The following is a 72,089-nucleotide window of genomic DNA, read 5'->3' as shown; positions in this document are numbered from 1 at the left end:
AGAGGTAATGTTGCCAAAGTGAACAGATTTTCAGAATCTTAAGACTTTTTTGAAAAACTTTTCTCTTGTTCTTCAAGTCCTCTCTTATCTTCTTTTTGCTTACAGGTATTAATAAAATCTCATCGCTGATCTTTTCGATGGTGTGAAGAAGATGATGTGAATTGAAATAAATATGACATGACTTATATAAGGATCTGATATGTGGAATATGACAAAATCCATATTGAAACCATAGGTCTTATGTGGATAACCAAGACGAGATCTCACTACTTTGTTCTTTACATCGAGATGAATTATAAAAAACGATGTGTGATTTTTTTTGGAAAGCTAGGAGGTTTGTTTGGTATGGATTTATTTAAGAAGCTATTAAAGGGCTTCCTGAAAAGTGTTTGATGGTGGTAGCACAACGCAGTCTTCGTTAGCAACATCGTTTACCATATGCAAACACAGAAATGGAAATCTAAGGGATATATCGGCTTGATGTTCACAAGTCTTGGAGAGGGCCGTGAAGAGCAAGATAACGTCCGCACTGTCTGATTTGTAAAAGGGCATATCACATTCTCTTACCTTCACGTTAAATGTAAGATATATATAACACCTCTTCACCTATTTACTGAATTATTCATTCACTAACATGTTAACATTAATCTCTTCATTCATGGATAGTGATTTAGTTTCTGAAACACCTTATCCTGGATTCTAAGTAAAGAGGAAAATTAATAAAAGGACCCCGATCAAGAAGATAGGTATGAAATGTGAAACAAGAAGATATTTAATGTAAAAAATACCTTTCGTGATATCAACACAGACTATCATTAAAAACACTAAAAGCACAAAAAATGAATTATAGGACAGGTCTACTAACTGAACTTAGTACCATATGATTGCAATTTGGCTACTTTCATATCTGAACTTCAAAAAGATAAGGTTTTTTCTTGAATATACGAGTATTCATCTTCACCTAACAGCATAATATAAAGCACTTCGTTACTGTGAATCCCTGTTCACATTGAATAACATATCAACTATCAAACACAGACACGCATGTTAAATATTCTAAAAAAAAACAATCAAAGTTAAAATAACTCATCATAAAAACTAATTTCCCAAACAATAGTTGAAATCTGAATAAAACAGTGAACAAACGAGAACGGCTTTATGAGCGTGGATAGGAGTGACGGCTGTCGCATCGGAGGTGATGAAATTATTTTTAAATTATTTAAGAAAGTGAAAAAAAATTAGCAAGTAGCAAACTCTGTAACTAAGTCTGAAGACGAATGATTTATTATATATACAATTAGAAGAAAATCTGCGCATATGTGCAGATCTTGTTTTAATTTATATTTTAAATAATATATTTTTAGAATTTGTATTGAATTTTATGTTTACTATCAATATTTTTGCTAAAATATTTATATTTTTTTTAATTTCTTCTTAATGATATATTATTTGTAATCTTTTCTACACCAGTTGTGCCAAATAATCTATTTTTTCTCTCAAGATAATAAAAGACTAAAAATGTACTATTTTAATTTTTGTATAAAAATGTAATAGTTTACTTAATAATATAAATGGAATATCAGAGAGAAATATTTATTTGTTATTTTATTTTTATATTCTTTTTAACTTTTTCAATTTGCTATTATATAATATTGATTCCATCTTTTTTTATTTAAAAAAAACTATGTATGATATTTTTATGTGGATACCTTTTTTTCTATAACTTTTAATAATTTTCATCTCTTTAATTATTTATTAAATATTCTTTGTGTTTTATAGTTTTATTAGTTGGAGTTTTATATAAGATTATTTGAAACTTCTTAACTTATTCAGTCTCACATTTTGTTTTTTACTTGTATTAAGATTTAATTATATTTTTAGTTTGAAAATGAAGTTTAAATCACTTGAAGAAATAAAATAGAATGATGCATTTAAAAACTCTTATATTATCTAACATTTATAAGTTTTTATATATTTAAATTAAATTTGAATTACCTTCTAAGATAAATATATATTAATATCTACTTATGTTCTTTAATATGTTTACTTTAAATTTAATTATTAATTATTTTATTAATATTTTAAATGAAAAAGTGTCACTCTCTCCACTGATTATGTGTCATTCAGCTGGAGAGAATTGACCAAATTTTATATAAGATAATCCTTTTGGTGATCTCAAATTCTTAGATAAATCCCAAGTAACTTTAATTAATGACCGTACAAATACACTCTAATAACATAATCACTATGTAGAGCTTGCTTGGTAAGAGTTTTTGTTGTTGGCTTTACTTATGACTTTTGACTTTAAAAACTTTTGGCTGTAAAAACTGTTTATTATTTTAAAAATGAGAAGTAGTACTTTTTCAAGAATTAGTTTACCCAATATTTAACAAAGAGTTTTAGATATTTCTAAAAAATAATATGGTACAAAAAAAATTTATATAATATAGATCTAAAAAACAGAAAAATATTATAATTAACCAATTAAATTTTATTACAAATAAATTATATAGAAATCTATAAATAGATTTGAATAATGTTGGAGGAAAAAAAGAGAGAGAGACAAAATAAATATATATTTTTTTATTTTGATTTTGTAAAAGTCTCTCTTACGTAACTTTTAGAAACCAAGAAAAAATATAAAAAAGTGTGACTTTTAAGACTTTAGAGTTAATAAAATAAAAAACATGCTTGGCAAAAAAATGACTTTAAAGACTGTTAAATGCTCTAAAAGTCTTGAAAGTCTCACATCAAGCAAGGCCGTAGTTGTTTTGTAAGAGAGGACAACAAAAAAGATCTTGAAAGAAATTGTTTTTTGGCTTCAATGCATCCTTTGGAGAGAAGCTTCCAATGCAAGGCAGTATTATAATAGTTTATCAAAACAATATAATAATCCATACATTTTTGGTAAAATTGTAATATTTGAAATATAAACATTTAATAAACATAAATTATTAAACATTAACAAAGGAAAAAAGTTGTAGAAAAAAAAGTAAAAAAAAAAGAAACAACGACCAATAAAAACAAAGGCTAAAGACTCCAAAATGAAACATAGTCTCTCAATTAAGAAAATTAAAAAAAACAATAAAACATCAATCAATCAGAAACTGACACATATGGGGTTTTTAAGGGGTTTTAAGAGCTCTAATATATGAGTCGGGCTTTTTAAGAAAAAACACGTTAAAACATTATTCTTTTAATTAAAACTCTCTTAAGAACTCTTAGAGCATGTTTATCGGACATTTCTTAGTGGGTTTCTAAGAAATTTTGGGCCAAAAAAAAATCAAAAATGTGTTATGAATAATTATGTGGATGCCCATTATTATAGGAGGTTTAGAATATTCTCTATTTCTTTATTCTCTAGGTTTTAGCTTCTTCTTCAAGTCTTTGTAAACTATAAATACCTATTCATGGAATAATACACAACAGTTTTTCTCTTCTCTTCTCTCTCTTTCTTATTCACAACATTTAATTTCTGTTCATGTTTATATTATTCCAGGATGATAAGTGATACATTTTTCCCAAATCAATCATTATGGTAGGCTATGCCTCCTCAATTATATAATCATATGGTAGACTATGTCTTCTCCGACTATATTTTATAAAAGGGATAGTAATCGATACTTATGTAGAATAATCGATTGTTTAATCTTTATATTTTATTGTTTAAAGAGTTTTTATTAAGAATAATAGATTGTGAGATTTTGATTTATAAAGCAAATAATTTTTTAGTTAATTAGGGGTTTGATTGAAATCACATGAATAAACAATTTATATGTGCGTTTATGTGCTTTAATATATTATCGATGCTTCATATTATTATTTTATGCACGCCTCATATGAATAAACCATACGTCATAATCAGAGCCGTGCTTAATGAAGAAAAAATAAGGCATTTGCTTTGGGTCTCTTTAATATTAAGCAAGTTTTAGGACCTCCAATTTTTTATATTTTTATTTAGTATATTGGTCAATATGTATTTTTGTGTTATTTTTTGTGGTTGAAAATTTATTATAAATTAAGAAAAAGCATTAATAATCTATAATATATTATAAATAATATTTAAATCTAATTTACAACTTATACTCCATTTTATAGATATTATAGCAAAATGAAGTATTTTTTTAGAAATAATTATAGCAAAATGGAAAAAAAAAATTTGTCATTTACCTTAGACCCACTGTTTATTTTATTATGCATAATTATATGGACCATGTGACAATTCAATTATAATATTATATAAGTTGGTTTTTGCATATTAGAATACCACCATGATTGAATATTAAAATCAAATCATAAGTATATGTGGTAGTAATTGTTTTTGACTTTTATAATCGAGTCTTGCTATCCAATAGACAAATTATGTTTTACTAAAAAGATTTATGCTTTATTATTTGATATGTTCGTCTAATTATTATGGAATAATGAAGATGAGATCGATTTGTTGTCACATATATTATATATATATATGGTTTAGCTTGGTTTAGCTGGTTTAGAGAATTGCTTGATTTAATGAATCAATTTGGTTTAGTAACATGTCTTACTGCTTCGTTATTGAATCATGTACATATGAGCTACCGAAGTCTGTTTGTTTGATTAAATCCATTTGGTCAATATTATCATGTTAAATTGGTTAGTTTAGAAGAGCATCGGTTTAAATTGGTATAGATAATCATTTGTTTAATCGAATAAATTGATGTTCTATTCTGGTTCGATAAATTATTAGTGTAACATGGTTTAATGAATCACTAGTTTGGTTAAAAAGGATCTCTGTTTTAAAATACTATGCTGTTAGGTTTTTACGTCCAATGTTAATTGGTTTAATTATTCGAATTCTAATAGAAAAATTTGTTGAGTGCATGACTTTGATAAATTTGAATTTTTCTTTAGGTCTGATGTTCGGTAAATTCTAAAAGTATTTGAATTTAGAGTGATTAAGCCCAATATTGCTGAGAAGCACCGTATTTGCGAAGATAACCATGGTCCCACCGTATATGCAGAATAGCAGGTGAAGAAGCAGAGGAAATTACCGCCGAAACCCTCAAACTCTTACCTGTTAAAAGTTATTAATATTATGGAAAGTATTAGTAGGGGCGTAATGATGGTTATAGAGAGGCTTAGCCGCGCAGTAACAGAGAAAAAATCTCTGGAGTATCGATGCGGTTCACCATGAACCACTCGTTTCTTTCCCGCTTGAATAGCGCATTAAATGCTGAGATACGTGCTAGATTACATTGACCCTTGCGCCATATCGCTGTATTCTCGTATGTATAGATAATCTAAGGTCGCTATATAATGTATTAGCAGTCCAGTCAGAGAAAACGTCATAGTTAGACCTGCAAACAGAGACAAAAAGAAAGAAATTTTTTTGTGCGATCTAACAAAAACAGTAAGTTCAGTTCGAGTGCAAGAAACAAGGTACATTTATTCCTACATTCATTGCTTATATATAGACTTAAATGCAGATAGAAAACGAACCTCGTACAGTAATTAATGAACGAATGCATTTATAGCTCATTTATGTTGAGATAAATTTGTCTGATTCGAGTTATACAACACTAAAACACATTTACTGTTTACATATTCCAGGTGAAGATGGGTTTAATGGTGAAGTATGTAAGAGGTGTGTGGAACAAATCTGCAGATAGTGACTGGGATTTTGAAGTGGAGACAACCGGAAGAGGGTACAGACTCCTGATGTCAGAGGGAGAAACCTTCGAGTCGCTTGATGGAATGATGAGAGCCCGGTACAGCCTCGGTCCAAACGACATGATGGCCATGACCTACCAGCCTCCTCCAAGCATCTGTGTAACTCCAGTGCGGAAGACTCCTCCTTTTGACATCATCAACAATGGCGATGTCCAACTCTTCATGGCTCTGCGAGTAGAGGTGGAGACCCTGGCCGTTTGTGTTACTGTGGGAGACGAAAATGTGGAGCGCTACCTTCGTAATCGACGCCCCACAGGTGATGTTACCGGACCGCCGCCTGGTTTTGGTCGTCCAACTCGGGAAATCTCTGGTAACCCTCTTGGTTACAGCGATAATTCATTTGATACCGTTGAACTTGCAAAGTATGATGATAAAACATGTGGTGGACTTGACGATGTTTACAATTTTTGGGAAGGCCTCTTAGAGAGACCAACAGTGCTGATTGCTGAGTGTGTATTCCATGAGATCTTTAATGAGGAAGAGCAGCGGTACATCATGGAGTTTCATAACGCCTACACACAGCGGGAGTCTCCTCATCAACCACCCATCGAAAACGATGACAGCTCATCCGGATCCTCGAGTGGAGAGTTCAACCAGTTGCATCGTGAAGAGGGAATAGAGAGTTCGGACATCGGAATCTTAAACGGTGACCCAATCTCAGCTCAGCCACCAACGCATGTAACTCGCGCAGTAGCCAACTTCTCCCTAAGGACTACAATGGGTGGAGGTAACAGACTATTTTAATCCATTACAATATGGATAACTTTGCCAGTAACCTCTAACTATAGTGTTGTATGAGGTACATCACGATTTAACGGCTAACTTGGTTGTTACAGTGATTGGAAGCTCGGCTCTATCTCCAAGTTCAACAAGCGGTGGCCAAAGCAACATCCCTACAACTGACGACAAGGGCAAATCTAAGATGTCGAATGATGCTGCTGGTAGTCCATTCCTCGGATTGACTATCGCATGCGCCGGGGAGGGTAGCGGCGTGCCGAATAAGCCGGTTCTGGTTTCAGATGATGACCTCTCTGACCACGACGGAGACTACATATGTGAGTGGAACGTGTATCACCAATTTCATTAATCACAGTCTAACATTAAAGTTATAGTGCTACTTTCTAAATTATCCTTTCCTCTTAGTTAATGGTGTGAACAAACCAGATCTGCTGTACGTGGGAATGGTGTTCGAAAACCAGAATGCTTACAAGCTACACATGTCACTGTACGCCATTGCGAAGAAATTCCACTACCACGACCGACGATCAACACCGAATCTTATGGTGTTAGAATGTGTGGGACAAAGCTGTCCATGGCGGGTTTATGCCGTGAAGATGCAGGGCATCTAATGGTTCCAGATAAGGAAGGCATCGTTGACACATAACTGCACGTTTGACGAGCGTGGCCAATACCACAGACAAGCCACAACAGCGGTCATTGGTGATATGGTAAGGAACAGATATGCCGGAGGTCTGGTTGGACCAAGACCTAACGAATTGTGGGATATGATGCGGGATGAACATGACCTCCCAATTTCTTACTGGAGGGCTTGGAGATCAAGAGAGATAGCAAGGGAAGGAAGTTTGGGGGCTGCTAAAACTTCAAAATTTCCTTCAACGCCTGGTTATCTCAAACCCTGGCAGTCTTGTGTCTTTGGAAACAGACAACGAAGTTGGCTTCGGGCAACAATTTAAATTTCTCTTCTTCGCTCTTGGAGCAAGTTTGAACGGGTTTCCATACATGCGAAAGGTTGTAGTTATAGATGGGGCACATCTGAAAGGGAAATATGGGGGTTGTTTGCTTACAGCTAGTTGTCAAGATGGTAACCACCAGCTGTACCCACTGGGGTTCGGAATCGTTGACGGAGAGAACGATAGGGCATGGACTTGGTTTTTCCAAAAGCTGGTGGAGGTGATACCAGATAACGAAGATTTGGTCTTCATCTCCGAAAGACATAACTCCATTTATGCAGCCCTGCGAAAGGTAAATGCGTTGCTTCTTCAATACTTTTATTACTCCGATAACTGGTATGTTTACTATCCATTAATAATGTTAACGACCAATATAGATATTGTTAGCATGTATTTGGGTGTGCTAGATCGGTAAAGTATTTGGAATACAATGCATTACACAACTACGATTTAAGTCTAAGTAGACCTGTTGCGAAAATATTTAGATTTAATACTCCACTAATTGATCTGTTTACTATCTAGCCATAATGTTAACGACTAATATAGATATGTTATCAGCTCTAACATATTTTGTATCCGTCTTCGAGGGGTATTAACTGATGTAAATTATTCCACAATGTAGGTTTACCCCAAGTCTTACCACTGTGCCTGCGTCGTACATCTCCAGCGGAATGTGCAGACAATTTTCAAGAAAAGACATCTAAGCTACATGGTCTTGAAGGCAGCCAGGGCTTTCGTCCCTTCTGAATTCTATGAGTATTTTGATGAGATTCGATCCATGGACGAGGGATGCACAAGTTACCTGACTTCTATCGGGTTTGAACACTGGGCGAGATCCTATTTCCCAAGTGTTCGTTACAACCTCATGACCAGTAATGTGGCTGAATCTTTAAAAAATGTCCTGTCAAGTGCCCGTGACTACCCCATCGTCCCTATGGTGGATTGCATCCGCGCTACACTGATGGGATGGTTTACCCGAACACGTTTAGCTGCTAACAATTGTGGTACAACCCTAACACCAAAGGTGGAGGACATCCTTGCGACCAACTTCGAAATGTCAACGGGATTCTCATTCCGTAGAGTTAATGAGGTCAAGTATGAGGTGAGGAACAAGGAAGGCGTCTCATTCCTGGTCAATCTCGAAACAAAGTGCTGCAGCTGCAACGAGTTCTAGATGCTACGCATCCCTTGCCCACACGCTGTCGTTGCCGCAATCCCTACGAGGACAAGGGTTGACACTTTGGTGGCTTCTAAGTACACCACCACGTTCTGGAGAAAGGCGTACGAGTGCAGCATATACCTGGTAACAGCACCGATCCCGACCGTTGCAGTTGGTGACGACTTTTCAGGACTGAATTTGCTTCCGCCTCGTACTAGGCGACCACCGGGGAGGCCGCGCAAGATACGTATCCGTTCCCGCGGAGAGTTTGAGGTACGTAGATAATTATCATTTAATTTTTATATTAGACTGCCAATACTTTGGTTATCTATTAAAAATAGTTGTATAATTTAATGAAGGGAACCCAGCCAAGCCTGTTCCGAGTTTGTGGTCGCTGTGGTGGATTCGGTCACAACCGCGCCACGTGCAAGATGCCTATTTAGGACGAGTGGGAAGAAGGGTCAAGGAGAGAAGCAGTGGAGTTGGTTTTTGGTCTGCTTCTTTGTTGATGGGGCCATCTGAATTAATAACTATTTTGTGTAATATTTTGTTAAGTTCTGGACCCCTTTAAGTACTCCTTCTAAGTTTGATGTAATATATTTCAGGGGATGTGGTTGGGTCCCCTCGTACTTGTTTCGTTCGGGATTTAATGAAACCATGTTTCCTTTGTTGGTTAATGAACAAATTCTACGTATGATTATTGTTAGCACGTACTTGGATTGTTAGATCGGTATTTTATTTGTTATACAATGCATTAAACATATAAACTAGTTAAGGCAGAGACCCAACAATGACGGAGAGAACGATAGGGCCTGGACTTGGTTTTTCCAAAAGCTGGTGGAGGTGATCCCTGATAACGAAGATTTGGTCTTCATCTCCGACAGACCTAACTCCATTTACGCATCCCTGCGAAAGGTAAATGCGTTGCTTCTTCAATGAATTTATTACTCCGCTAACTGGTATGTTTACTATCCATTAATAATGTTAACGACCAATATAGATATTGTTAGCATGTATTAGGGGGTGTTGGATCGGTAAAGTATTTGTAATACAATGCATTAAACAACTAAGATTTAAGTCTAAGTAGACCTGTTGCGAAAATATTTAGATTTGGTATTAAATTGGTTAGAAGTGTTAAGAATTTGTCTGGAAAATAGAAAATGCCACCGATACAGGTTCCCCACAAATTATTCGTTACCCTTATGGTAATAATTTAAACTTGCTAACATGTAGTTTAGATTTGCTAACAAATTAGTTAGTTCTTTTCGTAATCTGTTTAGACGTAATCAATAAAACTAAACAAATACTTGAAACAAATATCATGAAGAATCGAAAGATAACAGTTCAAACAACAACAGTAATGCAAGCAAATGTATAAATAAGATTATCAAACAACGACAATAACCCCAAATCACATGGGATTATTAACAAGTCCAGGAAATCATCAGAGTTCTTCAGAAAATTCCTCAAAGAATTTCACAGCGAATACCTGGCTCGCATTGACAAGTTCTTCTGGGATCATCAACTTGCATCTCTCCACACCCCCAATACAATGCAGCATTCCAAAAAGAGCAGCAGATACTCCAAAATCAGTACGTATGGGGTTCTGGGGAATGCCTTTGACTCTTTGTATCGAAAAGACTTTATACTCGATGGGACGTTTGTAACCCGTTAACCTTTTCAATACATACGGCAACATCTGTGCTAGAGATGTAAACTCTTTTTTAACGGCCATCTCCGTCCGAATTGATGTGTTACAGTCAATATTCAATATTGACCCCCCCCCAGGATGTCAACATAAACTGCTATCCAATGCTCCTTGTCCACATTGAAAGGCAAATACAATCTTTCTGGCGGCGGTTGTTCGGGTGTTTCTGGTTCCAGGTATTCCATGACAGCATCGCCAAATGAAAACTTTGGTCTGTCTTTGGGAGCAAGGTTTTTGAACTTCCCCCAGCATTTCATGAGATGAGCAACAAATTTCGTCTCCATAAACTCGGTCTTATTGTGACTTGGCTCGGGATAGAGTCTGTTATATACTGCACGGGCATAGAGTAACAGAGCATCCATCATCTGCAACCAATTGTCCGTGAGTTAACTATATGAAACACATTTTTAAAGCATGAACGTAAATCAGAATACAGATGACCATCCCCGAGTCTTACCTTTGCCAACATGTGTTTAGTCCTCTCTCCGATTTCAACCACGTCCTTAGCAGTTACGGATGATCCATCTCCGAGGCTGATCACACTGCAATCAAATCCAACAGTTAACAAAGCATCTCAAAACAACCTTGACCTTTACAGACTGTAACTTACCGAAGCGATTTTACTGTTGAAAGCAACTGTGCAAACTTCCCAAAATAAATCCTCTGCTGTTCGGGAGGACATAAAAATGGGTTCGATCCCATGGAGGATGCCAGAAGCCGAGTATCAACCTGGTAATCTGTAAAGGTCGTATTCTGGATCCTATGTCTCTTCCCCCTTTGTGGGGTCACATTGAAATCAGTAACGTCGTCAACGAAATCATTGTCACCATCGACATCACAGCAATTATCATGGTTATCTTCCCCACCCTGAAAGGGACAACAAGTTCTCAAGAGAGTGATACCAGCTAAACCCCGAGGAACAAATCTAAATGGGAAAGTAAACGCTAGCAATATATTTGGACTTCTAACATATATGTTACCCTGCTATCCTGTACTGTGGAGTTGTTGTAAAATTGCAATTTTGGTAACTTCGACTAGTACATGGGGGTAATAATATTGTTACCATGATATTCATAATGATACCGAGAAATGTCATTACCGGATTGGTCGGCAGAACGTTGTTGCTGTCACCAACCTCGGAACCAGACGTGTTAGTTCCTTTGCTAGCCATCGCCGTTCCCTCCAGAGATTTGGCTTCTGCAGTGCCGAGATCCTCGCCCTGTTGACCATCTCCCTATAACATTATATAGATATACAAATGCAGCCAGTTATAAGTTGGTGGTAAATAAAAGAAATTTGAAGTCCTATGGAAGGTTAATATTCACTAACCGATCCAGGAAGAGCATTCAGCATCCCGATAGCATCAGCAATCACAACATTTGGGTTCAAATCAGCGTTTAACCGGGGAATGGTGGCACTCAAAGCGCGGGAAGCTGTTTTTGCATTAGCATGATTTCCCCCTTGACCGCAATCTGACCTCTGCTTCTCAGCATATTGTTTCCCACTGACCGACAACGACTTATCCAAATAACCAAGAATGTTGGAAACAAACTCTTCCTGCATCTCTTTCTGTTTAACATCAAGACTTGTCTTCAAATTTTCTTGAAACCCAGAAACAACTTGGTCGAGAGCTGAAATTTTCAACAACGCCTCGGACAACGAACCCTGTATATCTGCGAGCTGTTCCTTAACAAGCAAACAAGAGTTATCCACGGGATGACTCGTACTGCCACCGCTGCCTTTGTCAGCAGCAGGCATCCCAGAAACAGACTCCATTAATTTCTCCTTCTCTTTCTTCTTGTTTATCTCCTTTCTCTCTGATCTCAACTTCACAAGTTCGGTTTGTGTCATCCCCCCTTGAACATTTCCTTCCTGAATTGAAAACCTTCCCCAATAAGTTGCACCACATAATCAACTTTGGGATCATCCTCGTCATCAGACCAATCAAAGTCCACGTTCTCCGTGCTGACATTGGGATCATCAGGAATAATACAAAAAACATCAGCCTGCACATATGATTAGCGGTTAACATCAAAGTTAGATATGTATTTAACTCGGTTACACATTAAACAAATCGTTAGATGTCAAACAACATTGTTAACGGATACTTACTTTGCATTCTTCATCTATCTCCCTCGCATGACCGGGACTGAGTCCATGTTTATGAACCTCCGATCTGGGATTTGTTTTGGGTGCAATCCGGTCTGTGTCCATCACTGTCTCCTGATCCAAATTGCCCTCAACGCCTCCTCCCGATTGAACAGCGTCGTCAGTGTCAACCTCTTCATCTTCACCATCTTCAGATTCCGATGAATCAGAAGATTCATTTACTTGGACAACCTCGGTCAACGCCGGAATAGCCTCCACCAGAATTAACTGAATTGCATGAAAAAAACCTTTAACTGCAACAGTACTTTGGGCAAGTGCAACCTCGTCTTTGGTTTTTATGCTAGCGATTGACATCTCAAACCCAAGTCTACCCCATGGATATAGAAAGAATTCATCCAGATCTCTGATTAACTCGACATGGTCAAAGACAATTTTGGACCGGTGATTCGTAGGACAGAGGACTGCGCCGGTTATAGCGAGACATGCGTACTTCAACCGAGTGGTTCGGTCGGCAACGATTCTCTTTTTCAGCATCTTGGTTGCCAAATCAACACTGCAAACTTTGAGGTTGCCAAACAAATCGGGCCAATACGGTTTTTCCTTAACCGGATTTCGTTTCTTCTTCTTCAATCTTTTGGGATACCTGCCGCAAGGAAGACCGGTGACGATTGCAAACTCGCGCAGCGAAACCCTAATAGGCCGACCAGAAACAAAATCCAAATCTCGTGCTTCTTGTTAACTTTGAGCAGTCTGGTGATAATGTAATGCCCGAAACTGCCGGATAACGATGGTTTTTCTGCCGTCGCGATGAGCTTCCCAAACGGCAAACTGCGTAAGTAATTCCTCTCACCTTCATCGAGAGCATCCATGATGTTACTGATGGTCTTTGCTTTATGGTAGGAGTTTACCCTCTCGCCGGTAGGTTCGTCGCCGGCGGCGAAAATTCTGGACGGTAGTTCTTGCATCGCCATTTTTTTAGATGAAGAAATGGTGGAGATTAGATCTGATTTATCGTATTAGCGACGGTTTTTAGGGAACTCAAACAAAAAGCAGTTTCTCTTTTTAATTTTCAAAAATCAAAAATGAATTATTACACTATCTCGTAGGGAGTCTTTTCCCTGTACTCTATAACCGCTATAATTAATAGAGTTATAGGGAGTTTTTTGTATTAGAGTAAAAGTGAACAGTGCCAAGAAAGCTATACTGTTATGCTTGCAAATACGGTGGTATTCTGCTTTATGGTATGCAAATTCTCTTGAATTTATTGACGATTGCTTGAATTTAATATCAAGAAAATATTATTCACCAAACTAATTTGACATAACAGTATAAATTTAGCATACATGATCTGATGAAACTGTGGTTAATTGTTTGAGAATGTTTGGTAAATAGAGATCCGCATATACTTTTATTTTGACAGACTCAGTTTTTATTTCTTTATATTTTGAGATTTTATCATGGTTAATTAAATATTAATTATATAAAAATGAATTTGTGATTGTAGACAAAAGTTTCTTGTTTTCTCAAATGGTTTAATTATTAATTTTTGTTGTGGCAATTTTCTTGTGATCTTTGAGCAAAACACCACCAGTTTGATCCACCAATTTTATCTTCCACCTCTGATTTAAGGTACAAAAGAATATTGAATGCTCCAGAAGAGCATATATGATTGTCTATAAGAATGATTTGAAATCATAGATGGATTATATTGTCACAAGTCTCAAAAGATTGAGAATTTTAGATAAATATATGACCCAAGTTGGTTATGTTATTGATTATATATTGGGATTCAATTCGAGATGAATGGATTTGAAGTGTCATCATCTCGAGGGGGAGAATTGAAGAATCTCACAATTCATAGTAAGTGGAAAATCCAGAAGATTATGTTCACATGCATGTTCGATAAATTATGTGTAAAGCAAATCTAGAAGATTTTGAGATTTATCAAATTGAGACAATGAGTAAATATAATGTTAAATATCTTCGCATCATGAGTATTACCCAAGGCAGTACATGTACTTTAGAGAAGTTACTTCATTCTCTATTGGATTGTATTACACTATCATATAAGATATAAATGTGTATTGTAAACCAGAAGTTTACTAGAAATCTCACTATTTTGGCATAACTGGTTAAGCCATTCCATTTAAATAATAATGCGAATAAGATCCAGAAGATTCTTATGTGTTCGGCTTTCACTCTCCAATAAATTTGGATTTATTGATTTTCTGGTACTTATACAAGAGATATTTTGGACTGATCATCCATTATATTTTGCAAAAGTATTTGGTTGATTGATTAGAGTGAAACCACATTAATTCGCATTAAGCCAACAAATAATCTTCCCAAGATTGGTTTTGGTCAGGAGCCAGATATTTTCCATCTTAAAGTTTTGGATATAATGTTGTTCGACCACATTGATCTTAGATAGAACCTCAAAGGAGGTTAAGAATTGTTGGATATAAATCTTCCTTAATAAGGATTGATTTACAAGCTGTCATTTCAGTGAGTCAGTTTTTCCAACAATTATAAGGGGAGAAGAAAATAAACAGCTGGAAAATCAATGAATAAAAATTATCTTGATCTTCGTTAAAGATGTGCACTAAAAGTTAAAAAGATAATTTATTTGAAAAGTTATGCCAGAAGCATTTTCTGACCCTGTTGAGTGATACCAGCTGTGCTCCAATTAATACTGATGTCCCGGATGGACAATATCAACTCCTTTTTAAGCTAAAGATCGCATGAAGCGTGATAGACCTAATGGTTTCATATATAAGAATCCTCTAAAAAGAAAAAGGAGCATATATAAAATGGCAAGGCCAAGGAAGCGATCTCCAGAAGAGACATAGACATGAGAAATAAAGAAATCTAGGTACCTAGTAATGATAAGAGATTTCAACTAGTTGAGTCATGTCTGGAATGAATGGAATCAAAAGCAAATCGACATCGATAATATTTTTGCATGCAGTAAAACAGTTGATGATGAGAATTGAGGATCAGAAACCGCGGTATATATAAGAAGATGTTTTGAAAAACATATGTTAAGTGATGATTGGCCAATCATGGAAAAGCCGTAAAAATAAAGTTAGAATCTCTTGCAGAGAATTATTTGGACCAGTAGTCCGTACACTTAGAAGTGTAAAACTAGTAAGACATAAGTGGATCTTTATGCGTAAGATAAATAAAGATAATATATGAAGAGTTATATTTTTTCTGTGGTGGATGCAACTAATTTTTGAATCCCTTATGAATTTGATAATGAGAAAGAGACTTGATTTAGTCTCAAAAGAATTCAAACTCCTAGAAGCAGATAAGATGGTTCCATAGGGAGATATATGATAGTTGTACTCTTTTTCCTTATCATGGTTTTTATCCTATTTGGTTTCTCTATGACAAGGTTTTAACGAGGCAACTGAAAACACAATGGTGATAAACATCTATTGCAAATTCCTTCAAGTGAAGATTTGACGGATTTATGTACCAAGACGTCTCCAATTGCTATTTTCAAGAAGATTGTTCAGCATCTTGGATCGCGTTTTTCTCAAGTATTTCGAGTGATGTACTCATGAGGGGGAGTAATAGCGTGTTGCACTCTTTTTTCCTTAATTATGGTTTTTCCCATTGGGTTTTCCTAGTAAGGTTTTCAATGAGGCAGCATTTTAGACGCTTTTCTATTATTACATTATAATGGACATCCAAGGGGGAGTGTTATGAATAATTATGTGAATACCCATTATGAAGCCCATTATTAGAGGAGGTTTAGAATATTCTCTATTTCTTTATTCTCTAGGTTTTAGCTTCCTCCACAAGTCTTTGTAAACTGTAAATACCTCTCATTATTCATGGAATAATACACAACAGTTTTTCTCTTCTCTTCTCTCTCTTTCTTATTCACAACAAAATGGCAGTAATCAACAGAAACGTCTCTTATTTGGTATACGAGAGAGACGTCTCTTAGTGGGTATGCGGCAGGCCCTGATTGGGTTGCGTTTTTGCGACCCAAATTTTTTTTCCCCTTTCTCTTTTCATTTCCTTCGCCGACCAAACCTCTCAACCCTACGGAGAAAAAATTGCCTCCTCGTCGAAGCTGCACCGATTCAAGCCGTTTCCGATCGAAGAGACGGCCGCCGGAGCTTGATTTGAGGTAAGCGATGTCATCTATGGAATCTCTCGTCGATTTGTCCTTTTATCTCGTTTTAAATGGAATTTCAAGAGTTTGTGGTTTGAGTCAATTGAACTGAAAATCGAATTTCTTCGGTCCGATATCTGTTCTTGATGTATTGCTTCCGAATTTGTAAGCGTTTGCTCTTGCATGTCTCATTATGCTGGTTTAGGGTCTGATCGGATAGGGATTGTTTTACAAATGGTTGAATTTCTCTTGTTTCTCTAATGTACCTCTACATTAATCAACATTTCTTAATAGGTCTCTTAACTAAACAATACTAATTAAATAATACTTAAGAGACCCATGTGGCTCTTTCTAATAAACATGGTCTTAAGAGCTCTTTGTTGAAGATGCTCTTATACACTATAATTTTTAAAACAGCCGATTAAATAAATACAGAAACTGAGGCCGCAAGCCCAAGCTTCCCTGTTTGGGCTCAGGATCAGCTCTGCCAAGTTAAATATCAATTTTTAAGCCAAAAGTCGTCTTCTTCGAGTTATCAGTATCCTTCTTCGGAGTACCTATCGAGAAGCTTAAACAACTGGTTGAAGAACATGATACAGAGGTCGAAGAGATGAAGAACGCACACAAATAGATTTGTGAGGAGCTAAAGGAGATGAAACAAATCATGAATAAGCATAAACGGAAAATCAATGTGGCACCGGGATAAAGGGTTTAGAAAAGGCTGACGTGGCAAGGGTGATTGAAAAGGCGAACTAGGGTTTCAAGGCTTCTCTCTTACGGAACGGCACCGGCGGCCGCCGCAGGTGCTCATGACGTCGGAGACTGGGCTGAGTAGCCCGAGAGTGATGACAGTAACGGAAAACCAAGGCGGAGGGATGTCTACCGGGGAGGTGAGGGAAGTGAAGGTGATGTCGGGAGAAGATCAGACCATTGTGGGAGCAGAGGTTGCTTCACGGGAGAATGAAAAAGAAGAGGGTGAAATTGTCCCTGTCGAGAAGACAATTGAGGGACAAAGAGAGGAGGGAAAAGTTGTAGCAAAAAAAGTGATCGAGACGAAGGGAGAGCCAAAGTTCTCATCTTGGGCATCTGTTGTGGAAAACAATACAGAGATGATTCAATACGATCTGGATGCTGTGGACATCAATGGGGTGCCAACAGCTAAGCTACCCGAGAGTGCAGTCAAAGACTCTCTTTTGTGGTCAAATTTCCTTGTGGGGGAAATTTCTCTCGGATGCTCTCTTTGTGGGAAAAATTCATGCTCTGGTGAACAGAATCTGGACACTAGGTAACAAAACGATCAAAATTGATGTCTATGTGGTTGACCGTACCACGGTTCGGTTTCGCATAATAGATCCTATGGTCAGAGCTCGAGTTTTACGACGAGAAATGTGGAATCTGTGCGACGTTCCAATGGTAGTGACAAAGTGGAGTCCGATCGCTGAAAAAGAACAAGCGGAATTGACATCGGTACCGTTGTGGGTTGTTGTTAAGAGAGTACCACCGCATTTATTCTCATGGAAGGGATTGTGTGCACTTACAAGTCCTCTGGGTAAGCCTAAAAAGCTGCACCCGAATACTGAAGTGTGTAAGAGCCTGGAAGAGACAAAAGTTTTTGTTGAGGTGAACCTGATGAAACTATTACCAAAGTTGTTCTGTTTTCAATCCGATACAGAGCCTGATACAGTGGTAGAATATGTGTTCCCATGGCTACCCCCACGGTGTGCAGATTGCTCTAAATGGGGTCATCTAGTAAAGGACTATCTATCAAAGAAACAAGAAACAAAGGAGCAAACACTAGCAGAAGGGAAAAAAACAGCTGCTGTTGCGCCTGAAAAATTTGGGATCAGACTGAAAAGCATATATCCTCTGCAGTAATGATAACGAAGGATGTTGCCTTGGAAAACAAGGAAACTCAACCGCAGATAACTGCTGTCGGAGAGGAGGAAGGTTGGAAAACCCCACCAAGAAAGAGTACCCGTCCGGGAAAGAAAACAAATTTAAACTAAGGTGAAGTGTCAATACTGAACTCACGGTATGGAGTTCTGAGTGGGAAAGACGAGACTGGTGATAGCATCGATGAGACTGAAAACAGTAACAACGAAACTAACCACACATTAGAGACAAATGTCAACGCAGTTGAAAGTCAGAGGATACATGTGGAGAAAGCAGAGTTACCAAAACAGTCTTTAACCAAAAAGGAAGATGGAAACCCGAGTATAACGTGTGGCACAGGTATGGGAATACTAAGGCAATCCCTACCTAGAAACTCAAAGGATACTCACAAGTTTCTCAGCAATCCAACAATGGCGAATGCAAAGGACAACCAGAGCACTCGCGAGACACGTAACTTGAATAAAAATTGTTGATGTCTGGATTCTTTTGGAACATCAGAAGACTAAATAAAAAAAGTAAGCACAAGGTAGTCAGAGATTGGATCCAAAAAAGCGATTTTGATTTTGGTTGTCTGATTGAAACGAAGGTTCAAGAAGGAAATGTTGATCGGGTATTCAAAAGGGTGTGTAGAGACTGGTCTTTATTAACCAACTATGAGGACCACAGATTGGTCGATTGTGGGTTGTATGGCATCCAAACGTCCGTATTACTTCGATTTATAAATCTTTGCAGATGATCACTATCTCGGTACTGACTGAAGGAAGAGCAGAAGAGTTTTTTTATCTCCTTCATTTATGCGTCTAACTTTGTGGAAGACCGCAAGAAGCTTTGGGAAGACATCCGTTTCCACCATGATTCTCCATTGATACGGGGTAAAGCTTGGCTTATAGGAGGAGATTTTAATGAGATACTCAAGGGAGAAGAGCACTCGATGTATGACACCTCGCCATCAGTTCCCAAGGAATGAGAGATTTTCAACACCTGGTGAACTACTGCGAACTAACTGACTTACTATACCAAGGGCAGATGTTTACTTGGTGTAATAAGCGCAGGGAGGGAGTAATTTGTAAGAAGCGTGACAGAATTCTGGTAAACAAAGAATGGCTCAACACTTATGTGAGATTGTACAGTGTCTTTGAACCGGGAGGCTGTTCTGACCACTTGAGATGCCACTTTTACATCAAAGAAGCTGGGGGTAAGCCAAGAAAGCCTTTTAAATTCACCAACACTATCACCTCTCACCCAGACTTTCTGAAGGAGGTTAAAGCGACGGGATTTATCTCAACCTCTGTTCCACTCCAATTCTGCAATGCATAGGCTGATGAAGAAACTGAAACAGATGAAATCTTGGTTACGGGGATTGGGAAGAGATCTACTGTCTCATATTTCCAAAAGAACGTGAAAGCAGCTTACACACAGCTGTATGAGCTCCAAGAGAAAACGATGCTAGACCCAAACACCAGAGCAGTAGACGATGAGGTGAATGCATACTATCAATGGCTCAGATTAGCAGAGATAGAAGAGAAGTACCTGCAACAGAAATCAAAGCTTCACTAGTTGAAGATTGGAGATAAAAATAACAAGACTTTCCATAATGCTGCAAAGTTGAGAGAGATGAGAAACAGCATTAGAGAAGTCAAGTGTGGAGACGGAAACATAGCCACAACTCAGCAAACGATCAAAGAGGAAGCAGTTCGCCATTTTACTGAGTTTCTCACTATGAATATGGTGGATTTGGAGGTGTATCCCCTAAAGGAACTTCGGACATTATTGGATTTCCAATGTGACGACGCAGACAAAATAAGCCTGGTAAAGGAAGTTACAATGGAGGAAATTAAAAAAATTGTATTTTCAATGTCGAAAAATAAGTCACCTGGACCGGATGGATTTACATGTGAGTTTTTTCAGCAAGCTTGGAGCATAGTGGGAAATGATATGGTGATCGCAGTTCAGTCTTTCTTCAAATTGGGTTTCTTGCCAAAAGGATTACAGGCCAATATCATGCTGTAATGTCCTTTACAAGATGATCTCTAAGATTTTGGCTAACCGCCTCAAGGATATATTACCAAAGTTCATCTCTTCAACTCAGTCTGCTTTCGTTAAAAATCGACTGCTAATAGAGAATGTGTTATTCGCTACAGAGCTGGCCATCTAGATAACATAGCTCCACGCTGTGCGATGAAAATTGACATCTCAAAAGTATTTGATTCAGTGCTATGGGTTTTTTTTATGAATACTCTGCAGGCAATAGATTTTCCGGACATTTTTATAGATTGGATCAAGCTCTGTATCACCTCCGCTTCATTCTCTGTGCAAGTGAATGGAGAATTGGCAGGATATTTTGGCAGTGAAAGAGGCTTAAGGCATGGATGTTCTCTCTCACCATACCTGTTTGTCATCTGCATGAATGTGCTTTCTAGACAGATTGATATGGCGACAAGAGACAGAATGATCAGTTATCACCCCAATTGCAAAAACCTGAAGATCACACATCTGTGCTTTGCAGATGATCTGATGGTGTTTGTAGAAGGGAAAAAAGCGTCGATAGAAGGTGTCCTGAAAGTTTTTGATGGCTTCGCAAAAAGATCAGGGCTCAAGATAAGTTTGGAGAAATCAACAATCTACATGGCAGGGATTTCGGAAACTCAAAGAGACGAGATTCTAAACCAGTTTCCGTTTGATCACAGTGAGCTCCCAGTGCGATATCTTGGCTTGCCTCTGATGACAAAGAGGATGAGAGCATCGGACTATCTTCCTCTGGTTGAAAATGTTCGGAAAAAAATATCTTCTTGGACGTCTAGAGCCCATTCTTTTGCCGGCAGACTTCAACTTATCCGGTCAGTAATTTTTAGCATCACAAATTTCTGGATTGCTGCTTTTTGGTTACCCAAAGCCTGCATTCAGGAAATAGATCGTCTTTGTTCTGTTTTTCTCTGGTCTGGTCCAGATCTAAATGCAAAAAAGACAAAGGTGGCATGAAAAGATGTTTGTATACCGAAGGAGGAAGGAGGTCTAGGGCTAAGATCGCTTGAAGAAGCAAACACTGCTTAAAACTGATCTGGAGAATTCCATCCTCAAAAGATTTTCTGTGGGTCAATTGGATAAAGAGGCAGTTGATACGTGAAGGTTCCTTTTGGGCAGTAAGGGATACTACCTCTATGGGCTCATGGATGTGGAAAAAAAATATTGAAATACAGAGCCTTGGCAAAGAAGTTCCACATAATAAAGGTGAGAAGTGGTAGTAATACCTCGTTTTGGTATGATTCATGGTGCAGTCTTGGCTGTCTTTTTGATTGATTGGGAGAAAGAGGCAGTATAGACATGGGTATCTCAAAGTGGGCAACTCTAGAGGAAGCAATGAACAGGCCAAGAAGAAGACGTCATCGCCAAGCTTCTCTAATAAAAATCGAAGCTGAAATAGAAAAGAAGAGGCTCACGACAGATCCAACTGGGTTCGATGGGGCAAAGTGGAGCTGCAGAGATGGACAATACAAAGCAAAGTTTGAAACAAGGGATACGATGGAGCAAATCAGGATCGCTAGGCCGAGGGTGAACTGGTATCACAGAGTGTGGTTTTCACAGGCCACTCCAAAATACTCATTCATTGTCTGGTTAGCTGCAAAGGACCGGTTATCTACTGGTGACAGAATGAAGAATTGGAATGCAAATGTCGACACTAGCTGCGTCTTCTGCCGGGAACCAATAAAAACACATAATCACCTCTTTTTCTCATGTCCTTACTCACAGGAGGTATGGGGAAACCTGGTGAAAGGCCTTCTACAGGATTGATTCAGTCAGGATTGGACAACTTTGGTGGAACTGATTACAAACCCTTCATATAATCGCATAACAGCTTTTATTGTAAGGTATGCATTTCAAGGCTTGGTCCATTCTCTCTGGAGAGAAAGAAACGAAAGAAAGCATGGAGGACAACCTTCTACAACCTACAGGCTGAAGAAGTTGGTTGACAAAAATATCAGAAATCAGCTTAGCACCATTCGGGACACTGGTGACAGGCGATATGAAGAAGGTCTACAAATCTGGTTTGCCACTAGATAATCATAGGTTTTTTCTTTTAAAATTTGCAGGACAAAGTTCCTAAATCAAAGTTGTAAAAAACTTTATTTTTTTCTTTTGATCGAGTATAATTTAACATTAGATTCAAAAAAAAAATTCATGAATACGACATTCTCCAATCTCATTAAATAGATTAAATTTCAATTGGTTAAACTTTCATTTTATTGTAAATCACAATTCAATTAACGTATATGTCAATAAATATATATTGTGTTGTTTCTAGTAATAATTTTGAGTTGATCCAAACACAAAGGTTACAGAGTATAATAATCCACGTAATCTGAGATTGGAGGAGAATCAGATAAACCACCATCAGCGTATAGATCAGCGTATAGATCATCATCTTCACTGTCATCATCAGAATCACCATGGTCAGTAAGTGTGCAACCAGTAAGACAAGTCATTGGACCTTCTTTCCATTCAACTCCACATTTGTAGCAAAACTGATACCCACATCTACAAAAGCCACAATGAATTTAATACCAACAAAAAACCACCTCTTGAAATTAGCTTAATTATAGTTAACTATGGGGGAAGTGAGAGTGAAATTGTCTCAAATTTTAAAGTGAGAGTGAAACTAACTCAAGGTTAAAAGTGCTAGAGATGTGATGGTTAAAAATGGGATTTTTCCGTTAAATAAATATACATATATATGTACCTGCAATTCATGTGGTTGCAGCCCTCATTAAGCTCAATCAAGTGTTGACACTTGACACATTGACGCCAATTTTGGTCTTTTGCAAGAGACTTTAGCATCAAGTCATTAAATAGAGGCTCAGGATAAGTTTCTTGTACGCCACGCACGATAGTCCAGAATGTTTGGGTACTTTGCAATCTATGCAGAATAGTCCAGAACATTTGACACATGCCCGAACACATGTCGATCCACTGAGAGAGTTGTCTTTTCTGCAAAAACTTCAAACTGAATTAGTAATCGAAGTCAAAGACCAATGGGGTTTATTGTGAGGTTTTGGTGTCACGATTTCTACTAAGCTAAACAAGAAATAAAAATAAAACAAAACCAAAATGAAAAACGTGCTGGGTATTAGGGTTCATCTCTAGGGTTCATGATCTATGACACAAGGAATCTAGGTAAGGATTTTCTATGATTCTGAAACTAGGATAGACACTTGAAGATTAGCCAACTCTCGTCACCCTACTAATCACTTATCCATGGTAATTAACTCTCGCTCTTATGCCATAACAAGATCATTCATTTCAGATCGGAATCCATATCGGCTTACGTATCCTATGTATGTAGCTTTCATCTCCTACGACGGTGACATTCATAAAATCCAGTTCAGGCAACCCAGATACAACACTCTCGTTGCTCGGATTTAACCTAGGATCTGACACTGGTTAGCTACTCCAGCGTTACCGCATTGAGATTTGGATGAATGGGAGAATCATTTAAAATCGAAATCCTTTAACCTAAAAACCTAGATGTCATCGATCATGGGGTCCTTTTCGATGGCCCTCTTACCCAATCAAAGTATCTACTCAGAAATGGCTGAGCTTGACAACATCATCATTGGTTTTGAAATAGAAAAGCAGTAAAGTAAAAGAGATTGCATAAAGTGAATAGATTGATGAAAAGAAAGAACAAAGGTTTAAGAGAAAAATCTCTATCTCCCTAATCTAAACCTAAGAAACAAAAGTTGGGTGCCTCCCTATCAAAGGGAAAGGAACACACACGAAATTAGGTCTTCAAAAATATATATTTAGGTCTTTAAGTTTTTCTGGTCGTCCTTAGGGCTTCTTTTGAGGAGAGAATGAGTTGATTTTTCTCCAATTTACATATTTTTGCCTAAATAACATGTTGACTATTATAACGTGCTTGAGAAGGTTGCAAATAATGTCTCATTGTATCCTAATTGTATTTATCGGTTGGTAATACTCGCTCTGTTTCGCAAAGATTGTCATTCTGACATTTTTCACATATTGCATACTAAAAAATTATTAAAAATACTATTTTGGCCCTTATTAATATATTAAATAATCTTTTCTCTCAAATTAATACATTAAATCAATTGGGTTAAAACTGGAATATTGTTTAAAATTCGGCATTGAAAATATAAAACGACACTCTTTGTAAAACAAAAATAAAACCTTAAAACGACATTGGTTGTGAAACAGAAGGAGTATATATATTAAAAAAAAAGAAATCTTATTATTTGCAACAGTTTTTAGTTACTGGATTTAGTTTCTTATCTTTGCAAGATATACATTGATTATAGATTTTCATTAGGAAAATATGCAGAACATCCCTGTAATTCAGTTTTTAGGCTGCACCCCTCCATCTAACTCCTCTCACGGCTGGAGAGGAATCATCGCAGGGAGAGAGATCCTCCGTAAAGGCATGGGCTGGCTTATTGGAAACGGCGAAAACGTTAGAGTGTGGGACGATCCCTGGTTGAGCACCACATCGCCTCTTCGGCCTCATGGCCCAGCACTTCTCGCTTCCCAAAACATGATGGTCTCAGAACTGATCAATCATGATCAGAAATCATGGAATTGGACTCGCATCAGAGCTATTATTCCAGAATATGAAGATCTGATTCGACTGATCCCACTCAGCTTGTCGAACCAGGGCGACCGCTTAGCTTGGCTACCACTAAAGAATGGTAAGTATTCGGTGAGATCGGGATATGGCATCGATGCTTCGAAACTCGTACCTGTTGGACATAGAGAGTTTAACTGGCAACGCAACATTTGGAGAACCCGTACCTCCCCTAAAATCAAACAATTCATGTGGAAAGCAGCAGCCGGCACCCTCCCAGTCAATATGCAACTCATAAACAGAGGCATACAGATCGACCCAAGATGCAAAGTCTGCGGTGAACCGGAGACTGTGGCAAACGTCCTCCGAGACTGCAGTTTCGCTCGCAATGTTTGGGACCAAGCTCCCTTCTCCTCCGCCACTCACCGGAATACGACACAAGTGCTTGACTTCATTTCCCGATCAGCTTCACTGCTCTGCCTCCCCCCTATCGGAATCCACTCAGCAGCTCTCCAAGCATGGCTTTGCTGGCATCTTTGAACAGCTCGCAACAACAAGATTTTTTTGGATAGAAGCTTTTCGGAGCAGGAGGTCCTCACTAAAGCTATTCTAGACGCACGAGCTTGGCAGGAAGCCCAAAAACAGAGCAAAAAAACCCAACCAGCTTCTGCTGCCAACTCTCTGAGTTTCTCCCAAACCGAGTTTAATTGTCATGTGGATGCGGCGTGGAACGCGGAAACACAAGCTTGCGGAATGGGTCTCGTTTTCAACGTGAGTTCAGGGGATCACATCTTTCGCTATGCTAGCACCCGTCATCACGTTCTTTCTGCATTAGCAGCAGAAGCGTGGGCTATTCGCGAAGCTATAATTCTTGCGACCCAGAAGGAATGGTCTGAACTTCAGATATGTTCGGACTCCTTGACCTTAATCAATGTGCTCAACTCCCAGGATATTCACACAGAGATCCATGCCAGTGTTACAGATATTCGTCACTTAGTGATATCGTTTACTACGATTTTTTTCGTTTATGTTCCTCGGTCTCTCAATGCCGAGGCGGATTGTATTGCAAAAGATGCTCTTCGAGCTCTTTTGAACACTGCGATTTGATTAATGAAGTTTAAATGTTCGACCCAAAAAAAAAAAAAAGATTAACTTTGATCTACATATATTGATGATCTTCCACTCTGCCATAATTATGAATGTAAAAAGAAAAAAGTGCGATACTCTTAATAATAATGAAAGTAAAGGACTAATAAAGAAAATCCAGAATCTCAGAGTTACGTATTAAAACTCAAATAAACCCCCAAAAAAAATTATTCAAAGAAAGAGATGGAAAATGTTTCAACCATGTTGATCCAAACACAGATCTACCAACGACTATAAAACTGATCTATGTAAGTGTCGATATCGATGTCGATGTCGATGCCAGTGGCCGGGGGAGAATCAAAATTACCCCAATGATCACAACCACAACCGTAAGCCCATGGATTATCATTCTCATGATCATGACCATCATCATCATCTTCATCATTATCACCATCATCATCATCATCATCATCATCATCATCATCATCATCATCATCATCATCATCATCATCATCATCATCATCATCATCATCATCATTATTATCATCATGTTCGTCAGCATCGGCATTGCTAGTTTGAGAAAACACTGCATCTCTTGCAAGTTTATAAGCAAACTTTATATCGTTTGGAGCAACCAGAGTAGCTTCGCTAGAAACAAATTTTTGTCTAAGGCGTCCGACTTCTTCCATAAGTTGGATCATTCCTTTCTTCTTAGGGTCACATCTACCAGTTATCTGCATGAAAAAAAAGAATTTAATCTATCTCATTAAAGCAAGACATGATTGAAAACATCACTATCAAAGTCATCATCGTTTCAAAATGGACACTAGGACATAACAATATATGTTTTTAGCTTCTGTTTAAGTTTCCACATTAATAAAATTCGTTTTGAGAAAGCATATATTATTATACAAAAATGTTATGATAACTGTTCACAGAAGTTACTTCTCACAAATATTACAAGCTAACAATTAGTTCATAAGATTAATATGGTCTATGTGCAAGGATGACACGTAGAAATGGTCTAAATTTTCTTTTTCCTTAAAAAAACCAATTAGTTCATAACGACATAATGTGTAATTAAACACGAGAGAAACCTATTTAAATAAATTTTTTTTCTCTAATCATGCAAATACAATCCGAATGTTAAGGACTCCACATTCCACCTAAATAAACAATACCAAATGAAATTTACTAAAAAAGGTAAGATAAACTATTATCTTAAAAACTCGTTAAATTTTAACAATTACAGGAAAAGGTTAGTAGTTCTTGTATAATTAACAAATTATTAAAAAGTGCATATAAACTAACAAAAACACTAACCATTTGGTAAATCTCACAGTCTTTACAATAGATCACGACGTTCTTGATCCCCATCTTGAGTGATACACTTAACCCACGAACTAGAGCCGTAATCTCAACTTCTTTGCGGTCAATCTCGGCGTCGCTCACTGGTTCCTTCAACTCATACAACAACTGATCCTTCTGATCGCAAATCGCGACCCCAAATCCAGCCATCACCGTCATCTTCCCGTCCTCTGCAACCTGGTCACTCACTAAACCCATTGTCCACAAATTTTGCCGCCATGGATTTGGTTTCGACGACGACGACCTTAGAAGAATCATCGCCGTCACGCCTTGGGAAATCTCCACTTCGACGTTTCTTCGAAATCATGCCTGCTACTTCATCTCTTTCCATGGCTGTTTTTAGTCTAAGTTTTAATGGTAAACATCTGAGTGAATATAAAGGAAAAGAGAATATTGTATCGTGCTTGAGAAGATCAAGATATATGAACTTTTCATTATTAAATAAGAAAATCTTAATTTATTAATTAGTTGCAACAGGTTTTGGTAAGTGTCGATTGATTTTCTTATTTTTCGAAGATGTATAACCGATTCTCTATAGATTCTCATTATTTTTGCTATAAATCTTTTTAAATTTCAAATCCATTTTTTTTTTTTTTAATCTTTTGTATCTTTTAACTAATTAAGTTCCTCTATTAAAAATCTTTAATATCCAAGTATGATATCCACAATGCGCTTCGTCGGTTTCATGATGGTTAATTTTTACTCTCATTTTGCTTTAAGTTAACCTTTCTCAAAAAAAAAAAAAAAAAAAAAAGTTAACCTTTCTCTATATCGCAGTAGATTGAGATATGAGTGATCCCTGAACCCAAGGCTTCGCTTGGTCCACTCCACGCATTCAGTGTCTTAAGCTCAGCCTCCAAAACAATAATGTCAGAGCCATGAATTGGTTCTTTCATCTGAAAGAACTAACAGAGGCAGAGTAAAGACGCCTATCTTGTGTCCCAAGTTATTACAGATATGGTGGTATTGCAAAAGGGCACACTGAAAAGTGAAAACCACACAAAAATGAAAAGTAAACATAAACATTTTATGAAATGAGACATGTACCAATATTTCGGCAAAAGCAGGGTCGCCTGTAAACGATTTCCAATGGCCAATTGACATGAGAACAAAGTAAATATGAAAAGCACATTCAGGATCCATCAAATTTTTCATCATGCTTTAGTAGGCCTCTTCTCTTAGTTTACTTGTTGCTGCGTTAATGGTAGCGATGGAGTAAAACAGCTTTGGCAGAGAGAAGATAACACATCAGTGAGAGGAAAACTGTCGCTGAAGATGAATCCCGATGCATGAGGATTAGAGCGACGCTGTTATTTTCAGCATCTCATCTTTATGTGTTGGCTACTAATCAGCTGTTTGCCACTATTCTAAAACGGAAAATTGGCCAATTCCTACCTGATTTATTAACTTATGTTAATCTCAGACCCAAAGTTATAATCAGTGCGAAAACAAACTTAAACTTCTGATTAATTTGAATTTCATCCTTAAACGTTTTTTTGGTGCTTAAACATGATTTTCACCAAATACCGTTAATACTCTGTTAAATCAAATCCTACGTGCCTAACACATAAGCAGAACCAATTAAATCTCTACCATCTCAACCCTCTAATCACTCCGTCAAATTCAGCTCCGCTACACTCCACTTACATCCTCCTTCCCCTCCTACTTTTCCTCTCCATTCGCTCCTCCACCATCTCGTTCACCTCTCTTCCACGCCGCGACATACCAATTCTACTGCCGCTCGTTTTCCTTCCCTCGAGATCTCCTCCACAGAATCGGCTCATAAATGGCTTTAGGAGGTGAAATCGACAAGACCCGTTTCAATTCTGGGTATCAAAATCGGAAGGATGAAGGAAAATTCAGGGATGGGTCTTTGAAACTACTGTGGAAGAAGGAAGGTGTGCTGCTCAATTCCATTGTGGAGCAGCCTTTGCACGGATTGAGTGAATTCCTGGATTCCGAGACACCTGAGTTGCTCAAAACCGATTTGTTTAGTTTGGTGAAGGCTCTACATGATTTTGGAAACTGGGAAAGAGCAGTTTTGTTGTTTGAATGGTTAGTTTTGGATTCTAATTCAGGAGCTTTGAAGCTTAATCATCAGGTTATCATCATCAGGTCATCGAAACCGTAGTTAGAATCTTAGGTAGAGAATCTCAATACCCAGCTAAGCTGCTCGATAAAATTCCTCTACAAGATCACCTTCTCGATATTCATGCTTACACAACCATCCTGTATACTTATTCACGAACAGGGAAGTATGAAAGACCTATCATTTTTTGAGAGGATGAAAGAGATGGGACATTCGCCTACTCTGGTAACTTACAACGTGATTGTCGATGCTTTTGGGAAGATGGGAAGGTCTTGGAGCAAAATTCTGTTAGTTCTAGACGAGATGAGAAGCAAAGGCTTGCAGTTTGATGAATTTACTTGTAGCACTGTGATATCTGCTTGTGCAAGAGAAAGTTTGTTAAGAGAGGCGAATGAGTTTTTTGCTGAACTTAAGCCAGGCGACTATGAACGTTTTTGGTAAAGCAGGAGTTTATACGGAAGCACTAAAGATTTTGAAAGAGATGGAGGAAAACAACTGCCCAGCACATTCGTAATTTACAATGAATATTTGTTTTTTTTATTGGATTGGTTCTGCTTTTGTGTTAACCACATAGGATTAATTTAACGGAACATTAACGGTATTTGGTGAAAATCATGTTTAAGCACCAAAAAAACGTTTAAGGATGAAATTCAAATTAATCAGAAGTTCAAGATTTTTTTCGCATTGATTATAACTTCGGGTCTGAGATTAACATAAGTTAATAAATCAGGTAGGAATTGGCCAATTTTCCGTTAAACGTTAGATGTGTCGTTTTGAATGGTGTGCAAATCCAAGTATTGTATTAACGGTGAGATAAAAATCTATGATTCTAATCTGTCACATGAATGTCAAAGAGAAAGCATTTTTCTCCTACATGATTCACCAACATAAATATAATTTTCTACACTCTTGTGAGTATTTCACATAATGGTGGTATACAAAAGGGCACATTAAAACGTGAAAACCACACAAAAATTATAAAGTAAGCATAAACATTTCATGAAATGGGATAAGTGTACCAACATTTCAGCAAAAGCAGGGTCGCCTGTAATATATTTCCGATGGCCAATTGACATGAGAACAACGTAAATCTGAACGTATACATTGCTTGTAGAACCACTATTATAAGGAAAACAAAACTTATCATTGCTTTAGGTGGATATTTGTTGTAGTATACAATCACAACTAACAGTTGGATTTTAACTTATTTTCCTTGGATTTTTATTTATTTTTATTTTTAACCGTGATCTTAATAGAAAAAAATGTTTATATTTGGAAGAATGAAATATTAGAAGAAAAAACACATAAATATTTGTCTATTTCAAAATCAAGTTAGGGAATAAACTGGACAATCCGATCGAATGGTAATTTGATTTCCCATCGAACCATTAAACCTTGTAAACAACCAAAGTCGATTATCCTTATTTATAAAAATAAATCAGCAAAATTACAAATATACAAACAACACAGATTAAGATCCAAACCCCCAGCTGTGACGGTGGTGGTGGCGGCTGTAGCGGCGATGGTGGATGGCCATGGCCAAGACCATGACGGCAACTTTTAGCCTTGGCTCCACATCGGTAACAAAAGTCATGTCCACATCTACCATGAAATGCAATGATGTATTTTCTTAATAAAATTATTCAAAAGGAAAAATGTGACTAAAAAAAGAAAAAAAGAAAAAAAGAAAGAAATAATGTGATTAGAGATGATACCTGCAAATTACGATGACACATCCTTTTGAAAGTTCAATCATGTGTTGGCAATTTCCGCATTGACGCCACATTTTCTGATTTGCTAGAGCTTTTAGCTTTCCATCATTTTCTGTAGGACTTGGATGCAACATCTTGTAATCCTTGCATGCCAAATTTTCATGCCACGGAACTTTACAGTTGGTGCAAAGATGTTCACCGCATTTGGAACAACATCTCCTATATCCAGCTTCTTTACTCGATTTAGACAGCTCGGTTTTCGACATCAAAGCCGAGCACTTCGGGTTGGGGCAATAAACTCTGTCGGCATAAGGAATCAAGTCTTCTTTGATCCTTTCTTGCCACAACGCATTTAGTTTTGGTGTCAACATACTGGCACAGCTGTTAAGAGCCAGCTTAGACTTGCAACGGTAGTGAGGACATCTCATCACACTTCCATCGAGTAGCCTTACCTCTATGTGTCGTTTCACACACTGGGAACAAAACCGATGACGGCATTTATCAACAGTAAACATCTGATCAGCATTGGTATCGTCATCAAAACAGATAGGACAAGTGCTTTTCGGAGCAGGCTTGGCTTTGCGAGGAGGATCCACAGATATGCTGATTTCAGAAACTATTATTTCTTTTGCTAGTTTATAAGCATATTTCATGCTATCTCCGGATACTAAAATCAGAAAACTTGACGCAAAGCGTTCCCTGATGCGTTGCACATCATTTATTAGCACGGCAGTCTTATTATCCTTCGGCATGGATCTTCCCGTGACCTACACGCAATGCAAGAGAATCAGAGTCAATAATTATGATAATCAGGTACACTAAACTTTAGCCTTTGGAAATCGATGTTTGTAACAGATACAAGCAAACAAGGAGAACTTACTAATTCGTGAATGGGATGATAATCACAGTAAATTGTGATATGATTGATCCCTAGATCTGCAGCTTCTTTTAGTCCTCGCTTCAATGCCGTAAGCTCAGCCTCCAACACAGTTATGTTATAGCCATGAATTGGTCCCTTCATCTGAAACAAGACATCATCTTTTTGTCCGCAAATTGCAACCCCAAATCCGGCCAATGAGTCATCCCTTACCAAACCCTTGGAGTAAAGGCTGTACAAGTAAGGACCAATGCGAAAGGGTTTTTCTAGTGAGATTTTTGGGCCATCTACTGTAGAAAATCCACCACTGATCATCTTTTCTCTGCTACCGACAATAGCACTCTTAGAAGACTATAGAGTCGTAGGCTTTCTATGATTCGTATATATGGTGAGAAACTATGAATCGACCATAATCCAAATAGAAAAGGGAAATATCTTTCGATGATATTTTCCTAACAATATTACGTGTTTCGTGTTACAATAATAAGTAATTAATTATAACTTAAACTATATTCTATCCCGTGTGTTTGCACGAAAAATTTTATTTTTGTAATCTAATTTTATAATATAATTTACATTTTATAGACATAATATTTTCTAATAAATGAAAGAATTTATTTTTGTGTTAAAATTAAAATTATTATTTTTAATAAATTTGACCACGATTATAAAAACATAATTTTACCCTATATGTTCATATTACCATATAATCTATATTTTTTTGAATTTTAAATATTTAAAATCTTAAAATAATTGATTATAAAAAAATTATATAATAATATATTATTTATTATCTTTATAATTATGCGAATATTATTTAAATTTGGATATTTAAAAAAAAAATAAGTTAATATCTTATTTACTATTTTGTAAAAATAATAAAAACTGATTTTTGTAATTTTGATAATTAATCTTAACTATATCTAATAAAATCTAAACTAATTAAATTAAAATTTAAAAATTTCGATATTAATTTTAAAGATAAAATTTAAAAATGTTATTTTATTAATTTTGAAAATAAATAAAACAGATGAATAAAATTAAAATTTTTGTTTGGCAACACAAATAAAAAATATTCAGAAATAGAATAGTAAAAAACTAAAAAAAATATGTTTGAACACAATACATGTTTCTGTTTTAATAGAAAAAATATTTTATTTTCTCTTTAATTATTAGTTATAAGTTTATAACCAACAATAGAACTAGCTAGGTTTGGTCGCTTAGTCATTGGGATACCAGTTTTGTTTTGGATCGGTTTTTTCTTGTTTAGATTTTCGGTACTAGAACTTTAGGATCCATTCAGATATTTCTTTTATTTCAGATTGGATTTGTTTCAGTTCCACTTCGGTTAGGACCCGTTTATATCCAAAATTTATCCTAAATTTTTTAAAAACCTACAAAATTAATGAACTTTTGTGAAAGTTTGCAAAAAAAAATGCTTTATTTTGACAAATATAACAAAAAAATTTTGGATATTTCGGATAGTAGTTAGATCTAAACATAAATAATATATTGGGTTTATAACTTTAATTTTAGATATTTTGGTTATTTCAAATCTAGATATATACCTAATTTTGGATATATTACGTATATTTTGAGTACAGAGTACGCATTTTGGTTTGGGTGTGTTTCAGGTACCCGAAATATTTTATGAGAATAACCAGTTCGTATTTAAAACTATCTGTTTCGGTATCTTTCGTTGTAGTTCTGGTTCACCTATATTCATTCATCAATCAAACATGAAACACACAATTTTAATTAGGAGGAAAACATAATCAAAATTTCAAATTTCAAAAGAAACATAATAAGCTAGAGAATGCGATTTCATATTCAAATATGATGATGATGATGATACCTGCAAGTTACTTGAATGCATCCTCCCGCATCATGTATACTCCCAAATCAGAAGATGTGGCACTTACCACATTGATGCCACATCTTCTGATTTGCTAGAACACTGAGCTTCAAATCATTTTCCGTAGGATTTGGACCCAATCTCTTGTTATATTTTTACACAACAAGTTATTATGCCACGGAACTTTGCAGTTGATGCAAAAGGGTTCACCGCATTTAAAGCAGCATCTCATAGACCCATTTCCTTCAGTAGATCTAGAAGCTCGGTTCTCGACATTATTACCAAGCACCTCAGGAAATCTGGGTGTTTCGTGTTTTACCATTCTTGACGATTTTGAATCCCGTTTTGAGGATTTGGATCCACGGGGCCTCTTTTTGCTGACATCAAGTGGCAGAGGAGCATCTTCTCCAAGCATCACATCTCTAAGATTCTTCCAACAGAATCCAAACACTCTTCTTTCTTCCCATATCTTAACCTACAATTTCATGTAAACAGAATATCTTAATTAGCGAGTAATCATTCTTTAATCGTGTTTCAACTACACAAATATTCACATTCAGAAGAAGCAAATGCTGATTTCTTCCTAACCTATTCGCAATCCACAAGCACGCTGATAATGATATAAAAAGAAACAAACTCATTTCCAGAGAGTACGAAACCATGTATTCGCAAAACATGTTAGATTGCAGCAAAGACATGTGTAACCACGTATTTTCAGATTGCAGCAAAGACATGTGAAACTTGACAATGAAGTAAGCTAAAACCGCCAAGGAAAGCTACTTACCAATTCGAAAAGCAGTTGATAGTCACAGTAGATTGAGATTTGAGTGATCTAAAACTCGTTGCTTCATTTAGTCCTCGCTTCAAAGCCATAAGCTCGACTTCCGAATTGTAATGTCGGAGCCATGATGAATTGGTCCCTTCATCTGAAACAAGAGATTATCCTCTTGGTTGCAAATCGCAACCCCAAACCTTGCCAATAAAATCGTTGTTCCCTCCCTTATCAAGCCCTTGAAGCAAAGCATGTACATGTGGGAACTGATGTCATCGCCGGAAGACTTTGACAGTGATTGTTTTCGGTAGAATATTTTAGAATAGAATAGAATATATTACTGAATTGTTGGTTTGATATAAGATCATAAGACGCAAATAGATAGCTTAACAGTAACATATTGATAAATCATTTTATCTATCTTATTATATAACGGAGAATGATTCAAAGTTAGTAACTCGCGGATAATGAACAATGCATATATATACGAGCTTCCCTACTGTATATGCATAAATTCCCTAATGAAATCAAATTACACCTACTGTAGCAGAAATTCAAGACAAAGTTTTATAATGAAGAACATCGAAGTCATAACCACTGTCGGACTAGCAAAGATTAATATCTAATAACTCTGTCTATTATCAATGCTTATTTGTCGATTCCCTAGACACTTTCTATTTCTACACTCACGCAAACTGCCAATTCTACCGTGACTTAAGAAGTATACTTAAGAAACACAACCATCCGCAACAAATAGGACTCGATCTCCAAATAATAATAACTTTACATGAAATTTTTAAAAAAATATATTATCCAACTTAAAATTAAAAATGTTAATATCTTCCTTTAAAAAAATCAACTAATTGCATAAAATGAATAACAAAGAAAAAAATGTGTACATTTCATTAAACCAACTCATGGATGATCATAAATTTAAGAAATTGAAAGAAAAAAACAAAACAACGGAAAATTGGTTTTTTCAGGCTTGAACTTTTGGAAAATGTTAAATGTATACTTAAACTTATGTACAGTGCTTGATCATACTTAATCTATATTAACATTTGAAATGCATACTTAATCTTCGTTTTTATTTGAATTTCGTCTCTAAACTTTATTTTTTGTGCGTAAAACAATTACTAACCAGACGCTGTTAATTGTTCTGTCAAGTTTTGTTTATGTGTCGTCCACATAAGAGACGATGTTGTTTTGGGTTTCTTCGGTTTCAGATAAAAAAAAATGCAAAGGATGTCGTTTGAATAATTTCTAACCTCGCTTTTCCGACCTGTAACAAACAGAGAGTGTGTGTTAAGCCTGACAGATCTTTTTACTTATTGCAAAAAACAGAAAAAAAAAAGATCATTTTTGGTCTTCTCACTAGTTCAATGTGATGAATTGATCCACGTGTTTCATCAAGTCTACTCTGCAACTCATCCCACTTCTTCTTCCTGTGTTCTTCGTTCTCCATCTCGCTCCCTTTCTCACCCAACTGCTGATACATAGCTGCATTTTCACCAATAAAATTGTGCTTTGGACTCATTTTTTCTAAAAACTCAACTCCTGTTTTCGACAAAACTCTGTTAATAATAAACCTGTGAAGATAGAGAGAATCTATAGCTGAGTTGGGATATCAGAGAGTTTCTTTGCAAGTGTGAGAGTATCTCCCTGGCTTGTACGGTGTCGTGTAAGCAAAGAGCCATACAGCTAATATTACCTAATGTCAGAGGAACAAGATTGATTATACATACAGAGCTGGTTAACTCAGATAAAGATGCAGGCTCTATATCACACTCACGAACACATAATATAGAAAAACATATAAAAAATTACCCAAACTGCTAGAAGAAGATATCGGTCTCGAACAAGAATCGACAGGTTGAAGGTCTGGATTTACAAATCCCTAATTCGTCTCTGAGTTAAGTGAGGGGTTGAAGACGAAGATCAGTCAAAACGGCGTGGTTTTGCTTTTTTCCCACATAATTATAAGAGTAACGACGTCGTTTCGTATTTTTTTTTTAAACCGAGAAAACCCAATATAACGTCGTCCCTTATGTGGCATCCACGTAGACATTGTTTAACGGAGAGTTAACAGCATTTACTAAAAAGTTGGTTTGTGCCATTAAAATGAAGATTAAGTATGAATTTCAAATATTAATATAGATTAAGTATGATCAAGCACCATACATAAGTTTAAGTATACATTTAACATCTTCGGAAAGTTCGTGTCTGAAAAAGCCAATTTTCCACAAAACAACATATACAAAAAAATTATGCGCACATTAGATAATACACACGGTTCAGAAATTTACCACGCAATTTAAAATCTAGTTTACTACGTCTGCACGGATCATACTCTAGAATAAAATAAAATACAGTTTTATTAAAGTTTTATTAAATATCTGTGTTTGGAAATAGGAATAATATCTGTTCAAAAACATAATAGCCTAAATCATTTTTTACAATTGGATACAATATATAGTATCCCCATTTTAATAGTATATAGAGTTAAACTAAAAAGAGCAATACTCTTAATAATAATGAAAGTAAAGGAAAAATAAAAAAAAATCCAAATATAAAACTCAAATTAAACAAAAACAAAAATTCAAAGAAAGATATGTGAAGTGTTTCAAAACAACTAGTAACCTCTATGTTGATCAAAACACAGAGACTACAGAGTATAATACTCTATGTAAGCGGCGATGTCGATGCCAGGGGACGGGGGAGAAGCAAAACTACCCCAATGATCACAACCACAACCGTAAGCCCATGGATTATCATCTTCATGGTCATGATCATGATGATCATCATCATCATCATCATCATCATCATCAACATCATCGACATCATTATCATCATTATTATCATCATGTTCGTCACCATCACCATTGCTGGTTTGAAAAAACATTGCATCTCTTTGCAAGTTTATAAGCAAACTTAATATCGTTTCGGGCAACAAGAGTAACTTCGCTAGATGCAAATTAGTTTCTAAGGCGTCCGACTTCTTCCATAAGTTTGATAATTCCTTTCTTCTTAGGGTTACATCTACCAGTTCTGCATTGAAAAATCAGATTCAACATCGTTTCAACATGGACACTTGGACAAAACAATTGATATATCATGGTTTTTATGGTTTTTAACCATGGTATAAGTCTTATTTATAGAGTCTTTTTAGTGTCTTTCGAGTCTTTTGGAGTCTTTTCAGATCATAGGTACGTTTGGAGCTTAACTGGAGACTTTGGAGCACTTTGGAGCTTAATCAGGATCAAATTCGTCAAGTATGGATTTTGTGCTTTAGTGTCGCTCGACACCATGGAGAGTGACGCTCGACACTTGTTGCAGAAATAAGGAAAACGTGATTTTGTTTCCTGTTTGAAGAAGGAGTTGGGCCCAAAAGTCTCCAATAATTACAAGAAAGCCCAAAACGTGTTTTTAAGTTATAAATAGGGTTTTTAGCCACCTTATATCGATACTTTAGATTTTCTGAGAGAGAACTTTTGTTTTTGAGAGCTTTTGGGGAGACAAGTCTGAAACTCTGTTCTGGAGAGAGAAGATTTCGAACCCCTGTTTAATAATCTATTTACAGCTTACTGCAATCTATTCATTCATGTTTATTGCTTCAATCTTCATGTCTGAGTAGTTTGTTTGTTAGGTTTAGGGTTCTCATAAAGGTTTTCTCTGGATGTTTGATTAATTGATTTAGTTAGGGTTCATAATCTATTTAGTTATTCACCATAGGTTGTTCTTAAAGCTAATTCTAGACTGACCACCTAGAACTTAGATCTTAGGTTAATTGATTGACACGGAAGTGTAATTGAATAACTGGAAAGAACCTAGGGTGAGCAAAGTAACTATTCGCAAAGGAATTTGGTTTAGGAGGTTTGTGAGCATATCGAACTTGTGCAATTAAGGCTGGTTTAAATCTTTAGGATTTGCAAAGGAATTTGGAATATTGAGATTTAGACTTAGATAATTCTCGCAACGGAAGTTGGTTAGTTATAATTTCGTGATTTGAGTTCAAGAACCGTGCTTAAACCTGAGCCCTGATTAATCGATTGTTCTGCATTCATTGATTTCCTGAGAAACGCCCTAGACCTAATCTCCACCCATCTGAACTTTACAAACGTTTTTACTGCATTCGTTTATCTTTATTTGCATCGTTATTTGCTTCTCATTAATCTGCTTAGCGTAATTCAATTCCTAATAGGTTTATTGAGTGAATCTCTCGTCTCTGTGGTTCGACCCCTACATACTACAACTGGACGTCTGTGCTATTGCAGAGTAGCTCTAGGGATTAAACTTTGAGCAGATCAAGTTTTGGCGCCGTTGCAGGGGACTTAATTTTCGCCATTAAACTTTAGTTCTTGAGTTTCGACTAAGTTTTTCTTAGTGTCGAGCGACACCATTAGTAGTGTCGCGCGACACCCGTCGTTTTTCTTAATTTTATTTTTACTTTGTTACTTACATTGTTCTTTCTCTTTGTCTCAGAAACCAGCAGAGATGGAGAACGCATTGGCATTGGTTCGTGATGATGCTGGAGTCTGGAGAGACCAAGATGGTCATGTGTGTAATGAGAGAGGCCAGCGACTTGATGGAGAGGGTAACATCATGAGGACGCTGGGTGACTACAACAGGCCTGAGCAATTCTATGCAAATCGGTCCGCGATTCGCGCTCCTGCGTTTCAGAGGAACGATTTTGAGCTCAAGCCTGTGTATTACACTCTTGTGGGTCAGCATCCTTTCCATGGTCTTTTTCATGAGCACCCGATGGATCATATCGAGAGGTTTGAGGGCTTGGTCACCAGCATCAAATACAATGGAGTGTCCAATGACTACCTCTTCTGCAAGCTGTTTCCTTATTCTCTTGCTGGAGAAGCAGCTAATTGGCTGAAGCAGTTGGAGCCAGGATCACTGACTACCTGGAAAGAGACCAGGAACGCCTTCCTGCACAACTTCTATGACGATGCCAGGTCTGAAGAGTTGAGACTCAAAATCTCAACGTTTTCTCAGGGACCAACTGAAGCATTCAAGGCTGCTTGGGTGAGATTCAAGGCATATCAGAGAGATTGTCCACATCATGGTTTCAGTGATGTTCAGCTGCTAGGTACTTTCTTCAGAGGTGTTGATTGGAGATATCAGATGGCTCTTGATGCTGCAAGCAATGGGAACTTCAACACCAGATACCCTGAAGATGCTGTTGTGCTTATTGAGAACTTGGCATCTAGCAATAGTACCAAGAATGCAGACTATCAGCGAAAGAAACAGGGTGGAAATATGGATGGATCGCAGATTGCTGAGGTGAAGGCTAAGCTTGACTCTGTGCATAGCCTTCTAGTGGGTAAGAAATCTTTCCAATTCCCTGCAGAAGTTCAAAATCTCGGACCAGATGAAGCACTTGAGGAAGAGGATGTTAACTTCATTAGTGGAGCTGGATTTCAAGGTCAAAGATTTGGTACTCAGCAAGGGAACACAAATTACAGTGGAAATAATCAGAGGAGTACCTTCACAGGTAATCAAAACTCTTTTGGTTACAGCTCCAAACCTCAGTACCAGACACCTTTTCCAACAACAGTTTCTCCAGAAATTACAGCACTCCTTCATCTCAACCTCAAAATCCTGACAATGAGATTAAGTCTATGCTGGAACAAATTTTGGAAGGTCAGCAGAAGCTCACCGTGGACTTTAATGGAAAGATGGATGCTCTCTACCTTGATCTGAATGGAAAAATTGAAGTTTTGAACACTCATGTCAAGAAGCTTGATACTCAGGTTGCTCAAACTGCAGTCTGTAAAAAGGCAAGAAGGATTCCTTCCTGGGAAGACTGACACCAATCCAAGGCATCACTGCAGTGCCATCTCGTCAAGGAGTGGTAAAAAGTTGACTCATGTGCTTAAAAAGGGTGTTTCTGAGGATGAAATCGTGGAGTTGGACGAATCTGAAGAAAATTTCGAAGTTGCAGAGCCGGTGTCGAGCGACACCACAACCAGTGTCGCGCGTCACCAATTGCAGAGCAAAGCTGATATTGCTCAAAGTTCAAAATCTGCTGAGGAAAAGGTTTACAAACCTAAGGTTCCTTACCCAAGGAGTCCTAGGAAGTCTAAGCAGGAGATAGATGATGCCAGATGAAAGGCTTTGATGGAGAAACTTGTGATTGAGATTCCTTTGGTTGATGCTGTGAAAATTGCTCCTACTCTCAGACACTATGTGAAGAAGATGGTGACTAATAATCTGAGTCATGAGGAAGGAGTGATGATGATCTCTGAACAGGTCAGTGATGTGATTCAGAATAAGATTCCAGAGAAGCTCTCAGACCCAGGAAGCTTTGTTTTGGACTGCTCCATCTTCTCAGAGAGGTTCAAGAGATCGCTGTGTGATCTTGGTTCGAGTGTCAACCTCATGCCATACTCTGTAGCTGTTAACCTTGGAATGACTGATTTCAAGCCAACTAAGATCTCTTTGATCCTAGCAGATCGATCTAAAAGAATCCCAAAAGGTGTCTTGGAGGATGTTCCGATTAAAGTTGGTGATTGCATAATTCCTACAGATTTTGTGGTTCTGGAATATGGAGAGGAACCCAAAGATCCTCTTATCCTAGGAAGATCGTTTTTAGCTACAGCTGGAGCGGTAATTGATGTCAAGCATGGTAACCTTGATCTCCACTTGGGAGATACCATCATGACTTTCAAGATGGAGAGGCTGAAGGATTCAACCATAGATGGTCAGACATTCCAAGTCAGTGCAATACCTGAAGTGATAGTTGGAGATCAGAACGTGTTTGATGCTGAGAAGGTGAGAGATCAACCTGAGTTGAAGAAAACGTCTACAGAACCAGTGACTGCTGTTGATCAGGGAGTTCAAAACATCTCACTCTATTCATCTCCAACAAAGCAAAGGTCAAGGCCACACAAAAATAGATCCCACCCTGTTGCTATTCCCGTATTCCTTGGACGACCTCATGCGCACAACGCTTACACACCACCATGGATGAGACGACTTTCACAGAGGCATTCTTTGCCACTGTCTGAACCACCAGATGCATAGTCTATCCATCAAGTCAAGCTAATGACTTAAAACAAGCGCTTGGTGGAAGGCAATCCACTGGTAAGTCTGTACATAAGTCCTTTTGTTTCAGCTAACTTTCGTTTTTCGTTTTCGTGTTTTAGGTGAAGCAGAGGCTGGTGTCGAGCGACACCACATTCGGTGTCGCCTGTCACTTACTTCTGTGAAAATAATAATAATAATAATAATAATAATTAGGAAATCAGGAAACCGGAGTCAAACCAGAAATTCGGATTGGTCTGCTGCAATTTGGTACGAGAAAAACAAGTGTCGCACGACACCATCATAAGTGTCGCTCGACACCATCATTGCAGCCAGGTAAGTTCTCTGTTTTTCCTGCGTTTCTCTGTTTCCTTTCTTTTGTTTCACCAACTATGGATTTGATTACACTGGGACAGTGTTATTCAAGTCTGGGGGAGGTAGTTCCTGACATTGTGTCTGTTTTTCTTAAGAGTCAGTTGTGTCAAAACGATTTTGAGTCAAAACCTGTTGGAGATTATGATGCTTTTCCTGGAATTATTGTGCTGACCTTTCACCTAAGTGACCACTCCTGCAGATTCAGTCTAGATCCGACTAATGAAAAATCCAAAGGCTGACCAGTTGACTAGAGGCGTCCATGTTTCCAACAGAATCCACTAACCTGAGATAAGTTCTGAACTTCACTTTTAATTCGTTGATGTGACTAATGCCTTAGAGCTTGATTCCTCGTTCGTACTTGATCAATGAAAGCCTGTGTGAAATTTAATGTTGGTGTTTCTCTCCCTGTAACGAGCTAAGAAGAAGAAAGAAAAAACAAAAGGCGAAAAGATTGAGATGATTTTCGCTTAGGAGTGAAGGGCTAGGAATGTTTCCAATGATCCCATTATTTCACTTCTAAGTTGGAATGATCACACAAAGGAAGGAAGTGAGGGGTAGGAAAGTTTCCTATGACCCCACTATTCGCTGAAAACCTTTGATACAAGGTAAGGGGACAATTCGGGGACTCGATGGCAAACACCATCAGTACTCGCAGCTTTACCCTTATCGTGTATATGCCATAAAAAAAAGAGATATGATGAGTGTGCGAAAAAGAATAAGTCTGGGGGAGAGAAAAAGTACCAAAGTTTATATGGCTGATTTGTTTGAGTATAGAATGGGAAAGAATCTGGAAGGTTCTGGGCATTGGAATCATCAGTGAGATCCAGCGATGAGGGTTTATGGACAATGTTGTGGAATTTTGGACTTAATCTGGAAAGCTGAGAATGTTTACGGAGAAGTACATGGTGGTTCGATTTGGAATGATGAAACAGTAGTTGAGTTGCAGGGTAACTGGTCAAAAGCGATGTTCCAATGAAAGGTTGAGTCTTTGTGTTTTCAAACCTCTTATTTGGTGTTCTGTTTGCTTGAGGGCAAGCAAATGCTAAGTCTGGGGGAGTTGATCTATCATGGTTTTTATGGTTTTTAACCATGGTATAAGTCTTAATTATAGAGTCTTTTTAGTGTCTTTCGAGTCTTTTGGAGTCTTTTCAGGTCATAGGTACGTTTGGTGCTTAACTGGAGACTTTGGAGCACTTTGGAGCTTAATCAGGATCAAATTCGTCAAGTATGGATTTTGTGCTTTAGTGTCGCTCGACACCATGGAGAGTGACGCTCGACACTTGTTGCAGAAATAAGGAAAACGTGATTTTGTTTCCTGTTTGAAGAAGGAGTTGGGCCCAAAAGTCTCCAATAATTACAAGAAAGCCCAAAACGTGTTTTTAAGTTATAAATAGGGTTTTTAGCCACCTTATATCGATACCTTAGATTTTCTGAGAGAGAACTTTTGTTTTTGAGAGCTTTTGGGGAGACAAGTCTGAAACTCTGTTCCGGAGAGAGAAGATTTCGAACCCCTGTTTAATAATCTATTTACTGCTTACTGCAATCTATTCATTCATGTTTATTGCTTCAATCTTCATGTCTGAGTAGTTTGTTTGTTAGGTTTAGTGTTCTCATAAAGGTTTTCTCTGGATGTTTGATTAATTGATTTAGTTAGGGTTCATAATCTATTTAGTTCTTCACCATAGGTTGTTCTTAAAGCTAATTCTGGACTGGCCACCTAGAACTTAGATCTTAGGTTAATTGATTGACACGGAAGTGTAATTGAATAACTGGAAAGAACCTAGGGTGAGCAAAGTAACTATTCGCAAAGGAATTTGGTTTAGGAGCTTTGTGAACATATCGAACTTGTGCAATTAAGGCTGGTTTAAATCTTTAGGATTTGCAAAGGAATTTGGAATACTGAGATTTAGACTCAGATAATTCTCGCAACGGAAGTTGGTTAGTTATAATTTCGTGATTTGAGTTCAAGAACCGTGCTTAAACCTGAGCCATGATTAATCGATTGTTCTGCATTCATTGATTTCATGAGAAATGCCCTAGACCTAATCTCCACCCATCTGAACTTTACAAACGTTTTTACTGCATTCGTTTATCTTTATTTGCATCGTTATTTGCTTCTCATTAATCTGCTTAGCGTAATTCAATTCCTAATAGGTTTATTGAGTGAATCTCTCGTCTCTGTGGTTCGATCCCTACATACTACAACTGGACGTCTGTGCTCTTGCAGAGTAGTTCTAGGGATTAAACTTTGAGCAGATCAACAATATGTTTGTACAGCTTCCGTTTGAGATACCACATTAAATGTTATGACAAATGTTCACAAAAGTTACTCCTCACAAATATTACAAGCTAACAAGTAGTTCATAACTTCGGGAATATTCAATAAAATTGGAATGATACAGAGAAATATTAGTATGGTATATGCGCAAAGATGACATACAAGAGTCGAGAAATTGTGTAAAAAAAATTCTCAAAAAAAAACTAGTTCATAACCATATAGCCTTAATTAGATACATCAAATTTTTGGGAGAACTAGTTTTATAATGTTAATTGAATTAGCATTTGTCTCTTTAATGTTTTTTATAATTTGATCATTTATTTATATAATTATCCTTTTAAATCAGTTAATGGAATTTTTTTTTTAAAATTGAAAATTCCAAAATAGGAGATAAAAATATTTTTGGATATAATTTAAAGAAAAAAAAAATTTAAATTTGTTTTCTAAAATTCGTTCTACGCATAGTAAAACGTGTGTTCTACGTTCTACGTCTACGTAAAATCCTATTTCTATAGTTCTTTATATTTTCTACCAGCCTGTATAATTCATTTTCTACAGTCCTTTTTATATTCTATGTTATGATGGATTACAAATTATACCGAATAGACTATATTCTACGTGTTAGTAGAATATAGCTTCTACTGAATAGAAAAGATTCTACGTTATTGTAGAACAATAATTCTATTTATTACACCAAGTTCTACGTTACTGTAGAACGGTTCTTCTACATATGGATTTCATTCTATATGTTAGTAGAATACAACTTTTACTAAAATCTGAAAAAAAAATCTAGGAAAATTAGTTAACTTCCTATAGTTATATATTTTTGAAAATCTTTTCTTTCTCACGTTTTTCTCTATGTTTTTGACGTTTTTGTTTCTTTTTTTTGGACTTCATCGTTTTCTTCATCATCTTCCCATTGATCAAGGAGATTTTCTCTAAGTTTACGTATCTTCTGCTTCAAACATGCTATATATCTATGTCATTTGTGGTTTATGGAAATCAGGGTTGTGACTGATGTACAAAACCGAGCTAGGTTAGTTGCTGTTAAATCAAACACCACTCTCGCGAAGTTAGAAATGATGGTTCTCGAAGACTATGGAGTAGTCATCATAAAGCTGAGTTTAGTTATCTTCCGAGTGTTTTGATTGATACCATAGGTTCTTCACCAGTGAGTATCGCCAATCGTCAGCTCAAAAATTTTGTTGAATACTCTAAAAATAAAACTTGGTACATCTGTGTGTGACATTCACCGCATTTGCTGAGCATCCTGAGAATCAAATGAACATCAAATTGATCAAGAAGCCCTTTGATTCAAGCTGTAGGGAAAACAATGACGCAATAGCTGTGAAGTCAGACGATGATGATATTAGAGGCAGTGGCCATAAAGTGGAGGAGGAGTTTGATGAACCTGTTATGGTTGACAATGAAGTTGACGGTGAACAGAAGGTTCGGTTTAACTTGGTTAAATATTACATGTTATATTCTGATTATTATAATAAAATGAGGTGAATAAAGAAATTCACCCTTAAGGGTGAACCCAAGAATTATTCAAATATAAACTATTATCTTAGAGTTTTCACTGAATATTTAAACATTCGTAAGTTTAAACAATTACAGCAATTATTTTAATAGTTCTTGTATAACTAAACATGCCAAATCAATAAAAATTGCATATAAACTAACAAAAACACTTACCATTTGGTAAATCTCACAGTCTTTACAATAAATCACGACCTTCCTGATCTCTATCTTGAGTGATACACTAAACCCATGAACCAGAGCCCTAATCTCAACTTCTTTGCGGTCAATCTCGGCGTCCCTAACCAGTTCCTTCAAGTTAAACAACAACTGATCTCTCTGATCGCAAATAGCGACCCCAAACCCAGCCATGGCTGTCATCTTCCCGTTTGCCGCTATCTGGTCACTCACTAAACCCTTGAAGTACAATCTGTAGACGCCAATTTCCACAAATTTTGTCGCCACAGATTTGGTTTGGACGACGACCTTAGAAGAACCATCGCCTTCAAGGTTTTGGAAATCTCCAGTTCGTCGTTTCTTCAAAATCATGACTTAGCTTCTACTTCGTCTCTTTCCTTGAATGTTTAGCCTCAAGTTTTATGGGCGAAGATCTGAGTGAATATATGGAAGAAGAGAGTTTTGTAACGTGCTTAAGAAGATGTCAAATAAATAACTTATCATTAAAAAATCAGTTTACATTTATTAGTTGCAACTTTTTTGGTTAGTGTTGATTGATTTTCTTGTTTTTCAAAGTGATATGCCTTGGAGGACGTATTATCGCAAGGGAAAGAGATTAAAGAATGAAGAAGAAGCGTCAACGAGTGGATGAGCTGTCAAGTTTTAATTGGCTAATTCTTTTGTAAGTCAATTGAGTCAAACTTATAACAACCTTAGATATAAAAGGTTGACAGTCTTAGATATTTTTGATTATGCAGAAATTGAGTGTTTGTCTTGTTCTCTGGTTCGTGGAGATCAGGTGGATTTATCCTTCAAGCCGATACGCTTGGGATTGTAATTTCTCTCTCTCTCTAATTCAATAAAGATCTGTTTTCTTTACAAATTGGTACTTTGCAAAGCTAAGAAGAAATGGCAACAACAAATCCGAAGCAGAGGGTGACTTGAGCGTCGGAGAGTCATCGGAAAACACCATTCCATCGTGTTTTCCGTGACTTTACCTCCAAGAGGACTAAAAATTTCCTAAACACATACCTTGCAATGCTTTATATATTTAAAAAAATATTAATTTATTTCATTCAATGGTTACTTATCTTATTATATCGTAAATAATATTTTAAGGTTTTGATATTATTTTATTATAGATATGTTATTTAACCCTAGAAATTTATTTATTGAAGACTTTGAATGTGAGTTATTTTGACTTGACCACAAACTAAAGCATTATAAAGATTATTCTCTTAAGTTCATAGTTAGAAATCTAGTGTTTTGAATTTACATATTATATCTAGGTTAGAAACTTAAAATAACCATTTTGAAGAGTGATTTTTTCATAACTTAACATTGTAGGAGTCTAATATAAAAATAGTGTATATTTTCTAAACGATACAAATATAGTTTAGGGTATGAAAATTGAAAATAACTTAATATAAAAAAATATGAGAGAATATTTTGTGTCCAGTTTGTGATGTAATTGTTAGAAGGCACAGCAACAATGTTAAAAGAAACCAGTATATGATAATTTGTAGGATTGGTAAAGTCTTATAATTGCTATTTTTCTCCCTTTGAGTTCTATTTAATTTTTAGAATCAACCACAAACATAATTGTAAAAAAATAAGATCTGATTCAAAAACCTTAAAAGTTGCATTATAAAAATTGTACTTAGGACCAATAATCACAAACTTTGTAACTTTTCTCAAGAAACAAAATACCCAAATAACAATAAATATCTTACCAAATACGATTACAAAAAAATTCAACAACTTGAGATTTTTTCTAAAACCAGAACAGTCCAATTTTAATTAAATCAAAAAAAAAAAAACAGTTTGCAATTAGTTTTATAAGGTAAACTTAGTTTTCTTCTTAAAGATTGCACCATACTCTGAGTTAGAACATACAACCAAGAAACCACAATAATCTACAAACATTAAATTTCCAAAGAAAGACCCAAAATGTTAGAAGCTAAGAAAGGGCAGGCAAAATATACAGATGGTGATTGATTGATGACTCAAATACAAGTAAAATGGAGCCTTGAGCTAAATACAATTCCTCCATTCTTGTAGCCATACATTGCTTTATCATTAATACAGTAGAAACTCTATAAATTAATACTCGATAAATTAATAAACACTATAAATTAATAAATTTTTTCGGTCCCAAATTGGGCCAGTTCAAAATTTAATACAAATCGATAAGATAATAAGATAATAATTCTAAGAAAACTCCTATGTAAATATATAGTCCCCTTAAAATCATAAATTAATAATTATAGATAAAAACTTATTTAAATATGTATATAACTAAGATAACCTACTAAAATATGAATCTAGTGTAGCTTTTTTTTCTTAAAAATAAAATCTTTTTGGAGTTCATCTCTAATTTTTCTCACTGCTTCAAAAATTTCTGGTGTTGTCTTCTCGAACTGCATCCAAAAATTGTGAAGAGTCCTAGACGCGATAATTGCTTCTTTACGCGTAACTACTTCCACAAGTATCATATCATCTTCAACTTCATCATCAGCATTGAGAATAGTGGCCACAATTTCTTCTAAACTCTGAACTTCTGAACATGTATCATTCTCACCAGGATAATCAAGTAGACTATTGACATCCATTCTATTACGATAGCTGAGATTATTAATCACAGCATCAAGTTCATGCACGTCTAATTCACAAGTGGAGTCATCTTCTAAAGTATCTGATGTGGCATCTGATGAACGAATTTTGCAGTGTTTAAAGCAATTTTCTATTGTCCTTTGCTTAACATCAACATTCCAAGCTGCTACTGCAAAATTGATAGCATCCAAAACATTAATTTTACTTGGATCAGATTGTCCCAACTCATAGCCTTCTAATATATGACGGTAAAGTCTTCTACGATAATGCATCTTAAAAGCTCTTATTATTCCAGCATCACAAGGTTGAATTTTTGATGTCATGTTGGGTGGCAAGAAGAACAGCTCAATATTTTGTAGTCCTTCAATATTTTTTGGATGTGCTGGACAATTATCTATCACAAACAAAACTTTTTTACCATGCATCTTCTTATCAAACCAGCAGATGTACTCTTCAAAAATCACACTAGTCATCCAAGCTCTTTTGTTGGAACGATAGTGACAATCCAAACCAGTCATGTTTATATTTTTGAAACAGCGTGGCTTTGCATATTTTCCAATAATCCATAAGGGAATTTTTTCAGAGCCATTTTCATTGCAGCAAATAACAATTGTTAGCCTTTCTTTATCTTGCTTTTTTCCTTCAAGCTGTTTTGTAGCGAGAGAATGATCAGCTTGTAACCTATAAAACAAACCAGTTTCATCCATATTAAAAACATCTTTCTTGGGGAAGCTATCTATTTTTTCCCTTATAGCCTCCAATTTCTTCACCATGTCTTGTATGTCAACTGAACCACTTTCTCCAAAACGACGAAAGGATCTGATACCATGTCGTAACTTAAACTTTCCAAGCCAACCTGGAGAAAGTTGGTGAGCTTCTTCTTGAGGGTATACAAGTTTCATTGTTTCTCTTGCCTTCTCCAAAATTAACTCACCAGTCATATTCACCCCGCTCTTGATATTGGAGAAACCACTCAAAAACTACTTTCTCCATGTCTGGAAATTTTGCTGGTTTGTGTCGTTTGATATCTCTTCCTCCTTCTAGGTCGACTGAAAGATAATCCACTGATCGTTTGAGTGTGTTTGAGATTGTACCTTGACTAATTTTTAAATTAAACTTTTCCTCAAGCCACGACTGCAAATCCTTTTGAGTGCATGCAGGATGATCTCTCTTGTACTCACATAATTATTTGCGAATTTTATCCGTCATAGTTGATTTTGGAACATTTTTTAGATGAGGAGGCATTGTAAACGCAAACAAGAAGAGCAAAACGTATTTTTTAGTAATGTATATCAATGAACGTGAAAGTAAAAAGTAGTGGATTATGAGAAATAAAAAGAAATCTCGAAAATTCGAGTGGCTAAAGCTAAAGCAGCTACTTTCGAAGTAACAGAAAGAAAAGCAAGGAGGAGCGCGTAGGAATGTCGACCACCACATAAGCCACTAGTGGCTGAGAGAAAGCGAGCAGCACCTTGTATCTCTTAGCTATGCACAAAATACAGTAATATGGAAATATAAAGAAAAAAGGAATCTAAAACAATATGGAAAATATGAAAATATGTAAACTATAAAAAAAAATCAAGAAAAAAATATACAATGAAAGGAAAAATTCTTTTACAAATAAATGGAAATTTTTAAAGACTATGAATTTTAAAAATAAGAAAATAATTATTATAATTCTTAGTCAAAATCTATAAATTAATAACTCTATAAATTAATAAAATATCAAAGTCCCAAAATTATTAATTTATAGAGTTTTTTTTTTTTATAATTTGTATCACTTTGAGTTCTATTTCATTATTAGGTTAAAGTTGTGTAATCAACCATGAACGTAATTCTCCAGAAGAGAGATTAAAGTCTCTATTTCAGTAAAAATGTAATGATAAAGTGTGTGATGGGATTTAGGATAATTCAATGACCTTAAACAGAGCATCTATATAAAATTTACTTGGATCAGCAATCAGGGGGCTACGTATCTTTTCCCAAAAAATAAAATTAAACACCAATGAATATTAACCAAATCTTAATAGAATTTTCTAAAACCAAAAACAGTGTGCCTTTCTTATATAATAAAGGAAGAAAGATGAACTATTTTATATGCCTCCAATGTTTAAAAAAAAAAAAAATCAGTTTGCAAGTAGTCTTCTTTTTAAATATTACACCATACTTCTTGAAGTACTTAAAGCAAGTACCTAGCCGAATAAAAAAAAATACAATCCAGAAAGCACAATGTTTGTTTGTCCAATGATTGAATTTCCCAAGACAGACCCTAAACGTTAGAAGCAAGGAAAAGAGAGGCAAAATAAAAAATGGTGAGTGATTGATGATGACTCAAAAATACAAGTAAAATGGAGTCTTGTGCTAAAATTATACTAGTTCTTTATTCTTGAAGCCATACACTGCTTTATCATAAATAAGGTTTTGTTAAAGCTCGAAGTTTAATTTACTGATTCAGTATTATTATTATACTCCAAAATACATTTTGAAGTGATCTGACCTTCGAACATGTACTCCACAAAGTAGATGACCGGAGTTTCATCAACTTCCAAAATGACAGGACCACCTACAACCACCATTTCCCCTCCAACGAGGGCTTGTTGATAGAGAGACTCGTCAGGAGAAGTTTTTTAGAATATATTGTGTGAGTACACGTTCGAATGGTCACACATTGAGACTTATTTCACCATCCCATCTTATTTCTATTTGGCCACAACTACCTCCAATTTTCTTTGGAGGAGTATGAGACTTCTGAACCTCAACAGATTCCCATAAAGTTTTATTCTTTCTTCATCATATTCTTCATTTTTGGATAATTAATTTTTTTACTATCTATATTTATTTTATTTTTAAGCCGACCATTAGTTAAGAGGGATTCATAGCTGTTACTTCATCACCCGTCCGCCACTGGAAACACAGTTCTGAATTCAGAGGAGTCAAGTAAAGCACGCAGGTCCAAACACAAGGCGTTCCTCAGCCTATCCTTGGGTTTTGCAGCAGGGGGCCACGAGTACCCTTATCATTTCAGTAATCAAAAGACTCAAGGTCTGTGCTCTTAAACCGCAAATGGGTTTGGATGTCCAATCCCTCATGGAACCCTAACCCAGTTATCAAAAGAAGGCGCCATTTCGGCTTTGGGAGTCATTTCGGTTGTATGCCACGAGGTCCCTACGGACAAGGGGACAAGTGGTCAAATAGCAATTATTCGAAGCACTTATTTTTACACTATTTTAGGATTAGGGGGCTGCGGGGGAAAGGGGATTTGCCCTGAGTCAATTTTTTGAAATTGTCAATATAATCAAATGATATGACTGGTCATGGGTTGAGAACAGGAATTGAACTCTATGAGTATTTTGTTGGCGGTCCTCACTTTAGTGAATGCAACTACGCCTTAGGAGCCGGGTTCGATTCCTGGCGTGGTAAAGGGACAGTAGTCTTGATCTAAAAATTTCATGGATTTAATCACAAATCGATAACAATCAAATAAAACAATAGGAAATTCAATTAAAACATGTGCAAAGAAGAAAACAATTAGCTTTGAGTTGGAGAAAATCCATAAAAAACAAAAACAAGAATAAATTATATGAATATTTTTTTATATGAAATTAAAGACTGAATATAAAAATCTTAGTTGTTCTTCAGATGCATGTAGTTTTTTCTTTTTTTTACTTCTGCAAATTCGATGGAATTTAGCAAATGGTACATACAGAAATAATAAAGAATTTAATCGAAACTTTTGTAATTTTTGATCTAAGAGGTGAGGTGCGCCGCAACGATGACATATAGGTTTAGGGAGTTTGTGAGTCCTTAATATAGGAAAAAACTATAAAAAAAATTATCAAACAAAACAAACAATACCTTACAGAAAAATGAAATCTATGAGAATAAGTCAGCCCATAAGCCTTAACATATATTACTTTTAAAATTTTGTTAAAAAATAAATATGATATAATGCATATGAAATCCATAGATAACAAAAACAAGAACAAGTTATACAAATGTTTTTAAAATTATACTAAATGGATTAAATATAAAAATGATGATTGTTTTTTAAATGGTATGTACCTTTAAAATGAATTTCAAATTTTAAATTCAAAATCAAATTATTTTAAAATGAAATTATTCTATTTATCTTTTTTTTTTGAAAATTTAACTTTTAGTGAAGAGATCCTGTTACTTTTAATAACAAGTTTCAGGAGAAATAATAAGCAATAATTACTCCAATGCAAGAGACATATACTCGAATCAATCACAATAGATTACCATATGAAAATAACTCTAGAGGTAGCAAATCAAATCGAATGGTAAAAAAAAAAGATACCAAGGAGGCAGATCACAAGGTTTAGAATCACAAACTGTTGGTTAGTACTTGCCAAATAGATCAAATCTTAACCAAAAAGAATTATTTCTTTTTGTTTTCTATATATAGATAGTTAAGAGATAGTATATTGTTTTCTACAAATCCAGATTTTATAGCTACTTGATATAGCAGAAGAGTCATCTAGAAAGAGAGACTCCAAATTTCCTACTTAGCCTAATCAACTTCTAAGTGAACTAATACCTTGAACAAGTTTCAGGGAAGAGGAATAAGAAATAATTACTCCAATCACAAGAAACTACATATTGAAAATTACTCTAGAAGTAAGCAAATGGATACTATCATAAGTTTCAAAAGAGGCAGAGCACAATGTTAAAAAAAATCAGAAGCTTTAGTTTAGTAATTCCCAAATAGATCCAGTGCGAACCAATTAAGAACATTTATTCACAATGGTATTAGATAGACAAGTTAAGAGATCATATGCATAGCGTTTTGTACAAATGCAGATTTTCTTTTCTGTTAAAAGCTCCAAAAGCAAAACCTACAAATATACAGCAAAGAGTTATAATGGTTGAAATTATTAGCTGCAAAACCAGTATTGAATTCTCATTCAAATTTCAGAAATCAAATCTCCACTCATTTTTTAATCAACCAGACCTAAAAAATTCCTGAGAATCAAGGAAGGAACTATTTCTACAACTATCAATAGTTGATGTAGGAACAAGAGAGACTTGTTCTTACTCGGATGGAAGGGTGGTGAATCTCAGCTGGCCGTACGACACTCTCTAGTAGACTCGGTGAATATGGATGGTGACACGAAGGAACAAAGTAACAGTAGATCGAGAGACGCCACACAGAGGATGGAAACTCTATGATAAGTCTTGTATCTCAGCCTCAAAGAAATCGCACCAGAGAAGAAGAGATAGAACTAGCTGCGGCTAGGGTTTGTTCTCTAAAGAAAACTCGGTTATTTTATTAATCAAGGGTAAAAATTACAAGCTGAGAAGGAACCTTATATAATGGTTTGACAGCTGGTGGCTTCTCTTGGCCGAAAATGTTACAAAAAGAAAGTACTAAACTTATTATTTCATTTAAGAGAAAAATGGAAAACTACTAAGACTCTAAACGACGAAGGAAAAAGTTACTGCAAAACAAACAAGAAACTCGTGAGAAGAATCTGTAATGTAAACACTCACATTGATTCAAAGGGTGGCGCTTCCACTTGTTTAGCAATGACGAACAAGGTTGCTTCCTAGCTGCCTTGTAAGACTGGCAAGAAGGGTATAGCTTGAAGCTTGATTTGAGAGTAGTCATTGCTCGACATTTCTTTGGTGTCCTTGAATTCTTGAAGGTCTTTGAGATCCACACAGTTTGATCCTGCCGTGATCTCCAAGTCTTTGGCCTCTAAGGTGTTGAACTCGGTCAATGGCTCAAATGGTGTTTCTCGCGTGATCCCCCCTTTGAGTAGCTTCTCTTTGAGTTCCTCATGCTATATGAGTGTGATCAGCTCCTCTATGGACTTGTTGAACTCCTCTCTTAAGCTCTTAGTGTCTGATCTTGTTCTTGGTGCATGTTTCATGGTGGGTATATTGATCGACTCTTCATCAGCTAGTGTGATGCTTGTATCGATGTCCTCATCAATAGTCCAAGGTTAATTGCACCATCTAAGCAAATGGAGAGAACATAGAATCAAGAGAAAAGGATGCTGTGAATTTGTACCTTTAGGAGCCATTGTTAGAGGAGAAGGTGACGTTATGTGTAATGTGTTGTAAAAAAATGGTTCATAAACGATATATAGTCTACATGGTTCATAAAAAAATTAGTTTTTCTCTACATGGTCTTTATTCTAGATGAACGTAGAATACGTATTTTACCAAAATCTGAGAAAATTTAGGAAAATTAATTAACACCCAGAACAAAATATTTTCGAAGATCTTTTAACTAATATACCAAATAATTCTTTTTTCCCACAAGAGGAAATGAACCATACAGAGTCTTTAAGAACTTAAGCACCAATCCACCACAACACATCGAATAATTTAAATAATTGTATAAACTGATGGGTTTAACTATGTTTTTTTTAAGAAAATAAAGGATTTAATCATGTTGGTCAAACTATAGTGGATTTTCAGTTGATCCATACACTTGAACGTTATGCGTACATTTTACTCTTGCATTATTCAAATTTACAATTGTATGTCTTGGCAATAGCTTCAATGGATGTTTGGATATTTAAAGAAAGAAGAAAAAGTGTTTTTGTTGACTGGTTGACATTGACTCCAACTTTCTTTGATGAGGAATGAAAAGGAAATCATGTCCGAATTATATATGTTATGTTTCATATGGAATAATACATTATTTTCGATTAATTTTTCTTTTTCTTATTTAATTTTAATTTAACTAAGATATTGAATTCTTATTGAATTTTAGTTTAACTAAACTTATGTATAAAACATATATTAATAATCAATAATTTAAAAATTAGAGGGTAAAACTGGGTTAACATTAATATAAACATTAAAGGGACAAATATTTTCTAGAAAACATTAAGGGGATAAATTTGGTTTGAATTTACATTATAAAAGCAATTCTCCCTTTAAAGATATTGTGACAACTAATACACAGTTTTACAGGTTTATAAAATTCAAATACGGTTGAAGGTTAGCTGTATTTTCTCAACGTTAAAGATATAATTGCAACTTAAAAGATTTTTTTGTTTAAAACTCAAGTTAACATTAGAAAGTGTTTTGTATCGTTTTAACAAGATTCACAAATTGAACATATAATTTCAACAAATTTTCTTTGGTTCAAGAAAATATTTTTTTGATCTTGTAAATATTTAAATACGCATGTGAGTTCTTTTGTTAAAAGAAAATAATTTTTTTTTCATAAAAAGCTTTTTTACAATAAATGTCTCCATCATTTTAGAGTTTGAGGTTTTTATGGAATTTAGCCAATGTAACTTAATACATATGTGTTGACTTGGATGTCAAGAATCATATAATGACAAACCACTACCTTAGCTTATTTTTAAATTTGTCTCCATTGAATCCTTGCACAAACACACAATTATGTGTTAGTTGTGGAATTCCAGTTTGCCATAGGTTTTATTTGTTGATAGTCGGTTATGAATTACAAACCACATAGGTTGAATAATTGAATAATTACGCATGCGAACTGGATTATAAGTATAATTTATAAGATGTTTTTCAATATCAAAAGTAAAACAAATGTTTACATTTACTTATTTTTATTGAAGCAACAATTGTGAACTATGTAATGTGTATTCTTTACAATAATTTTTTTTTATTGAAAACAAGAGCTATCGGATTAGTAATATACTCCCTCCGTTTCACAAAGAGTGTCGTTCTGACATTTTTCACACAAATTAAGAAATAAGATAAAAAGTCTCTTATACCCTTATTAATTTGCAGAAAATGACTCTTGAAATTATATTTATAACTAAATTTTTGAATTTATTTTTGAAGTTAAAATGGTATATTATGTCAAAATTTACATTGGATTCTAAAATGACATTCTTTTTGAAACAAAAAAAAGTGTCATAACGATATTTTTTGTGAAACGGAGTACTATTCTAACAATAAATATTTTTTATCCTAATCAAAACTAATAAAGGATCTAAAAAAGGAAATTCTTATGAAACTAAACATAGCGCAAAGACGAAAAAATGGAAACTTTAACCTAACCCGAACTATAAAGGTTCGACTTTGCAACAAAGCTTATAAAAGGTTGTCTCCTGCTTTGGTCTTGTCTTTGTTTCATCCTTCGAATATCAAACTACTGATATTTTAAGAGACAGAAAGAGAGATTCATTAAGCAACACGATGATACTTCTTACCCAATCATCCGACACCACCGTTCAGAAATCTTCCACCGCCGTAACCCACGACGGAGAAAAAAGCGTTTTGTCTTTGTCGTCGTGGGTCAAAACTCAATTACTTGGAAGAGGCTCTTACGCTTCGGTTTATCTAGCGACAAGTAAAAGCCATAAATACAAAATAGAGAGGGCAATCAAAAGTGCAGAGCTTTCACGAGCTTCGAACCTCATGGACGAAGGAAGAATCCTAATCCCTTTACAATCTCCTTTCATCGTTCGTTGCTACGGAGACGAGATCGCACTAGAGGAGAATGATCCTCTTCATATACAATACAATCTGATACTCGAGTATTGCTCAGGCCAAACTATCGCAGACTTGATCGAGGATAATCACGGAAGGTTATTTGAGTCTGATGTGAAGCTATTCGCTAGAGATGTCTTGTCTGGTCTCAGTTACATTATCAGTATGTTGCTGTCTCAACGACATGTTGCTGTCTCAACGACAATATCAGTATCATCTAGCTAATTAAGTACCACTTTCCAGTCCACTGATCTCGTTGATGCCCTTCTCATCCACCAAAAACCATTGTACATCACCTCTAACCATGTCTTCAGAGCCGAAAAACGATTGTCCATCTTCACCAAGATCTTTCCTCTACCAATCCCAACACAGATTTGAGCAGTGATCTTGCTTATTTCATGTCTGTACATCGCAGGAATCTTGGAATGGAGATTCGCTAGCTCCTTCTGATCCGCCCATAACTGCACAAACTCGTCGCAGATCTTCTTTTCGATTAGTATATCAACTATCCAAAGCAAGTTACTGGCTTCTCTAGCGGTTTCACCAATAAAATCACCGGGATCATTCATATTGGAGGTAATATCGGACAAGCAAAGGATAAGAGAGAGGAGACATCTGTGACACAGACTGTAAAGTGCATCTTTAGACACATCATGATCAGCTTCTTCTCTAATCAACCTAAAGATTACAGATTTCATTTCTTGGCGTGCTTTGTTGTCTTTAGCTTGGAGAACACCAGTAAGGAGTTTCAAGAAGATTTCGTTGGTTATACTTGTGGAAGTGTAAGGCTCAGAAGATGATACTCTCTGCAGAACCGAATTGATCATCGCACCAGGAAGATCAAGTTTTTCAATACAAGACACAACTGATTCTTCCTCGTCTTCTGACCAAGGAACCGCCTCTAAGTACTCCAAGCATGACTTTAATCCCTCTTCAAACGTTATAGCTGAAGAAACCTGCCAAAGAATAAAACATTGAAACCATCACAAGAAGCAAAAGAACTAGAGAAGCCAATGTATACATTAAAAGCTCTCAGATTTGGCAAGAACTATCAGAGCCGATCACTTGACGTAATCTGAATGATATATCGAATGAGGATTTCTTACCAGAGTAACATAATAACTACTAATGACACACACACACACACACACACACAAAAGATGCAGCAGAAACAGTGTTACTGTGTGAGTAATTAGTCCACAAAGTTCAACTTTCCGTGCAATAAACAGATCAAGAACGCACAAAGCTCTCAGATTTGGCCAGCCATACATACGGTAAATGTCAAGAACAATCAGAGCAGATCACTTGACGCAATGTGAATAACACTACTAGATAACGCATACACACACATAAAAAGATGCATCAGAAACAGTGTTTCTGTGAGTAATTCGTCCAAAAAGTTAAACTTCCCTAGCAATAAACAGATCAAGAACACTCGAGTGATTCAAAGAGACATCGAGTATGACCTACCACGAGAAACGGTTCTACTCTATCCTGATCATTCTGGCCTTAACTGTATCCACAAGAATCAAATTCACTATATAAGAGGAGGAATCAGTTGCAATTGTACCTTAAGTAAAGACAAGACGTCGATGACATTTTCACCAATCAATTTGTTCTTAAGATCCTCACAATGCATCAACACCACAGTCTCTACAAAGACCTCAACATCATCGCACTCACTAATCTCCAGCGTGTGAGACTGAGACTGAGACTTCATCTTCTCCATGAAGATAATACCTTCTTGTGCACATCCATGGTAACTGTGTACCCGTTTCTGCCCACCAAACTCAGCTTCACGTTGCCAGGTTCGACGCTGTTCTTCAAGTCCGTCAAGATCTTGGCCACGCGCGTGTGGTATTTCCTCCTACGCTCCTCTTGGACTCTCCTCGTCTCGCGGTTTTGCTCATATCGAGAAGGGAGTGACTCGGGCGAGTGGAATCGTTCATAGGAGGACGAGGTGGTTTGGGGGTGAGGGTTTGGAGAGAGCCGTGGTTCTTGAAGGAGAGAGAGAAGGGTTAGAGATAAACCCTTGTTTGGTCATCGCAGATACTTCTCTTGACGCCATTGAAAGAAAAAGATTTAATTTTTCTTTGATTTCCGAGAAAAGTGAAGAAAAACAGAGAGCGATAAACCTTCAATTGAGTGAAATGAGCTATCATGGTCCGCTTTTTACTTGGGGGAATTAGAGGTAGGAGGGTCTTGTTTGTAAAAAGCTGGACAGGTTAATGGTAAATGATCATTGGCTTAATAGAAACACTAGTTCTTATTGTGTATTTGAACCTGGTGGCTGCTCCGATCATTTGAGATGCAGGTTCTATGTGGAGGGAGAGTCTGTAAAGCCTAAAAAACCTTTTAAATTCTCAAATGTAATCGCTAAACTACCAGAGTTTCAAACAGAGCTGAAGGAGTATTGGGAGAGCACCACACCTCTGTTCCATTCTACTTTTGCTCTGTTTAGATTGTCGAAGAAACTGAAACAATTGAAGCCAGTGGTTCGAAGAGTTTCTCGGGAAGCTCTTCATGATATCTCTAAACAAGTCAAGGCTAATTTTGAAGTTCTATGTCAAAAGCAGGAGCAGACATTATCGCACCCTTCGGAGAGTTCACAGCAAGAGGAGTGTAATGCTTTCGTCAAGTGGGAGAAGTCAGTGTACTTAGAGGAAAGATACTTAGCTCAAAAGGCGAAGTTGAATTGGTTAACAAATGGAGACAAAAATACGAAAGTGTTTCACAGGGCCGTGAGGTAAGAGCGGACCGAAACCGTATATGCGAGCTGCAATCAAATGTGGGCACTGTGATTCGTGGGGTTGGTGAGATAAAGGATGCAGTGGCACAGCATTTTTATTCGTTCATGAATTACAGACCAGACAACCTGAGGCAAATATCATTAGATGAGATGCGAGAGTTGTTGCCATTTAGATGCTCTTTGAGGATAGAATGAAACTGGTTGAAGAGGTTACTGCCAAGGAGATTCAGGAGATGCTATTTGCAATGCCATCAAACAAATCACCTGGGCCTGATGGGTACACGGTGGTGTTTTTTAAGGAGAGTTGGTCGGTTGTCGGACATGATTTGGTGGTGGCGATTCAATCATTCTTTATCAAAGGGTTCCTCCCGAAAAGATTAAACTCCACGATACTCGCTTTGATTCCCAAGAAAGAACAAACTGTGCAGATGAAGGATTATCGCCCGATTGCTTGCTGTAACGTCCTTTATAAGATAATTTCGAAGATTCTAGCAAATCATGAAAATTCTGCTTCCTCAGTTCATCTCTCCGAACCATCTGCGTTTGTACAAGATCGATTACTTCTGGAAAACTTGCTGCTCGCTTCGGAACTTGTGGCAGGTTACCATAAGAGTTCGATTTCCTCACATTGCGCATAGAAAATAGGTATCTCTAAAGCTTTTGATTCAGTGGAGTGGGAATTTCTCTTGATTTTTCTGGAAGCTTTGGGCATGCCATCGAGATTCATTCATTGGATTCGGTTATGCATTTCGACTGATTCTTTTTCGGTTCAGGTGAATGGGGAATTCGCTGGATATTTTAACAGCTCTTGGGGACTTCGACAAGGGTGTTCGCTTTCGCCTTATTTGTTTGTCATTTGTATGAATGTACTCTCTCACTTGCTCGATAAGATGGCTTCGGAGAGGTTATTTGGCTATCATCCCAAATGCTCGAACCTTAAGCTTACTTATCTCTGTTTTGCGGATGATCTTATGATTTTTTTGGATGGAAGACTGCGGTCAATGGAAGGGATTGTCAAAGTTTTTGAGGATTTCTCGAGAATATTGGGTTTACAAATCAGCATGGAGAAGTCGACTGTGTATTTTGCCGGAACAACAGATGTGGAACGACAAGCTATTGCCCAGAGATTCGCCTTCGAGCAGGGATCACTGCCAGTTCGATATTTGGGATTGCCTTTGCTTACTAAAAGGATGCGTAGTCTCGATTATGTTACTCTAATCGATAAGATCAAAAGTCGTTTCAACTCTTGGACAGCTAAGCAATTGTCGTTTGCAGGACGTCTGCAACTTATTGCGTCAGTTATCTCTAGTCTGGTCAACTTCTGGATGCAAGCATTTCGCTTACCAGAGGGCTGTATCGATTCCATTGATAGTCTCTGTTCTGCGTTTTTGTGGTCGGGGCCGGATTTAAAGCAACGAAAGGAAATAATCGCCTGGAGTGATGTCTGTAAATCGAAGAGGGAAGGTGGTTTGGGTCTAGAGAATTTGCATACCGTCAATGATGTTTGTGTTTTAAAACTGCTTTGGAGGATTTTCACAGCACAGAATTCGCTATGGGTTCGATGGATCAAAGCTAATCTTATGCGATGAAGTTCTTTGTGGCTAACGCCTGCTCCTACAAATCAATCTCAGGGGTCTGGGATGTGGAAGGAAATATTAAAAAGCAGACAACTGGCGGAGGAGTTTGTGAGGGTGAAGGTTTGAAATGGTTGATCTGTGTTATTCTGGTATGACAACTGGGCTCCAATGGGGATACTTTTATCGAAATTTGGTGCACGAGGATGTGTGGATTTGGGAATACTGCATACTGCAACAGTTGAGGAGGCTCTTCTCACACATCGGAGGCGAAGGCATCAACATAGTGACCTGAATGAAGTAGAGGAGGCTCTCGAAGTGGTGAAACGGGATTACAGAGCATCCGAGTCTGATCTTTTCTTGTGGAAATCGAAAGAGGACACATTTAAAGAAAGATTCAGTGCAAGGGATACTCGGCATCTTCTGCTTAGTTTCCCGCGAGTGAGCTGGTTGGAGGGAATCTGGTTTAAATACCATAGTCCGAAGACGGGGTTCATTGCTTGGTTGGCTATACGAAGTCGTCTATCGACGGGAGATCGTATGCAGCACTGGGTTCCACAGTTCTCTGTTTCGTGTGTCTTCTGACAAGAGTTGGTGGAATCTCGGGATCACTTGTTTTTTTGAGTTCCCATACTCTGCTCGAATATGGTATAACATAGCGAGGGGAATTCTGCAGAATGAATTTTCAACTGAGTGGCAACTGATTGTTAACATCATTGCTAGTCGGCAGCAGCACCTGGTAAAAGGATTCATCACCAGATACATGTTTCAGCAAACAATTTACGCAATATGGAGAGAAAGGAATGCACGCCGACATGGTTCATCGCCTTCGGATTGGACTGTTCTGGTCAAGTTGATCGATAAGGGCATCCGAAACAGTCTAAGATCAATTCGTATGCAAGGAGATAGCAGATATGACGAGGGAATGCAGCTGTGGTTCGCATCCAGGCCGCGGATTAGAATATGTGACAGAAGCTCAAATAGTTTCCATTGTTTTTAATTTAGCAAAGATTTCATGTAGTTTCAATTAAAAGCTCGCACAAAGATGTAGAAAACACTTTTTTCAAGTTCGAATAAATTTAACATTCATCCAAAAAAAGTTTGGAAAGAGAAGAAAGCGGGACGGTTTTTCAAAGAAATTCAAAGTATGAGTAAGCGCAGAGAAGAAGAACAAATAGAACAAAACGGAGAAAACTGGAAAAACAAAATCTTGGAGTAAGATGAGACAAGAAAGAAAAAAATTTGAATGGAATTTTGGATCGAAGATAGAGATAATTACAAAGGTGAAGGTGAAAAAGAAGGGGAGAAGGCCACGGTGACATTGACTTTGACCTCTTATGCTATTTTAAAGATAAAAGATAATTACCATTAAAAACACTTTTTAATATTTTGGTTACTGCATCTCCAATGGTACTCTATATCTTGTTCTAAACTCTATTTTTAAAGTAAAACGATATTACTCTATAAATAGAGCCATAAACAGTGTTGTTTTATATTTGGAGCAACATTGTTCATGACTCTATTTTTAGAACATAACTTTTTTATTTACAAAACAATCTTTTAGTTTTAATATTTTTTTATTTTATACCTAAACAATAATATAACTAACAATATACTTTTAATTTAAATTATAATACTAATAAATTATTATAAAACTATTTTAAATTAAAATTAAATAACAATATATATTAAACAAAGAAATACAATAATATAATAAACAATAAAATTAGAAATACATAATTAATAATAAAAATTAGAGATAAAAATTAAATACTAAAAAAAACTTAACACAATTTATTAGATTAGTAATCTAATACTCTGCTAAGTCGTTCCCACCTCTATGAAAATCACCAAAATATTGCTCGAATGAAGTAGATGTAGAAGGTGTTTGTTGATCAACCCGTTTCTTTAAAATTCATCTTTGTTCAGCTTAAACATATTCACGAATATTTGAATCTTGTATAGAATTTAAATCTTGAAGTAAAACTTTTTTTTTTTGAGTTTTTTTAATGCATAATTCTTACTTTGAATCTCCAAGTGGTGTTGTCTTTGTGCACTTGTCTTCTTTTGGTATTTTGGTGCTCTTATCTTATTTTGTTACCATTTTTCCAAAATATATTTTTATTAAAATTTACCTTTTATTCACCTCTTCCTTATTTTTTTATCTTCATTTTCAATGTTTGCTTCTTTTCACCGTTACTCTTTATTATCTTCTCCGGTGGATCATCTCCGCCATCCTCCGCCGTCTTTAACATATTTTTTCTGCTGTTTTCAAAATTCTTGTTTTCTTGTTTTCAGATTTCCATCAAGTAGAAGACTTCTTTTTTCTACCCCTACAAATTAGAGAGATATCTCACCGAAAATTTTCATTCCGTCTTTTCAAAATCATCAATATTAGTATCACAAAATTATATACTCAATCGATATTATTGTTGTCAGATTTCATTAACCATATGGACCTACTGTAATAGTGTTGTTTCTAAGTGACAAAATATTCTAAAGGGGTCCTGCTAGAGCGAGCTGAGGAATGTAACGGGCCGAAGGATCTGCTGATGCAGCAGGGTATGAAGAAGGCGCTGTTAGAGAAGAAGCCGGATAAGATCGAGAAGGATGATTAGGACGATATGCAGGATCAAGCTGTTTCGACGATTCGATTTTGTGTCTATGATGATATCACCAATCAGGTGATGAACATCACGACTTGCAAGGAGATGTGGTATAAGTTAGAGAAGATGTACATGTCGAAATCGTTATCCAGCAAGCTGTATCTGAAACAGAAGTTGTATGGGTTGAAGATGGCAGAGTCAGGCGATCTTATTGCTCATGTCAACAACTTCAACCAAATCATTGGAGATCTGGAGTGTGTGGATGTTAAAATTGAGGACAAAGATAAAGCCATGATCTTGCTGTGTTCTCTTCCTCCTCAGTTCGAGACTTTGGTGATAGCTATTACAGTCGAAAAAACGACTATATCGCTGGAGACGGTTTGTACTTTGCTGCAATCCCATTAGAAAAGGCGACAGAACAATCTCGTGGTGGACAAGTCTCAAGGTGATGGTTTGTACGTGAGTAGCAACCAGCAACGAGGAAGGCAAGAAAGCAGGATGAAAGTAAAAGGGACAAGTCGAAGTCTAAGCCAGGGAAGAATTTGATGTGCTTTGGTTGTGGTCAAAAAGGCCATTACCGAAGAGATTGTCCAAACAGAAAACAGAACAGTGGATCTGGTTCTGCAAACGTGGTTCAGATGGAGGATTCAGATGATAGTATAGGCGATTTGTTGGCTGTGACATCTGGTGATCACACAGACTCTTGGATACTAGATACGGGTGCATCATTCCATATGATTCCTCACAGAGAATGGTTTGAGACGTATAGGAGTGGGAACATGGGATCTGTTCAGGTGGCAAACGACATGTCATGTGGTGTCGTTAGTTCTGGAGATGTCAAGTTTCGCATGCATGATGGCATCATCAGAACATTGACTGATGTTAGGCATGTTCCAGGAGTTAAGAAGAATTTGATCTCTTTGGGTACTCTTCACAAAAATGGATTCAGACTCAGAGGTGATGAAGATGAAGCGTTTTGAAGGTCTGTAAGGGATCTATGTAGTGATTAAAGGAAAGATGACAGCTGGGAACATTTACAGGATGTTAGGGAGTGTGGTTGTAGATGGAGCTGTAGTTGCTGTGTCTGAATCTGATAGCACGACTCTTTGGCATATGCACCTAGGGCATATAGGAGAGCATGGGTTGCTTGAGCTCCATAAAAGGGGCCTTCTGGATGGTTTAAAGAATTGCAAGATGAATTTCTGCAAGTTTTGTGTGATGGAAAAATAGTCCAAAGTTTTGTTCAAGACAGGACAGCACACGACAAAAGGTCTTTTAGACTATGTTCATTCTGATGTGTGGGGTCCAACTCGGGAACTGTCATTGGGAGGGTCTAGGTACTTCGTCATCTTTATTGATGAATTCTCCAAGAAGGTTTGGGTGTACTTCTTAAAGCAGAAATCTGAAGTTTTTGCCAACTTCAAGGTTTGGAAGGCTGAAGTCGAAAATCAGGTAGAGAAGAAGGTTGAGTATCTGAGATCAGATAATGACACAGAGTATACTGATGGGGAGTTCCAGAAGTTCTGTGAGGAGCATTGCATTCAAAGAAACTTCACTGTCAGGAAAACACCACAGCAAAACGGTGTCAATGAGAGGATGAACCGAACTATTGCAGAAAAGGCAAGGTGTTTAAGGTTGAATGCAGGGATTCCTAAGCAGTTCTGGGCAGAGGCAGTAAACATGGCAGTGTATCTCATCAATAGGTCGCCTAGGAGTTCCTTAGAAGGGAAGGTCGCTGAAGAGATTTGGACTGTGACAGATATTGATCTGTCAAACTTGAAGATATTTGGATGTACAGCTTACATGCTGGTTCCAAGTGACGAAAGATTAAAAATGGATTCAAAATCCAAGAAGTGCATATTTCTGGATTTTGGAAAAGGTGTGAAAGACTTCAAGTTATATGATCATGTTGATAAAAAGAGGGTATTCAGTCGAGATGTGGTCTTTGATGAATAATATATGGTGAAGCAGGCGAAATCAGATCGAGTTCTTGTGATCATTGAGACTTAAACAGATTTTGGTACATCACAGGAGGAGTCTAGTGAGACTAGACTAGCAGCAGGACGTGATGGGCAACCTGTTGAGGTGGAGCAGGACGTTCAACATGGAAAAGCAGAGGAGAGTTTGGCACTTCAAAGACCAAGACGCATCATTAAGCCGCCTGAAAGATTAGGGTTTGAAGACATGGCGAGTTATGCTCTGATAGTTGGTTCAGGTGATCCAGCATACTTTAGAGAGGCTATCTCAAGTCTTGAGAAAGATTTCTTGATTGAAGCTATGACAGAAGAGAATGAGAGCCTAGACACAAATCAAACATGGGATCTAAAGCCTTTACCAAAAAGCAAGAGGGCAATAGGATGCAAGTGAGTTTTCAAGGTAAAACCTGAAATGTCTGAGAAGGAACCATTTAAGTACAAGGCAAGATTGGTGGCAAAGGGTTACTCACAGAGGAAATGGGTTGATTATGACGAAATATTCTCTTCAGTGGTTAGGCACACTTCTATTCGAGCTGTGCTAGGTTTGGTAGCGAGCTAGGATTTCCATCTTGATCAAATGGATGTAAAGACAGCATTTCTCCATGGAGATCTGGATGAAGAGATCTATATGGAGCAACCAGAAGGGTTTGTGAAACCAGGAGAGGAGAAGCTTGTGTGTAGACTTAAGAAGTCTCTATATGGATTGAAGCAGGCTCCTAGGCAATGGTACAAATGTTTTGACTCCTACATGGTGAAGATTGGCTACACAAGCTGTGAGTATGACTGCTGCGTCTATGTAAGGTATCTGGACGACCATTCTCCCATATACCTACTGCTTTATGTTGATGATATGCTCATTGCTGCGAGAGATATGGAGGATATTGATAAGCTGAAAGAGTTATTGAAAAATGAGTTTGATATATCTTGGTGCTGCAAAGAAGATCCTTGGGATGAAAATTCGCAGAGAAAGAAGCTCTAGGAGATTATGGCTTTCTCAAAAGAGCTATATTCAGAAGATTGTAGACAGGTTTGAAATGAAAGATGCAAAGATAGTTTCTACACCTTTGTCGATGCACTTCTCACTTTCAGCGATGCAATGTCCTAAGTTTGATCAAGAGATCAGAGATATGTCGAAGGTTCCTTATGCAAGTGCAGTTGGCTGTTTGATGTATGCTATGGTGTGCACTAGACCTGATTACAACAAACAGTTAGGCAAGTGAGCAAGTACATGTCCAATCTTGGAAGAGAATACTGGAAAGCCGTCAAATGGATTTTCAGATACTTAAAGAGTACAAGCGATCTTGGGGTTATGTTTGGTGGTCAAGAGTGTGGCTTAGTTGTGGGATATGTGGATTCAGATTATGCTGGTGATTTAGACAACAAAAGATCTACTACAAGGTATGTCTTTACTCTTGCTGGAGGTCCTATTTGTTGGAGATCTGTGCTACAATCTGTTGTGGCAATGTCTACCACGGAATCTGAGTATATGACGATGGGAGAAGCAGCCAAGGAATCACTTTGGGTCAATTGACTTATGACAGAATTGGGTGTTGATCAAGGTGGAGTCAGCTATACAGCGACAGTCAGAGTGTGTTGTCTCTAGCCAAGAACCCGGTATATCATGCAAGGACGAAGCACATTCATGTCAGATTTCATAAGATCAGAGAGTTGTCTGCATCTGGAGAAGTCTTGTTGGAGAATGTGCACACGTCAGAGAATGCAGCTGATATGTTGACCAAGCCTGTTATTGTGAAGAAGTTCAAGCATTGTTTGGATTTGCTCTATGTCTTCAAGTGCTGAAGAAGAAGAAATCCTCCCTGAAGTGATTGGAGTTTGTAAGTGACTTTTATGGAGATTTTTGTCAAGGTGGAGATTGTTGTTTCTAAGTGACAAAATATTCTAAAGGGGCCCTGCTAGAGCGAGATTCGCCCCCACGGTACGGTTTCCTTTTTGGGATAGATTTAGGTTTTTCTTTTTTCTAGTAATTTGAGAGTCAAGTTTTTTGGGATTATAAATACAAGATTTAGTGGTTATAATTATTCATTCACACAATTAATAAGAAAATCTTAAACAGTTGTTTGTCTCAATTTGCGATTTCTTTTTCTTAGATTATTCTTTTTTTTTAGTTTGATTCACAACAAATAGATAAACTAAACCTGTCAAATTTCGAGTATACTGATCTAAATTTTCTGACATTTAATGGACATCCATATAGATATACTTTTATGGATTCTTTCTTACTCTATTTATTGCTCACGTAATTTTTTGTTAATATGGAAAAACAGAATATATCCATTTATAGGGTTTCATTCCTTCATCTAATATATGTATCGACATCAATTCGTTCATTTTTTTCACACAATCATTAGTGATCCATTTAGTCATAACTTTATGGATTTATTCTACCTAATTCGATATACAATCCACATGTTTTTCTCCTTTAGTAAATTGTAATATAATTTGATATACAATTCACCTAGTCGCAATAAGCTAAATTAACAGTGTCCAGTTTTTTATTTTACTACTTCAAGCTCGGTAATAAACTATTTACTCACTAATCACATATACAATATAATAGGTGAACCGTTAAAAAATAGTGTAAAATGTATGTCAAACTCAGAAAGTATCTATAATGGATATTAAAATCTAAAAAGTACCCTAAGAAGTAACACATTCTTTAAAGATACTATCAAAATTGGTTTTACCCCGCCGGTTCAGTTCGGCCTACCCGTGATGGTTACCGTGCATGCAGATCGAAACAAACTCTAAAAAATTAATCGTTACATTCTTTCAAGTAAAAGAGAAATTAGTTTATTTTTCACAGTTAAAACAAGGATATGTGAAGTTTTTATCGAACATCTAGTTAAAAGCCCAACTATCAAGAAAACTTTAATAATTTTGATATATGGGTAATTGAGTAGTTACTTAAGAAAATAGGAATAGAAAATTATATATTTGGAAACATATGACAAAATTCAATTGGAAACTAAATAATAGAAATAAATAAAAAATAATCTAAATAAATAAATAATTGTTACTTTGTTAGATTTCTCTATTATTTATTGGCATTATTTATTTTTATAAATAATTTGATTTTGTTTTCTATTTTTTAATTTTTTTGTTTAATTTTAAAACTATAAAATATTAAATACTAAAATTTATACGTATATGCGTCTAATCTATTTTGTAATAAAATAGAACACGAAATTTAATAACTTTGAAATCATGTTTGGGACGATAAAAGATGATAATAATAATATTAGTTGATTTCATAGCAAAAAATATAGCAATTTATCCTAAAAGGAAGATTTGACTAGCTATGTCATTTCTTTCTTTTTTCTTTTGTTTTAAATTAAAGACGAGCTAATATTCAAAAAATAATATTTGGTAAATTATCAAACTTTCAGTTACATCTGTTTCTTTTTGTAGTAAAAAAACCAGTTCTTTTTCTTTAAGACAAACAAAGTAAAGAAAAGTTCAAAATTATTTGGATTTTATATTAATTTCTTACATTTTTTAGTGCAATATAATTGAAAAGATAAAAATAAAAGAACTATTTATATACATAATTAGATCCATATTAATTATAAGATGACAGAACCAAAAGTCACCAGCATCACCAATTCACCACTCTTTTCCAGATTTAAAATATGTTCCATAACTGAGATTTTTGGTTTGTTAAAGATTTCATAAGTGATATTGTATTGGGATTCCATAATTAAGATTGTATTAAATAATATATATATATATATATTAACAGAAAATATATTATATATACATATCACTCCTAAAACTAAAGAGCACATCGATCAATCAAAGCGATGAATCGTCTCTGGTGTTCTCTATTTATCATTGCATTGTGCATAGGGTTAAGTAACGCCTTAAAGAAAAATTCTGTACATTTTAAGAATTCTCTTGGTCAAAATAACATTCTTAGGATTCATTGTATATCCGATGAAGATGATCTAGGCTACCACAATTTGAGCCCTGGACAAACTTATGATTTTAGTTTTCATGATAGTATTGCGGGAACGAGGATCAATTGTGACTTATGGCAGGGACTTGATTACAGGTTTCATGCACATTTCCTGGCATATGATGGTGACATACTCATACCTTCTTTTGGTAGAAATAACTTTTGGGATGCTAGAGAAGATGGGATTTACTTCACACATGATATACTAATTGTACCCAAGTTAAAGTATAAATGGGATTTACTTCCTTTCTTGAAATAGATACCAAACTATTAAATAAAAACATTGGAATCCATATTTAGAGCGTATATTTTTTGATCTCCCTATTCAAACATTTATACTTTCGATAATAACAGTTGTTAGATTTTAAAATGGGAGGATTGCTTTTATAATACCAATTCAATTCAGATTTGTCCCTTTAATATTTTCTAAAAAACTTTGTTCTTTTAATGTTTAAATTAACATTAACCCTGTTTTACCCTTTAATTATCAATTTCTTAAATTTTATTAAACATTACATTAATAGAAACTTAGGTTCATGTACAAGAAATCTTCCATGTATTCATTGTGTTGTGCCATTATGTCGCCGAGACCAAATCCATCGCTTGCCCCAATAAGTTATTTTCTTTATTTTCTTTAATTGAATATATCATTATGATGCAATTACGTATGAAGAATTACAAATTATCAATTTAAAATGTTATTCACTTTATCAAAAAGTTAAATTCAATAAATTATGATAAAAATATATACGAGTACCATATTTTAGATTATGCAAAGAATTACTCGAATTCGTATAAAGATAAGTTAAGTTTTGATATGTTAATTTTCTGAAGAAGTAATTATTAGGAAATCCTAATCCATTTCTTTCGATTCAACATCAGTTAATCTAGCTCGTTTTTCTTCATCAGCCACAAAAATCTACTCTTTATCTGTCCTTATTTTCTATGAACCACAAGTGACATAGATATGAAAATTTAGAGAAAATAAGCTTGATCAATGGGAAAGAAGAAGAAGAGAACGATGACAGCAAAAAAGAAAAGAAAAGAAAACGTCAAAAAACAGATAATAAATATGGAAAAAGAATAAAAGATTGTCGAATTATTACGATTTGAGAGTTAACTAATTTTCCTAAATTTTCTCAGATTTTGGTAGAAGTTGTATTTTACGTTAAAGTAGAATGTAGATCATATGTAAAAGAAATATTCTACAATAAAGTAGAACTTGGTCTAATAAGTAGAAGTTGTTTTCTACCAACATGTAAAATATAGTCTATCCAGTAGAACTTGTAATCTACCGTAATGTAGAATATATGTAATATATAGAATATGTTTTCTACCACTCCATAGAATATTAAAAGAACTATAGAAAATGAAAATGTTGGTAGATGTATATAAAAAATTATAGAAATGGGATTCTATGTGGACGTAGAACATAGAATACACATTCTACTATGTGTAGAACAAATTTTAAAAACAGTTTTTAAATATTTTTTTTCCTTAAATGATACCGAAAAAATTTATTTCCTTTTTAGGTATTTTTGAAGTTTTAAAAAAATAGTTTCGAATTTATTTTTTATTATAACTGCCATAATTGATTTATAAGAGCAATTATGTCAAAAAGTGACAATAAAAACTGAAAAAATTAAGAGGACAAATATTTGTCTCCAACATTCATAATGATTTCAAAATTTTCAAACATGTGAATTTTAAAAGGGAGAATTAGTTTTATAATGTTAATTGAATTAGCATTTGTTCCCTTAATATTTTTTATATTTTGATTATTTTTTGACATAATTATCCTTTTAAATCAGTTATAGGAGTAGTAATAAAAATTAAATTCGAAACTATTTGTTTTTTTAAAACGAAAATTCCAGTATAGGAGATTAAAATATTTTTGGATATCATTGAAGGGAAAAAAATATTAAATTTTTTTTCTTCTAAAATTCGTTTTACGCATAATAGAACGTGTGTTCTACTTTTTATGTCTACGTAGAATCCCATTTCTATAGTTCTTTATATTT

At 36.0% G+C, this 72,089-nt stretch overlaps 4 protein-coding genes and 5 pseudogenes across 4 annotated transcripts; 4 read left to right on the top strand and 5 right to left on the bottom strand.

The window, feature by feature from the left end:
* The first annotated feature begins 8,574 nt into the window (after window positions 1-8,574).
* Window positions 8,575-9,002, top strand: LOC112084496. Its single transcript, XM_024153644.1, has 2 exons — window positions 8,575-8,832; window positions 8,919-9,002. Exons 1-2 carry the CDS (start codon window positions 8,575-8,577, stop codon window positions 9,000-9,002), a joined length of 342 nt encoding a protein of 113 aa, XP_024009412.1.
* A 17,340-nt stretch (window positions 9,003-26,342) lies between these two features.
* LOC112084495 lies at window positions 26,343-27,760 on the bottom strand (annotated as a pseudogene).
* A 3,146-nt stretch (window positions 27,761-30,906) lies between these two features.
* Window positions 30,907-32,341, bottom strand: LOC18014115 (probable E3 ubiquitin-protein ligase ARI3). Its single transcript, XM_006418970.2, has 4 exons — window positions 32,111-32,341; window positions 31,234-31,997; window positions 31,003-31,120; window positions 30,907-30,912 (listed from the first exon to the last, which is right to left on the bottom strand). Exons 1-4 carry the CDS (start codon window positions 32,249-32,251, stop codon window positions 30,907-30,909), a joined length of 1,029 nt encoding a protein of 342 aa, XP_006419033.2. The 5' UTR covers window positions 32,252-32,341.
* A 5,058-nt stretch (window positions 32,342-37,399) lies between these two features.
* On the bottom strand, window positions 37,400-46,492 carry LOC18014114 (annotated as a pseudogene).
* LOC112084936 lies at window positions 39,712-39,812 on the bottom strand (annotated as a pseudogene).
* Window positions 44,504-44,616, top strand: LOC112085013 (annotated as a pseudogene).
* Window positions 46,493-57,347: 10,855 nt separating the features above from the next.
* LOC18014000 lies at window positions 57,348-59,255 on the bottom strand (annotated as a pseudogene).
* Window positions 59,256-61,681: 2,426 nt separating this feature from the next.
* On the top strand, window positions 61,682-62,095 carry LOC112084494. Its single transcript, XM_024153643.1, has one exon. The coding sequence runs from the start codon at window positions 61,682-61,684 to the stop codon at window positions 62,093-62,095; it is 414 nt and encodes a 137-aa protein (XP_024009411.1).
* Window positions 62,096-69,902: 7,807 nt separating this feature from the next.
* LOC18013999 (S-protein homolog 9) lies at window positions 69,903-70,362 on the top strand. Its single transcript, XM_006418966.2, has one exon. It carries the CDS (start codon window positions 69,914-69,916, stop codon window positions 70,325-70,327), a length of 414 nt encoding a protein of 137 aa, XP_006419029.1. The 5' UTR covers window positions 69,903-69,913; the 3' UTR covers window positions 70,328-70,362.
* Window positions 70,363-72,089: the final 1,727 nt, after the last annotated feature.

The sequence above is a fragment of the Eutrema salsugineum genome, unplaced genomic scaffold (assembly GCF_000478725.1).
Source record: "Eutrema salsugineum unplaced genomic scaffold, Eutsalg1_0 scaffold_4, whole genome shotgun sequence".
NCBI classification, from domain to species: Eukaryota; Viridiplantae; Streptophyta; class Magnoliopsida; order Brassicales; family Brassicaceae; genus Eutrema; species Eutrema salsugineum.
The sequence above is the reverse complement of the archived record's forward strand: the minus strand, read 5'-3'. Positions and strand labels throughout refer to the sequence as shown.

Excerpts from the sequence above, each read along its gene's own strand:
- LOC112084496 (XM_024153644.1), top strand. The coding sequence starts at position 8,575 with ATGCTACGCATCCCTTGCCCACACGCTGTCGTTGCCGCAATCCCTACG. Across the intron at positions 8,833-8,918 it reads GTTCCCGCGGAGAGTTTGAG|GGAACCCAGCCAAGCCTGTT; the intron begins GTACGTAGATAA and ends AATTTAATGAAG.
- LOC18014115 (XM_006418970.2), bottom strand. The coding sequence starts at position 32,251 with ATGAAGGGACCAATTCATGGCTATAACATAACTGTGTTGGAGGCTGAG. Across the intron at positions 31,998-32,110 it reads ATCATCCCATTCACGAATTA|GTCACGGGAAGATCCATGCC; the intron begins GTAAGTTCTCCT and ends CATTGCGTGTAG. Across the intron at positions 31,121-31,233 it reads TGTGTCATCGTAATTTGCAG|ATGTGGACATGACTTTTGTT; the intron begins GTATCATCTCTA and ends ATTTCATGGTAG.
- LOC112084494 (XM_024153643.1), top strand. The coding sequence starts at position 61,682 with ATGGGGATACTTTTATCGAAATTTGGTGCACGAGGATGTGTGGATTTG.
- LOC18013999 (XM_006418966.2), top strand. The coding sequence starts at position 69,914 with ATGAATCGTCTCTGGTGTTCTCTATTTATCATTGCATTGTGCATAGGG.